At 39.2% G+C, this 72,089-nt stretch overlaps 4 protein-coding genes across 4 annotated transcripts; 1 reads left to right on the forward strand and 3 right to left on the reverse strand.

Annotated features, from left to right (window-relative positions):
- Positions 1 to 7,968: 7,968 nt before the first annotated feature.
- Positions 7,969 to 9,897, reverse strand: LOC139718482 (uncharacterized). Its single transcript, XM_071629956.1, has one exon. The coding sequence runs from the start codon at positions 9,895 to 9,897 to the stop codon at positions 7,969 to 7,971; it is 1,929 nt and encodes a 642-aa protein (XP_071486057.1).
- Positions 9,898 to 9,908: 11 nt separating this feature from the next.
- On the reverse strand, positions 9,909 to 10,337 carry LOC139718483 (uncharacterized). The gene has a single exon (XM_071629957.1). The coding sequence runs from the start codon at positions 10,335 to 10,337 to the stop codon at positions 9,909 to 9,911; it is 429 nt and encodes a 142-aa protein (XP_071486058.1).
- A 28-nt stretch (positions 10,338 to 10,365) lies between these two features.
- On the reverse strand, positions 10,366 to 12,428 carry LOC139718484 (uncharacterized). The gene is made up of 2 exons (XM_071629958.1): positions 11,073 to 12,428; positions 10,366 to 10,947 (listed from the first exon to the last, which is right to left on the reverse strand). Exons 1-2 carry the CDS (start codon positions 12,426 to 12,428, stop codon positions 10,366 to 10,368), a joined length of 1,938 nt encoding a protein of 645 aa, XP_071486059.1.
- A 19,404-nt stretch (positions 12,429 to 31,832) lies between these two features.
- Positions 31,833 to 54,541, forward strand: LOC139718485 (monocarboxylate transporter 7-like). The gene is made up of 6 exons (XM_071629959.1): positions 31,833 to 32,109; positions 36,997 to 37,296; positions 37,864 to 38,007; positions 51,210 to 52,279; positions 53,160 to 53,250; positions 53,758 to 54,541. The coding sequence occupies exons 2-6, from the start codon at positions 37,068 to 37,070 to the stop codon at positions 53,904 to 53,906; spliced, it is 1,683 nt and encodes a 560-aa protein (XP_071486060.1). The 5' UTR covers positions 31,833 to 32,109; positions 36,997 to 37,067; the 3' UTR covers positions 53,907 to 54,541.
- Positions 54,542 to 72,089: the final 17,548 nt, after the last annotated feature.

Here is a 72,089-nt window from a genome sequence, read left to right on the forward strand (position 1 = left end):
TATTTTTTTTTAGGGGGGGAGCGGGGGCATGAAGAATACAATTCAATTTTTCTACTTGATAACAATGTCGCTCCCTGACACACTTGCCCCCCCCCCCCCCCAAGTATGTGGAAATACATATTTGATGACGTTCATAATTATGTATAGATGGTCACCATCTTTCAATTGTTAGCTTTACGAAATTACACCCGCCAGTATGTTATTTTTCCGTTCATGGAACACCCTGTACAGGTGACTGACATGTACATGGCGCTGTTTATCCTGTCGGTCTCGTGGGCCTTCTTTGCCTACTGTCGGTCTCGTGGGCTTTCTTTGCTTAGTGTCGGTCTCGTGAGCCTTTTTAGCTTATTGTCGGTCTCGTGGGCCTTTTTTTGCCTACTGTCGGTCTCGTGGGCTTTCTTTGCTTAGTGTCGGTCTCATGAGCCTTTTGTGCGTAGTGTCGAACTCATGGGCTGTATGACTCCTGAGCCGTATAACTCGTGGGCTGTATGACTCATGGACCTATTATTGATGTCGGTCTCGTGGACCGTATTACTCGTGGGTGTCGGTCTCGTGGGATGCCCCCGTTTTATAGTTGAAGCTTCTTGACTATACAGTCAAACTTGACTTAGCGGTCACCTGTCTATAGCTACCACCTGTCTAAAGCGGCCACTGAAAAATCCCCCCGGAGAGAAAAGCCCTGTTAAAGACCCTGTGTATAGCGGTCACCTGTCTAACGCGGCCAAAGACCGTACAAGTACATACCAACTTTTCCAGGTCATATACAGTACATGGCATATGACACCATTTGCTGGACTATTGTACACTGTACATACATAATATGCTATTTATGTAATTATGCTAATCATGAAGACAGTGACATAGTTTTGAAGTACAAACTAGAGCTACAGATGAATTCCTGGTCTTAAAAAAACCCTTGAAAATAGTATTATACGTGTGTTTTCGGGATTTCTGCAGTGAAATTAAGGACATATGATATGTTGGGCTAATTAGCTGAATATGCTAATGAGACTAATAAAAATAATTGTTAAAGGTTGCCAAGGTACCAAGCAAGCTCAGATAACTTCAGTACCCATCTTAAGAATGAATCAACCACAACACCAACAAAACCTTGGGCTTAACAGCATTTCAGGTCGTATCAATGATATATACTGCCATATACTTCACTATTATACGTATGCAAATACGCTCATTATGCTAATTACGGTAATTTAAGACACTTACATAATTTGAAATTGAAAATGAATGTAATGATTTTCTCGGTATAGAAAATCCTTAAAAAGCTTTATTTCCCATGTTTTCTGGTTCCCTGTATCAAAATTAGTAATATATTACATATTTCATATATGCTAGTTACGTAATTATGCTAATTAGGCTAATAAAAAAGTTGCCCAAGGTTGCCCAGGTGGTAACCAAGCAAACTTTACTCCAATACCCTTCTAGAACACGAATCAACAACAGCAACAACAAACACCTTGTCCTTAAAAACTTTTCCAGGTCATGTATAGTCTATGACATCGTCTACCGGACTAATACTACTGTGCAACAATTTCATATACACCGCCATGGTTAAATGCATGAAACACACGGTGTGTGCATACGTACACACATACGTACATGTAAGGATACAACGATGATACATGTACATGTAAGGAATGTACACAAAGTTAATTACCTGTCTATAGCGGCCACTTTTTCCGTCTCCCTTGGGTGGCCGCTATAGACAGGTTTGACTGTGGTTTTACGTGTATTGTATATACAATTAATGTGATGAATATTTTGTTTCGTAGTGTAGCTTTCTTGCGTGTGTTCTGTCTGTTACTACTTATGTTTTGTCGCACGGGACGGGGGGATTACATAACATTTGCACATTGCATTTGCACCGATTTTTATCTTTTTAAAGTCATTGTCATTATTTAGCTAAAGTTCATTTGGTAAATTTTGCTGTAAGGCGCATAACGTTTATTTTACACAAAATGGATGTTTATCAAGGTACTCATGCGCACAATTACACAGATACATTATGACAACTATGATGTATATCACAACAACAACAACAAAATCAGATCTTCAGCAAACTTTTATAATGCTTGTGGTTACTAAACGCAGACATACACGCACGCACACGCCACACATGTATGCATTTAATATTTGTTTAATATCATTGAGAAGTGATCACTTTTCAGATATAAAGGGGAAGGTGCTTAAAGGACAAGTTAACCTTCATATTTATATGGGTTGAGAGAATGCAGCAATATTAGTAACGCACATCAGTGAAAACTTGGGGAAAATCCGACAATCTGTTCAAAAGTTATGAATTTTTAAAGTATCTACGCAGTCATTGCTGCTCGAGTGAGTATATATAGGCTATCAGGCAATGTCAGGGGGGAAACAGCCATTTTAACAATATTAAAGGGATGAGAAGGGGCTTCAGGTTTTCAACGGTTTTTATGTTTGTTTGTTTTTTAGATTATGCGAAACCTCTTATGAACCATGAAAGAGCATATATTTTACAACAGATTAAAACTTTATTTGGTGAAAATTGGTTTTGAAATGGCTGAGATATCCCAAAACAAAGCAATCCTTATAAAAGGTGGGACCCACATATGAAGTCGTTAATCTTGTTGTCATGGACAGGAACATGGATAGCGCCAACTATCGGGAACTTCTGGACTCTCACTTTCTCCATCCATTGCTAAACACGTTTGTTTCCAGGATGCAGTCAGTCGTCACGCCGTATGCAAATTAGGCATAATGAGGTTCCGTGTGCCAGTGTTTACTCGATGCGCATGACCGTCTCGCGAATTTGAGGTTTCACGGGATTTTGCGAGACTCTGTACAAGCTCCAATACAGTTGCCATGCAGTTAGCGCTAGTGTATACGATTTCGACATGGTGGGGTGAGTCCAATTACCCGTTTCGTACTCTTCATTTTGATATAAAATTTGTCCATACTTAAAAATATTTTCAATGTTTAATCTCTCGTTAAATTTACCTTATATTTTGCTCGTAGTTTTGATGTATTCGAAACATAAACCTCTATTTTGCTGGATCCTGACTGGTATAAAACTTTTCATACTCTATTTTTTTTTTAATTCGGCGGAGGAAGCATGTACCGATACTTGCTTGAAAAATCGAAAAGATGCATTATCTGTAAACTACTTAAAAATTCGTTCAAAAACTGACTAAAAAGAAACTTGCACCGGAAGTTGCGATCGCCGAAGTCAAGATATTCACATTATTTACACCTTGATGGATGAATTGCACATGGTTTGTGCACATTGTGTACCTCTTTTACATTCCATATATTCCTGTGTACTTCTGTGGTGGTATTGTCCACAAATAGAAAACTTTTTTTTTTCTAAACTCTGCCTCACAAGTTTATTATCATATTTAGGTTTCTTCCTCTTTAGCCTGATTGTGTAGTCAAATATATTCACTAATGTTTGTTGCTGTGTGAGGGGAGTGTTTGTTCATGTTCCTTCTCCCTTTCTCTCTCTCTGAGATGTGTGTGTGTGTTTGTGGTTGTTTTTTTTTTTTTTTTTTTGGGGGGGGGGGGTGTTTGCATTCATAATATAGAGCTGCCAACATTGAAATGCAATCATCAGGGAGATTGTTCAATGACATGCTTCTGATTCTATGCTGGTTCATAATTGTTCATTTCCAGAGAGTCTTCTGTGGAATCGGGAGTCCCCCCCCCCCCCCCCCCCCAAAAAAAAAAAAAAAAAAGAAGGGGAAATTAGCATGTTAAATAATCACCCTGAAAAGAAAACGAAACTGCTTGCTTCATGAATCCAGGCCTTCGGGCTCTAGAATAATAATAATAATAATAATAATAATAATAATAACAACAATTATAATATTAATAATAATAATAATAATAATAATAATAGTAATACAATAATAGTAGTAATAAAAACATGTGGCATGATTAATAGTTCATCAGATTATTTAAGATGAAGATTCATGCAAATAACCAGCAGTCCCAGCTGCAGCTTCCAAGTTCCAGTTTAAAAAAACAATTAAAATAAAAAAATAAATGGATAAATCATAATCTAGCGGACATAATGTAAAATGGAGAAATTGGGACTTCATATTTTAGTGAATCATTTATTTAAAATCATAAAACAGAACAAACCTTATGTAGAATACAAGTGTTTCTTGATTGACCGGGTTAAGAATTTATCCCCATTTCCTGCCCAATCATTCTGTCTAAATATAAGATCAGCCCAATCCAAAACCCTGCGTACACTTCCCAGTTTATAGTCTCCTGTCCTTTTATAAACAAGACCATCAAACCTCCAATTACACTTCCATTCAGAACCCAACCATCTTTGTTATTACTTTGGTTAATCTCTACTCAATAGTTAATCCTTCCCTGTGTCCCCAATCAAGTTTAAGTAAATTCAGACTAACTGTGTTTACAATTCCCACAGCCAGTCCCTTACTCAGTACTGTTCAATAAAACTATAATCTCCGCATCAGAGACCCTCTCCTATCCATGCTCATATATATCTTGTGCTCCTGGTGTTGAAGAGGGAATCTGACTCCGGCCCCGACTCTGTTCGGTCATGAGCCAAGAAGGAGTGAACAGCATTCTTTCCGTTTAGTACTTACAATGTTCCCTCATCAATATTATTCATCATTCTTGAATTCGGAATCATTGTAATGTTCAACCTACTGTTCCTGATTATTATACTTAATAAACAATTGTATATTTTGGAACTACCACCTTGTCTCCTGCATGGACTAATATTCGACTGTGGCTTGACATCATATACTATAGTTAAGAGTGCGAGGATAACAATTGCAAGTGCAATTGAACGGATATAACCAGAATCAAGTGATTTTACAGTGGTGAAAGGTAAAAGTGCGAGGATAATTGCAAGTGCAATTGAACGGATATAACCAGAATCAAGTGATTTTACAGTGGTGAAAGGTAACGTGATTATGGCTGCCCCAGCTACAACTAGTTGCTGGGGAGTTTCAGTTCACTGTGATATGCCCTGTATCGTTATTGCAAGATGCAACAGATGACACTGGAAACATAAGTTACAGCTAAATTCGGTTTAATTCTTGAATCCATACTTGTCATCGATCTTGAGATAACAATCTGTAATAATAGAAACAATATACAGACTCAATGCATACTTGTTTACACTCATATAACAAGGTAATAAGACAGTAATATCAAAATCTGCATGTATATTGGTCTACTAACTTCATTATGTGTGAACATACACCTGTGATAACTCATATTTAACTTTATATTTCCATAAATAACCAAATACAATATCAGATAATTTATATTTTGTGTCACAGCTTTCAAACTTTGTTATCGTGAACAGCATTGCGAAGACTAATTTAATTTCACTCTACGTAGAGAGCATAATAATAACATATGAATATGCTATCAAATACCATTTGAACACACCCTTAATCAAAAGGTAATATAACTCTTGACTATAATGATTTACTGAGATGTAATAAATCATGAAAACTGTTCTGAGTTCCTATTGGGATGTAAATACACACTAATGCTGGTGCATAAATATATATACACTGTATATATATATATATATATATTTATATATATATATATATATATTTCTCTCACTTATCTAACTAACTTCCTTTATCTGTTTGTGAGTTAATATGTTTATTTACTGATCAAGTAATATCACTATGTCACCCATTGTAGATGTGAAGGTTACACTTTTCATCACACAAGTATATAATGTGTCACTCTCGAATACTAATATTATAATCTAATTACACAGTGCATATAACTAGCTCTCTTTCATACCACAAAGGATGAACAACCTCTATATGACACTATATGTCACTAATATATTACAAGCATAGAAATGACTGAGGATATGGAATATCACCTATTTCTCCCAGTGTATTCTACTCTGAAATCTGTGATTATGAATGTTACTAGGTCATGCACATAATAATCACTGACATCTATACTAATTACTTATAAAAGTTTGAACACCACAATTCACACAGCAACAGTATTCACCTGGGGCCTGTCTTATAAAGACTGGTGATAGAAATCAATCACAAGTTTCATGTGAGCTTCAATGCAAGTTGCGATTGATTGGGAGACTTGTGATTGATTTGAAGGCTTTATAAGACGGGGCCCTGATCTCCACACACTACTCATATGCATGCACTACTCACACACAAACAAAGACAAGCACTTATGGGAGCATATACATCCACCTGAATCACAACTCCTTTGTCTACTATAGTCAGTATCTTACATAGGTAGCATCATCTAACTAGTTTTCCTACAACATAGAAAGCACACATGGAATATATACAATGACTATACCCAAGTACATAGTGAGGAATTGTTTCTTACCGCATTCGGGCCTTACTGGCATCACAGAATTTGCCTTCTTTTTCTGGACACAACTGCACTTCACAGAGTCCTTGGCTGTACTGAACTTTCTATACACTGTTACACAGGGGGCTACTTCCAAACACCGACCACCTCTTAAACTTGGGATGAAACAAAGAGGTCTTTATGTAATGTTTACGTTAACTCCGGAAGGAGAGGGGGCTTATCTTGACATTGGGGTTCTTGTATAGCCTAGTCAATTCAGACCTGTTTCACACACAGTTAGTCTTGACTTGTTACATAACAAAGACCTTGAACTTATATCTCACTACACATAGCTGTAGTGACATGGCTCCTTTAAATGGTAATACCATTTACCACACATTAATGTTAATATACATATTTCAAAAATATCATGCCGACCAATTTTGGATCTTTCAAACCTATGTAAAGAAACAACACACTCTGCTAGCACATAAAACAAAGGCTTAATCAAGTAAAGTATGAATGCTGCTAGCATCCAAAAATACAAAACCATCATTTTGTAATTCATTCAACTACTGATGCAAAGTGCATCTCGCTTGTGCATTATTTTCATCAACTGTATTGAAACACAATTTGGTTTAAATATTACGAGCCTCATAGCATTAATCAATTGTGTCAAAATAGTCTGGCTCCTTGTAGGGGAATCCCTTGGTCTTCTGTGTGACTTACTTATCTTCAGCAGGAAGAAGCAAAATTAATTTACTGACCGGTCTGTCCAGTTCAGTTGGTTGGCGTTGTCGCTTTCCTTCATTGTCCAACGACCTGTCAGCCATCAAGATCTTTACCTTACGCACACACCCATCCTTGCTAGGATAGACGTCAATGACACGTGCGAGGGGCCACCAGCAGCGAGCTTCGTTGCCTTTCTTCGCGATCACGATGTCACCAACAGCCAGGTTTCTCTCGGTGCGGACCCACTTCAGTCGAGACTGCAACTCCTGCAGGTACTCCTTCTTCCACCTAGCCCAGAACTCATTGGCTGCATACTGGACTCTTCGCCACCATTTGCGAGCGTAGCTGTCCTCGCGCTGGAACCACCAGGATGTGGTTCGGGGCAGTGGTTCGGGGTTAGAGGATCTGATGCGCCATGGTCGCTCAGGTTACCAGTCGTCAGAGGCCTTGAGTTGATGATTGCCTCTGCCTCGGTCATGAAGGTCCGCAGCGCCTCGTCGTCGAGCTGACTTCCAAGTGACTTCAGGAGAGGTTCCAGAACATGCCGAACAGTCTTTATTTTTCTCTCCCAGACACCACCCATGTGAGAAGCATGGGGTACATTCATTACAAATGGGACCCAGTCACACCCATTCTGAAGGAGGTACTCCTGCACCTCAGTCTGGTTCATCTCTGCCAGGGCATCTCGCAGTTCATGCTGAGCTCCTACGAATGTGGTACCACGATCAGATCTCAGCTGCCTCACAGCTCCTCGCCTGTTCATGAGCGTCTCAGGGCATTGATGAACGAGCTTACACTGAGACTATTGGCAGTTTCGATATGGATGCTCCTCGAAGACATACATGTAAAGAGCACACCATATCTCTTGACCTGGCTTCTCTTTTCCTTCACTAGGAATGGTCAAAAATAGTCGACGGCAGAGTAGGTAAATGGGGGAGATGGTTCGAGTCTGTCTTTGGGAAGTTCCGACATCTTTTGCTGCAGCATGCTTCGTCTCATCTTTCTGCAGGCCACACACTGTGTGATGAAATGAGATACCACAGACGAGCCACCTATTATCCAATAACCTCTCTGGCGGATTTCATTATGAGTCATTCCACGACCCATGTGATCGACTCTGTTGTGACTGTCCTGTATCAGCAGTGACGTGATGTGACCCTTTTGTGGCAGGATCACTGGGTGCCTCACATCCCTAGACATGCTGGCTCTGTCTAATAGTCCTCCGACGCGTAGAAGTCCATCTTCATCGATGAATGGGTCGAGCCTGTACAAAGCACTTACTTTCTTGATCTCATTGTTTCGGATGCGAGCGTTCTGTCTGTCAGTGATTTCTCCTGTGAGATTCATTTTCCTGAGTACGAGCATCTCTTTCTGGAAGTTCTCTTCCTGGACACTGCGGAGAATCAACTTCTCAGCTTCTTGAAGCAGTCCAACAGAGACTGGAGTGGTCATCACTGCTTTGCTATCTCCTGCTGGATCGGGTGACACTTCCTTGGCTTGCTTCCGAAATGACGATTTCAGCTGCAAACAGCGGGCAACAGCCTTCTTTGCCCAATGCCAAGAAGAAATGCTAGCCAGCCTACAAGTCTCAAAGTGATCTGGAAATGCTCTACATTTCTCTGATGCAGCAGTCGTCATTGTAACCGCTATTTTGACTTCTGGATCATTGTTGCTCACCTGGACAGATTCTACTGGTTCCCCGTGGAAGACGCCATCCCTCCAAATGAACTCTGGACCCTTCAGCCAGCGATCATCTGTTGTGAGCTGCTTCGTTGACAATCCACGTGAAGCATCGTCTGCTGGGTTGTTGGCAGTTTCCACATGGAACCATGCATCTGGATCTGTCAGGTTCCTTATCTGCAGGACTCGGTTAGCCACGAACACATGAAAACGCTTCGCCTCATTCTTGAAGTAGCCCAAGACTACCTGGCTACCTGTCCGGTAGTACTCTTGTATCCCGTGATACTTCAGCTCATCTCTCAGAAAGGCACTCATTTGAGCAGACAGTGTTGCAGCAGTCAGCTCTAGCCTTGGTATGGTGACTTGCTTCAGGGGGCACACTCTGGACTTGCCAATGACGAAGGAACAGTGAGCTTTGTCTTGCTCGTTGATGAAGCGGATGTAAGAGCACTGTCCATAACCTTCCTGACTGGCATCGGAGAAGTATTGGAGTTTTATTGCCTTCACTTTGCCAAATCCACTTGGCTTGTAACACCTTGGCAGCTGAAGGTGTTCCACACATCGAATGTCATCCAGCCACTTCCTCCATTCTGCTTGCAACACATCTGGCATTGGACTATCCCAGTCAAGTTTGAGACGACATATCTCTTGAAGGATGACTTTTCCTTTCAGCAGGACTGGACCCAGGAATCCACTTGGATCATATATTGAGCTGATCGTTGACAGCACTCCTCTCCGGGTCAATGGTCTGTCCTGCACTTGGAATTTGAACTGGAATGTGTCAGACTCCGTACACCATGCTATACCAAGTGCTCTTTCGAGGGCCAGGGGATCTTCATCAAGGTTAAGCTCATGAAAGCTCTTGCCTCTCTCTTCTGCTGGAAAGCTTTTCAGGACATCTCGGCTGTTAGACACTATCTTGTGCAACTTGAGTCCTGCTTTTCCACAGATGGCTTTGCTGCCCTCCAAGAGCTTGACAGCTTCTGCAGCAGATGACCTCGAGCTCAGACCATCATCCACGTAGAAGTCATTCCTGATGAAGTCAGCAGCATCTGATCCAAACTCTTGTTCTCCATCGTCTGCTGCTTTCTTCAGTCCGAAGTTAGCACAACCCGGCGAACTGACGGCACCGAACAGGTGTACCTTCATACGGTACTCTATCACTGGTTTCTTAGGATCGTTGTCATCGAATCCAGGAACCTCAGCAGATCTCTGTCCTCCTTGGGAACTTGAAACTGGTGGAACATACTCTTCACATCAGTTGCGAAGGTAATCTCCTCCTTGCGAAACCTACACAGAACCCCCAGGAGATTGTTCATCAGGTTCGGGCCTTGCAAGAGGTGGTCGTTCAAAGAAACACCTCGATATGAAGCTGAGCAATCGAACACAACTCTAATCTTCTTTGGCTTGCGTGGATGGTACACACCCGTGTGGGGTATGTAATTCACATGTTTGTTCTCCATGCTCTCCACAGGGACCTTCTCGGCATAATCATGGATGACTTCCTCCATGAACTTGAGATAATCAGCGAAGAACTGTGGCTTCTTTCTGAACCTTGCAGACAGCTGGTTCCATCGCTTTTCCACCATCGGTCTGTCGTTAGGGATGGAAGTGTGGCTACCTTTCAGAGGAAGGGGTATTGTAGTGACCATCTTGTAGCTTGGTTACCCCTTTGTTGAGGATGTCCATGAACCGCTTCTCATCCATTGAGTAAGAGCCTCGTCCATCCGTAGTGTTTCTGAAATCCTTCTCAAGGATGTTGAGAATGTCTTGTGGGTTGAGAATCTCCTTAGCCTTTAAGGGTTGTACGAGGTGAGATGCCTGGATGCGGTTGCACACTGCATCATCATTCCGAGATGGTGTTTGGCACACTCTTCCAACGACTCCCCATCCGAGCGATGTCCTCAGGGCATAAGGGTCATCATCACCACCTGCTACCACTTCCTTTGGTCTTATGGCACGAGGACAGTCGTTTCCAATGAGCAAGGAAACTTCAACATTCTTGCTGTATGGCATCAACTTGTGAGCCACTGACTCTAGATGCGGCCAATGCTTCACTACTTCCGACTTTGGTATTTGTGATCTGCTTGCTGGTACGGCATCTCTTGTAAACAAGGGTGGCAGGTCGATCACTTGATCTCTGTTGAAGTCCAGGACTTGAACTCCAGACACCTTTGTTGTTTTGATGATGGAAGTACTCTGCATTGTAGTGAGTTGCAGATCAGTTTCAGGACCTTTGACCCCCATTTTGTCGCACAGTTCCCTGGTGATGAATCCCACATTGGATTGGTCATCCATGATAGCGTATTGCGGGAACTCCCTACCCGGGTCATCGGTATGTCGCACCCACACAGCACGATCATTGCGTGATCCTTTCCTTCCTGATCTGGAAGGTGACAAACACTGGTGCAGTTTGAAGACACCTTCTCCTTTGGCAACTGGACTGGACGATGGAGTGATGTCAGGTGACTGCCCTTGCACACCTGGCATGTCCTGCGCTGAGGACAGTCCTTGACTCGATGTCTGTCGTCCATACCGTATCCCATGCACAGCCGTCTTTCAAAGAAGAACTTCTTCCTGTCGGAGTACTCCTTTCTTTCAAATTCTTGGCACTCGTCAAGATGGTGATTCTTCTTGCAGAGAAGACAAGAGGAATACTCTCCATGTTGGCTCACCTTTGAACCTGTTGTCAACATTGTTCTCCCTGAAGGCTTCATCTTGTTCTCTCCAGAAGTGGCTGGCTTAATTCTGGATTCTCTTTTCAAATTTTCAAGTTCTGGAATGTTGGCATTGCAAGCTGCATTTCTCACAAAGTCAGCAAACCTTGCATAGGGTGGGTAGTGGCCGTATCCGCGTCCTCTACACTTCAAAACCTCCTCCCGCCACTGCCGTTCAAGGTATGCTGGCAGCTTCTCCAGCAACTTGACATTCTCTTGCGGGAAGTCGAGGATATTCAGGGTAGGAATTGTAAGCTTTATTGCTGCAACCTGATCGAGGAAATCGGAGAACTTGGACAACCCAGACGCATCTCTGTCACCAACTCTTGGCCATGTCTTGAGTTTATCCAAGAACGCAGAGGAGACAACGCTTGGACTTCCATAACGCCCCGCAAGTGTAGCACATGCCCTTTCATAGGCATCCTCTGTTTCCAAGAGTAGGTAGCGCTCAACTGCTCTCTTTGGTGTCCCAGCCACTGACTTGCTGAGGTAATGTAACTTCATTGTGAGTGGAAGCGGTTTGCTGTCTACTAGACTACCAAAAGCGTTTCTCCAGAGAGGGTAGAGCAGAGGAACTCCACTGACGACAGGAAGGTCGATTCCTGGAAGTTGACTTGTCATTGCGACCTGCTGCGCACTGGCATTCTGCATGGCAATCGACTTGGCGACTTCAACCAAGGACTCAGCGACTCTCTCTAGACCACATGGTGAAGATCCTCGATTGACATCAGTAGGTTTGTTTTCCATTGTCTCAACACGAGGAATAGGAGTGGCTGCTGAGTCCTTCTTTTCCTCCTGGGAATCGAGAAACCTCTGGATTGATTCACTTTTATTCTCCTCAGGAAGCTGAATATCTGCATCTGCAGAATGAGAAAGATCATCTTCCTCTTCTAACTGAGCCAATCTCTCCTTGTGATCCTTGATCAGTCTCAACTTTCTTAGCTTACGCTCTGCTGCCTGCATCTTCTGAGCATACTCATGTTCAGCTTTGATGCGTGCTTATTCCTCCTCCTAATCCATAACCTCCATCTCCGCATTGAAGGCGTCAACCAATTTTTCACTTTTTACTGAGCGTCTTGATCCTGCAGCACTTGCCACCTTGACACTCTTGACACTCGTCTGTTCTGTGACTACTGGAACATTTTCCGCACTAGTAACACTGGTAGCCATTGTCACGTTACCTTTCACCACTGTAAAATCACTTGATTCTGGTTATATCCGTTAAATTGCACTTACAGCACTCTTACAGTGGTAGCAGCGGTTTAAACTGATGGCCATCGAAACCGCTCGGACTTCAATTTCAATTTCACTTCGCTGATAATTTGTTCCTGGCTGCCTTGGCTTGCAGCATCACTACATGATGACTCGATGTCGCCTCGTCCTGAGATGTCTTCATCTTCCTGACCTGTGCTTTGTTTAGCCAATGTGTATGTTTCTGCATGGAAGACTCTACAACTGAATCCTTAGTGTGTTCCTGCTGTCCTTAGACTGGATACAAGTTTCTATATTGCTTTGTGGATGCCTGCACGCGCTTTGAGGTTGCCTGCACGCTTCCTTTACCAGTTCCTCTGGCATTCTTCATACCTGCACTACCTCTGCCCTCTTCTTTTTCTTGGAACGTCCATCGCTGGTGGCCTGCCCAGTCATATTTGCTTTGTCACCGTATCCTGTGCTGGTGTGTGCTGCCTCATCCTATCTGATGATCCTACCCTATTTCATCTTCTGTCTCGCTGACGGCCTGTCTTCAGCTCATTGGCGGATCTACCTGGTCGGGATCTCCGCTATAATCTCCATATCTTTTATCAGACGGCGTCCATGCTGGTTCCTTCTAAACGTGTCCTCCAGATTCTCCACATCCTTGCATAATAATTCCAGTTCTTGATGGTCGCAGCTAAGTTCACTGATTGATTAATTTTTTTTTTTAACCTTTGGACTCTGAACACTTTCATTCCCACCCCTTGTTTGCATTCGAATTGCATTGGAATTTTCTTGAACCATGATATGTTGATCTGAATCGATTTATTTAGACAACACACTTTTTGGTAGATACACTTAATAATTGTAACATTTTTTTGTACTTCCTTAATGTAACGTGGCCTCATTGACATTTTTTTTTTTTACCATTTTGTAAATAGTATTTAGCTATTTTTGGGGGGGGGTCATCTTAATTGTAGTTGGTGTTCTTATCTTTAGTTGACTGTTTTTTCCCCTCATTGTTACTGTAAACATTTGGTCATATTGATATTGTACATTGATATTCCTTCTTTTCCCCATACTTTTTTTCTCAACACAATGTATTCTTCCCAGGATCATATTTACTCTCGAGATCGATCTCACAGTTTTCGACCCCATTCACCCTCTTATCATTCTTATCGATCCCGCTATCACTCCCGTTCTCCCTCCCCGGAGCGCCATTCATCCTACTCCCATTCTCGTTCACACTATCGCCGTCGTTCTCCTTCTCCTGGCTATAGTTCTTCCTATTCCCGACATCATCACTATCACTCGCGTTCTCCTTCCCCTGATCGTTACTCTAACTAACTCTAACCACTCCATCTCTTCAACCAGTCGGTATGGTTACGATCATCGTTACGATGTTTCAAGTCATTATCGATATGGCCCCCACACGCTCTCTCCTGGGGTTTCATCTCAAACCACTGGTTCACAGTCTCATGTATATCCCCGAAATCGTGAGCATTCCCATCGCCCTCGTACCCCTTCATTTCTTGACACATCATATTCTCGGGATGATTCCTCCCCTCCTCGGTCACCTCAACCAACTTCCACCAGACTTCATTCTCCACCCCCACCTCCACATGATACCCCCGATATGAGAAAGCTTTCTTCTCCACCCCCGCCTCCTTCTCCTGGTGGTCATTACAAAGGTGGCCATGACGATTTACCTGTATCTTCATCTTTCCCTTCAACAATAGACAGAGGTCATAATCCATCCCCTCCTTCATCTCCATCACCAGCTATACCGATTGAAGTAGCTTCACTTCCGTCATCGGCATCAGCATGTGCCAATTCATCGTCAATTCATCTCCTCCCTCTCCTCCCGCACCTCCTACTAACCTGTCCTCCTTTTTTAGTGTTCTGTTAGAACATGGTGTACGCCTTCATCAGGTTCAGCACCAGAATCTAATCATCCGGCAGGTCACTGCCTTGATCCGTTCTGGATATGTACCCCCAAAATCGGCCATCCCTCATTACGAGGAATGCTTGTTCAAGTTCCGGCATCAGTTTGAGCGTTTCGTAATTCGTGATGGATTGTTGCGTCGGCGGAAGAGACATCCCTCTGGGATAATGATAGAACAGGTTGTCATTCTCTATTCTGTGATCCCTACTGTCCTGTCTGTCATGCATACTTCCATGTCAGCTCTTCACTTCGGTACAGCCAAGACAATTGAGCTTATCGAAGGGCTCTGCTACTGGCATGGGATGCGCAAAGACATTGCGGACCTCTGCTCTCACTGTGAGGCCTGTAATTCATATCGCACCTCAGTTTTCCCGCCTCCCTCACTACCACAAACATGTGCAGTGATTTCCCACCCTTCATCCCCATCTCCCCCAACTTCATTCCGATCTCTGAAGTGCACTCTTCCCATCTCTAGCCCACTTTCTCCTCTTTCTATTGACTGCGACATTCCTCCCCTTGCCTCTGACTCCGACGCCCCTACATCATCTTCCACTGGGACTGAGTCGGACAGTTCCACCCCTTTCTCCACCTCTTCTCCTCCTGATTTGCCCGACTACCAACCCCCTCTTCAAGCTCACTGTACTGTTTCCTCGCAAACCCACACATTTCAGCCCCTTCCCCCATCTCTGCCCCATTCTCACTATCCTCATCCGTCGCCCAGCCACTTCATGAATAGGGACTCTGTGGTCCCCTCTCACATGTCCATTGCCTCATCACACCTCTTTTACGATGCACACGCTGTGATCCATGCCAATAGTGTTCGGACACACGGCGGTCAGCTTCCTAATCCCCCAACTGATTATGATCCATCATAATTTCTGATGAAATACACGATGTAATGAAGGCTGTTTTTTCTTTTATTCCCAAATTTCAAATTTTTAGATTAGTATGGTTGTAACTTTTGATGTCTTTTTGTGAGAAATGTTGTTTTTCTGAATAATTGCTTTTGTATAGAAAAAAAAGAAATTGTACAATTAGTAAACTTGTACTAGTCTGATTATATGCACATTTTCACCACGTATAAATGTCCTGTGGTTTGCCCAACTCTTTTCTTATAAATACATTTGCACAATTTGAATTACTCTTGATTCTAAATATTTTTTTTTTGCATGTTGTTCTTCAATATTATTATTCACAAGTTTCTTGCATGGTGCATTTCAAAGAGACCAACTCATAATTTAGGTCATTTACTATAAATGCTTCATTCTCCTTTCTCCTCTGTCTCTTCTTCTTCTTTTGCCCTTTTTATGATTATCTTGTTCAATTTTCAACATATTTGCTGTGCACAAGGCTAGATGTATACAATTAGTGTATTCTTCCAGTTTGTAGTTTTTTCATTTATGTTAAGTGTTTTTAATGTACGGTAATATAATTAAGTCAATTCTTGGACCTCTGATTGTTCTTTGAGTTTTACATACAGTTTGTGGATTACTATGATAATCTTTTGTTTTTCTCTCCCTTCTGTTTTCATTCTGCATTTCATATAAATTGTTATGTCAGTATGCATTGGTTACCATGCAGTGTGTAGGCCATGCTCTTTCCCGTACACCTCTCAAGACAATGATATGTCCCCTGGAAAATGGGTTTCTTTGGTGATTTTTTTTTTTGTTACCTCAACTGCAAGATTTATGTACACATCAATTTTTTTTATTTATTTTACTATTGTGTTAGTTATTATATGCTACTCAGTTTTACTATGTTTTGTGTAGCAATCGTCTCTATATTGCATTTACATGTCAATAGTGTTTTCTTATATTTTTTTTCTCTCCGTTATTGTATTACAATTTCTTCATATATCAATCTTTTGAATTCCTTAAATATTGCAGTATATAATTATGAAACGAGGACGTTCCTTTTTGAAAGATGAGGCGAATGTAAGATGGAGAAATTGGGACTTCATACTTTAGTGAATCATTAATTTAAAATCATAAAACAGAACAAACCTTATGTAGAATACAAGTGTTTCTTGATTGACCGGGTTAAGAATTTATCCCCATTTCCTGCCCAATCATTCTGTCTAAATATAAGATCAGCTCAATCCAAAACCCTGCGTACACTTCCCAGTTTTATAGTCTCCTGTCCTTTTATAAACAAGACCATCAAACCTCCAATTAAACTTCCATTCCGCACCCAACCATCTTTGTTATTACTTTGGTTAATCTCTACTCAATAGTTAATCTTTCCCTTTGTCCCCAATCAAGTTTAAGTAAATTCAGACTAACTGTGTTTACAATTCCCACAGCCAGTCCCTTACTCAGTACTGTTCAATAAAACTATAATCCCCACATCAGATACCCTCTCCTATCCATGCTCATATATATCTTGTGCTCCTGGTGTTGAAAAGGGAATCTGACTCCGGCCCCGACTCTGTTCGGTCATGAGCCAAGAAGGAGTAAACAGCATTCTTTCCATTTAGTACTTACAATGTTCCCTCGTCAATATTATTCATCATTCTTGAATTCGGAATCATTGTAATGTTCAACCTACTGTTCCTGGTTATTATACTTAATAAGCAATTGTATATCTTGGAACTACCACCTTGTCTCCTGCATGGACTAATGTTCGACTGTGGCTTGACATCATATACTATAGTTAAGAGTGCACACCACGCTACCGACACATACAACCAGCACTCTTACAATATCATCAAAACCAGAAATATAATTTGAAGGAGTGAGAATGTCCAAGGAAAAAAACAGACACAAGGTTATTTTGTTTATTAAACCGTAACTTTGAAGACAACTTGATGTAAAACTAAACATGAAAAGAAAATCACAATGGAACATTTCAGAAAAGAAAAGGCATGAGAAACATCGTAACACAAATATGAGTATACGGGACTAAACCCAAGTGGTTTTTTTTTTTTTTTTTTACAACGTGTGAAATTGCTGACGTGCTCGTATCTGCAAGTAGTCAAACAAACGACAAATCCATACGAACACAAAGTGGCGATAACGAATCCTTAAATAATTATCTACGAAATTTTGACAGAATATAACAGAATAAACCTATTATATACACGTTTAAGCCGAGTTTCAGTCTTCGAGACCCGACACAGGAAGTTAAAAAAAACACAGTAGCAGACGATGTGATGATGTGATGCGACCTTCGGTTCTGACCAATCACGATCCAGCATTGTACGAATGCGCTAATGGACGATTTCGAACAAAGAGTGATGTGACATACTGTTGTAGTTTGCTGGATCCCATGAGGTATAAAAGATAGAGTGACTTGATTTTTCCATATTTTGAAAATAATATAATCAAGTATCCTACTTATTTAGTTTGAAAGAGATGCAAGGTGGTTAAGAACGTATTTGACCCACTTCTTTCGGGTTTAAATTTTATATTTTCAACGCGTGAAATTACTCGTATTTTTACCCTAATTCCCTTTCCAGTATTATCAAATCATTGTCATTAAATTAGACCTTGAGCTTTCTTCTTTCATTTAATGTAAAAATGAGCTGTAAATGTTATGCTGGGGCTGCACAACGATAGTTTAAAAAGAACACCACACAGCAATTATGTATTCATGACCGCTCCGAGCGTGCATACGTCCTCCGCGCTCTTTCGAGATTCGCACGCCGTGACGACTGACTGGATGCCAACGCACAACACGGCACACCGCGGGATGCGTATTTTTTATTTACACGCAAGCCTGTGGTTTTTCGCAATTTAATTCAATGAAACCGCTCGTGATGCGTCTATGCTTACTCCGCTCGGGTTGCGAAGAGTTCTGTGGGTTACTTGTACTTGTACAGTGCCTCCGCTCGCGACGATTCGATTCGTACACGTGCATCAGCGAGTGTTTGTACGCGCTGTGAAAGTTTTGCTTGCGGTGGTAGACCTGCGTCCAATAATGTAAACGAGTGAGAGTGCGAAAAACAAAACAATACAAAACAAAAAATCTGAAAGTTATGGAATAGGCTGGTACATGTGCATGTAGATGTATCAGAGAGTTGTGAAATAACATGATCGCTTAAATCTAATGACACCTGAATGGAATGAAATACATTGGAAAATCTTTGCCATTTTTCTCACTTTAAAATCAATACATTGTATCAAAAGTAATGTATTTGTCTTTCAGACCCCCCTCACTCTCTTATTTCTTAAACGTCTCTCTCTCTTCTCCCGTCTCTCCATACATCATACGTATTTTTGTTCCAAATACAAGCTGTCTCTATCTGTCTTGACTCCCTCTCATATCACATGATTTCTGTTTCTAAGACCCCCTCTATATACATTGTATTGACATGTATTAATTTTATTTCTCAGACCCCAACCCCCCTCTGTTAAATCTGTTGCTATTAAAGGCCCTAAATCTATCTTCATACTGATGGTATATTATTTTGTTTCTCAAACCTGCCCCTCTTTTCTTCATACTAGTTTCAAAGACTCACTATCTGCATATTCATTTTTCCGACCTCTCTCGACCCCTCTTTTTTCAAATGCATTACTCGTGTATTCCTCCCTCGATCACTGCTTAAATTAGCCTATCATATATACAATTTATTTGTTTCTCATACTCGAGTCTCTGTCTCTCCCCCTTCTCTCTTTCTGATTCTTAAACTTAACAATGTTTGTTTACAAGACCACTTTCTACTCTCTACATTGATCAGTTTGTCTAGAAACATGTACATAAGCAGTCACATGTAATGAAGGAAAATTACACCACTATTGCATGAAGTCATTATTATGCACTTTATTCACTTCTTTATATTCAAGCACTTTTTTCATGAAGGTACAGATGTAATCTGATCCTCCAATATCCAAGAAGTACTGTAATACGAACTAGAAGTATCACCTATGTGATTAATACCCCAAACTAAACACTGAGGCAGTTAGCTCAACTAGCAATGATTACTTTGTATGCTTTTCTTGGAAAAAAAAAACCATATGACAATGCATTGTTTAACATTGAATAAAATTAACAGTACAGTAATGTGTTATTTTGCTCACTCACAATAATGTGCCATATCTCAAGTCAAGTGCTCAAAACCTGAGTGAGTAAAGGAAATAAATCAGCAATTTCTACGATTTTCATTAAAATATTGTTATCATGAAAACACAATGTTTGACATTAAGAAAAAATGAAGTTTGCAAAACTATAATAGCTGTCACATGTGCCAAATTTCAAGTCAGATGCTCAAAAGCTGAGGGAGTTAGGTGAATTCACAATATCATTGTATGATTTTCTTTCAAAATATGCTGTCACCATGTATTGTGTAGAGCCCACTAATGTCAACAATAATCGACCAGTAGAGTCATAACAACCACTAATGTGGCTGTCGCATCTTCAAGCTATATGCTTATTTGACGACAGTCTTCTGAATTTACACTCTCAATTCATGTGCCATAATGCAGTCAGATCATTCGATTTTCTTTATTCCGAGTGGGTCAATCGACGTGTTCTCTTTTCTTTAATCTGTACACGTTTATCTATATGTCTCGTAAACAAAAAGAAATGACTGTATTTCATTTTTGTAATATCATGATCGATGCAGAAAATCCTTCATAAATTCATTTGAATTTGGATCATGCAATATCATAACAACCTCTAATGTCATAACACGTTGACGACAAATGTCATAGTGACCACAAATGTCCTAACACGTCGACGACAAATGCCAAAATCGAATTAACCACAAAGTCATAACACGTCGACCACTAATGTCAAAATTTCAAAATTTACTGCAAATGTTATAACTCGTCACAGGGGAGGATCCAGGAATTCCGTAAAGGGGAGGCGCCTTTGCAAAATCAAAGGCTGGCGCGACCCCCCCCCCCCATTTTCTTCTTTTTATTTCTGTTGCTTTAACAAAATATATCAGAGAGGGGGCACGCAGAGAGGGATGCGCCCCCTCTCGATCCGCGATTGCGTCAACCACAAATGTCAAAATCGAATTAACCACAAATGCCATAACACGTCGACCAGAAATGTCAAAATTTCCAAATTTACTGCAAATGTCATAAGGCGTCACAGGGGATGATCCAGGAATTCTGTTAAGGGGATGCGCCTTTACAAAATCAAAGGTTGGCGCAACTCCCTCCCTTTTTTTTCATTTTATTTCTTTTGTTTTAAGAAAAATAGAAACGGGGAGGGGCGCCGCGCCCCACTCTATAGATCCGCGACTGCGTCAACCACAAGTTAATGGCAAAACCCATTGCTTGCACTACAGGGATTGATCCAGGAATTATTCCGTATAAAGAAGGGAGGCGCCTTTACAAAATTATTAAAGGCTGCCAACCCTCCCCCCCCCCCGTTTTTTCTTTTTATTTCTGTTGTTTAAACAAAAAATAAATAAATAACAGAGGGGGATGCGCCGCCCCCCCCCCCCCCGATCCGCGATTTCGTCAACCACAAAATTATGTCAAAAACGGATTAACCACCAATGTCATAACACGTCGACCAGAAAAGTCAAAATTTCCGAATTTACTGCAAATGTCATAACGCGGAGGGGGAGGCGCCTTTACAAAAGTAAAGACTGCCGCACCCCCTCCTCCATTTTCTTTCTCTTTCTTTTTATTCGTTTAAACAAAAGAAATAAAACGAAAAAAAAATAAGGGGGAGGGGGTTGCGCCAGCCTTTCATTTTGAAAGGTGTCTTCCCTTTACGGAATTCTTGGATCCGCCCCTGAAATGCAAGCAATGAGTTTTGACATTTGTGGATGACGCAATCGCGAATCGAGAGGGAGCGCCCCCTCTGGTGCCCCCTTTCTATTTTTGTTAAAACAACAGAAGTAAAAAGAAAACTAGAACCGGAATTTGTCAACACTGACAAATTAGGTGATCCGATCTCTTCGAAAATCAATGATTTGAGTCCTGATCCAAATATTCATGACCATACAGGTTTCATCTGTGTTGACGGGACATTGGCCGTGTGATGTTTGGATTCTCATTTAGAAAAGGGAGTGAGACCTGCCATCTTTGGTACCGAATTCCGTATACACTAACGGAAATACAGAATGAAGTATATTTGACCTTTGACCTCACTTTGCACACCCAAGATGGCGTCCAAGCAAAAAGTGATTATTTTATGAAATGATTCTTGTAACATGGTCTTTGAGTGTGCAAAATATGGGAAAGATAGGACATGTACACTGTATTCACCAAGATACAGGATGAAACATTTATGACCTTTGACTCTAATTTACATACCCAAGATGGTGTCCGATCAAGTAGTTGTTATTTTATGAAATAATGTACGTGACATGTACTAAACATGTGCAAAATATGGGATTGATAGCCATTGTTGTTGTTCATCTATTTCACAGAAAGTAGTAGAAAGAAAGAAAAATAAAGAAAAAATTATGCTATTTTATAGAAATTTGAAGGAGAAGCATTAAAAAATCAGAAAAAGATAAAGTAAGGAAAGGGAGATTAAGATTAACTAAAGAAAAAGAAGAAAAAAGTGTTTAAAAAATTAAAAAAAAAAATTGGCAGGGGTGAGCCTCGAACCAGGGACCTTAGGATTACGAGTCGGATGCGCTACGCAATGACCTATTTCATTCTCCATAGGCCCTGTGTATTAAGCAAAATGACGCTGCATCGAAGCCTCGTGCCATTTTCAACCAAGTTTTTCGACGTGATGCCGACATCGTATGAAAAAATGGAGGGCACATGTGCAATAGCCCAAAGTCTCAGCTACAACATACTAAAATCTGGGAGAAATTCACTGAAGCATTAGTGAGCTAGTGCTCGAAAAAGAGAGTCATGTCAATTTTCACTGCCAGAAAAACTGCTGTCCCATAGAGATAACACGTAAACAGGTCAAATTTGACAATATTACTTTCAATCCATTTTTACGAGGTGATGCCGTCATCCTATCAAAATGTTGTAATAATATTAATGAAAGATCATTTAAAAAGCTACAACATACTGAAATCTGGGTGTAAATTGGCAAAGGATAAGTGAGATACGCTCGAGTGAACTTGAAATTTGATGACGTCATTTTGAAAATTTACCTTTTTTACTTTATTAAGAAATTTGATATCTTTTAATCATTTTACCAGCATCGCCAACCCATGAAATAACATGTCCAACTCATCAGCTTTCAGAATATGTAAAGAAAATGGGGGGTTACTGTCCATCCTGACGAGTAAAATCGGATTTAAAATTGGCGTTTTTTTGGCATCGTTGCACTGTATATCGCCATTGACGCGCGCGCGGAATATCAACTTTGACGGGCCCGTATGACGTCATATTGAGTCAGATTGACTGGAAACTTGGTAGAAATATTCCTTGACATTTTAGGCATCCGATAAGTGTAAAAAAACGGGAAATTTCCATTGCATATGAGCTGTGTGTGCGAATATGTGCACGCGCGTACGTCCGTCCAATTTTTTCAATTTTTCAAAAAATGTTCCAAATGGTCTGAAACGTGTGCAAAAAAAATTTGAGCTCGATTTGAGCATACGAATATTTGAACGCGCGCGTACGCGCGCGTTTTAAAATAAATATGAATTTTGAGAATATGAGTAGAATTCGCTTGACTTGAAATATATGTGACGTAAATTTCATTGAAATATTCCATTCCATTAATGAGATATGCATGAAAATGTGTTTTCATATAATGACGTCATAGTGACGTCACGGTTGACTGATCACTATGATTTTACTTGCGCTGTCGTCTTTGCGACATGATACATATATGGTATAAGTTTGACATTGATAGGCAATGCACTTTCTGAACTAACCTCTGCACAACTTTTGTCCAGAAATAAAGAAAGAAAGAATCCGTACAGATACAATAGGTGATCCGAGAGGATACTCGGATCACCTAAAAAATGGGGGGGGGGGGGGGGGGGGCGGGTTGCGCCAGCTTGTATAGTTTTGAAAAGTCGCCTCCCTGTAATGCAAGGACTGGGTTTTGTGGTTGACGCAGTCGCGGTTCTAGAGGGGCGGCGCGGCGCCCCTCTCCTTCTCTATTTTTGTTAAAACAAAAAGAAATAAAATGAAATAAAAAGGAAGCTGGTTGCGCCAGCTTTTGATTTTGTAAAGGCGCCTCCCCTTTACGGAATTCCTGGATCTTCCCCTGTGACGCGTTATGACATTATTGCAGTAAATTTGGAAATTTTGACATTTCTGGTCGAGGTGTTATGACATTTGTGGTTAATCCGATTTTGACATTTGTGGTTGACGCAATCGCGGATCGAGAGGGGGCGCTTCCCTCTCTTGTGCCCCCTCTCTATATTTTGTTAAAACAACAGAAATAAAAAGAAGAAAATGGGGGGGGGGGGGGTCGCGCCAGTCTGTGATTTTGTAAAGGCGCCTCCTTTACGGAATTCCTAGATCCTCCCCTGTGACGCGTTATGACATTTGCAGTAAATTTGAAAAAAAATTGACATTTGTGGTCGACATTTTGTGATTAATTCGATTTTAACATTTGTCGTCGACGTGTTATGACATTTGCAGTTATATGGAAATTTTGACATTTGTCGTCGACGTGTTATGACATTTGTGGTTAATCCGATTTTGACAGTTGTCGTCGACGTGTTATGACATTAGTGTTATGGCCATTATGACATTTGTCGTCGACATGTTATGATGATATTAGTGGTTGTTATGACATTACACGATCCAAATACAAATGAATCTATTTTATTTATTTATTTTATTTTATTTATTTCAACATATTTTGACAGGATAACAAGATCAGCAAGTGAATGCTGTTTTACATCAAGGTCCTGTACAATCCAACCGTATATAAATACAAAAATCATGTTACATAAATAAGCATAAAAACCACTACAATTAAACAAGCAATCAGAGCTGAAAGGAGCAATACGTTAAATTGAAATCAGTAGTAACCAGTCTAAGTATGATATAATGAAACAATATGATACAAAAGAATATATTAAAACAGTGAATAAAATGATGCAAGATTATATACACAATCATACCATTTGGTGTACAAAAGGAATGTAAAAACTCTGCCAGAAAGGACTTGAATCAACAAGTCCACGATCATAAAAAGCAGATAGAAATTCTATGTAAAAATCTACACTAATAAATAGATTACATGCAATCTGGCAGTCATGCCCGTTTAACCTAAACAGTCGAATGCATGTATACCCATAACACACATTCAGGGATCCATGCACACATAATTTGCACCAGGCAAGTGTGGGTAACACAGTGTGACAAAAAATAATATGGTACATATTATGTAAAAACAGGGCGTTTGATAAAATCAGTGAAAATACATTTTCTTATATAACAACTTAAAAGCTGACAATGACTTTGATTTCTTTAAAACATTTGGTAGTGAGTTCCATACCTTTCCTCCTGCATATCTAAAACAGCTTTTAAAACACTCTACATTCGGTTTAGGTGGTACCACATTCAAAGAATCAGCTGCTCTTGTATTAAACCCATGCCTGTCAAAAGTCATCTCAATATTATTGCACATTCGGGTGGGGGCAAGTCCAGGGATGCATTTATACATGAGCGTTGACAAAAAATAATTCCTTCTATTTTCAAATGCTTGCAAATTCAAAACCTTGATTATGTCATTCCCATTTGCAGTTTCGTAATCAAAATTTGATGTGATGATTCGTGCTGCCCTCTTTTGTAATCGATATAGAATATTTCTATTTTTAGCAGAGCAATTTCCCCAAACGGAGCATGAATAATCAATACACGGTTGAACAACTGCAGTATACAAAAGTTTAAGTGAATCTTTATCCAAAAATTGGTTCATTTTTCGTAACATAAATAATTTCATAGAAATAGATTTGGCTAAATTTTGTACGTGTGCATCCCAATGAAGATGGTCGTCTATTATAACACCCAAATACCTAAAATCATGAACCTGTTCAATCCTTTTTCCATCAAGAAAAATGTTCAAACTTTTGGAGCACCGTGGACTTAATAACATTACCTTAGTCTTATCTAAATTAATACTTAATCTGTTTCTCTTGTACCATCTATATATCGAGTTCAGATCATTTTGCAACATTGATGTAACTCTATCAGTATCTTTGTGCGAACAATAAATTACTACATCATCTGCGAATACATTACAGGAACATGAATATACAGATTCGGAAATATCATTAATAAATATGAGGAAAAGTATAGGCCCAAGTACACTCCCTTGTGGTACCCCTGTCGTAATACTTTCAGATGTTGAGAGATGACCATGACAAAAAAACATTTTGACTCCTACCAGTTAAATAGTCAGAAAACCATTTCAATTGTTTGCCCTTGATGCCATAACATTCCAACTTATGCAATAATAACGTATGATCAATTGTATCGAAACACTTAGAAATATCAAGGAAACATGCTGCAACTACTTCACGATCGTTAAAAGACTCCAACCAATCATCAACAGCTCGATGGAGACAAGTGTTAGTTGAGTGATGGGGCAAGAATGCAGCTTGATCTATGTTAATCAAATCATTTTGCTGAAGATATGCCAATAACTGATCTTTAATCTGCTTTTCAAAAATTTTTGATACATGACAAGCGACAGAAATTGGTCTATAATTTGAAGGATCATTTTTACTTCCTTTGCCCTTGTATATAGGCGTCGTTTTAGCCCTTTTCCATTCAGTGGGAACAATTCCATCAGTCAAACTCTTATTATATATAATACAAAGTGTTTCAGAAATGACAGGAGCAGCTATACATAACAACTTAGAATCAAAACTCAGAATGTCAAGGTTGCTATCTTTACCAAGATTTATGAGAGAATTACGAATGCTATCGACAGAGACACAATCAAAAATAAACTCATAAATACATTCAGAATGATTCCATTGAAAAGTACTTTTACCACCTTCTACTATTTGTTTACCGACATTAACAAAATATTCATTCAATTTATCGGCAGTCAATTCCATCGGAAAGTTATCTTCTTTACGTTTTCTACCCGTGACTCTATTCAGTTCTCTCCACACTCTCTTACTGTCATTTTTACATTTATCTAACATAACATTCATATACTTCTTTTTACTACTGTGTCTAAGTTTTGTAATACTGTTTCTAACTCTTTGATATTCCTTCTTAAAAAGAGGTTGGGATTCACATTTTTTCTTTAAATAGTCTCTTTTATAAATCAGCTTTACAATATCTTTTGTGATCCATGGACAACATCTCTGTTTAACTCTTACCCTTTTTAAAGGGGCGTGCATATCACATACTTGTAAAAATATAGTTTTCCATTTTATCCATTTTTCATTAACTCCTTCTGCCTCATCCGTGAAATCATTCATTGAAAAAACTCTCTTAAGATCATCCAAGAACCTAATCTCATCAAACGCATTAAAATCACGGAAGACAATTTCTTTATGTTTCCTATCAGTACTTATCCTCATGTCAACACATGTGATATAAGATAATGATCGCTGATTGAAATCTTAGCTACATTACAGACAGTATGTTTATGAGGGAAACTGGTAAGTATATGATCTAAACACTTTGATGATTTATCTGTTACCCTCGTCGGCTTGTGAACGATTTGTGTTAACAAAAACAAATTTTCAATCAAATTGATAGGATTATTACACAAATTTTCATCAAACTTATAATCATAATTCAAATCTCCCAAAATCACATTCTCTTTATTTTCATCTGTTATTTTCTCAAGAATATCCAAAAAACAATCAAAATACAACCTATCTGCATTAGGTGGTCTATATACACAACCAACGATTAAATTTTCCATCCTAGTTTGTAACAATTCAATCCATACAGCTTCCAGAGAGTCTGAAAAAAGGTCCTGTCTTATAATGAAAGATAGCGTTTTATGAATGTATATACAAACTCCTCCACCACGTCTTTTTTCTACTCTATCTTTGCGTACAAGTACATAATCATCAATTGATATCAAATCATCACTAATCAATTCGTGAAGCCATGTTTCAGATAAGCATAATAAATCAAAGTGAATCCTGTTCAGTAATAATCGAATTTCATCAATCTTATCAATAAGGCTCCTGACATTAAGATGAGCGATTTTTAAACCTTTAATACGTGATAATATAGAAGAACATTTCGAATACTCATTTCTTGGCAAAACATTAGCAGGAGGGTTTACGGAGCTTACTTCTGTGTCTTTGGCACACTCTTCGTGGCCAGCTACCTAATAGGGGCAAACTTTTGCTTTGTGACCGTATTGAGAGCAACGTCTGCATTGAAGTTGGATACCATGACGGCATGATCACGCCCGATGATTAGGCTCACCACACAGTTCGCAGACGTTGGGATAGGGGGACATAGCATTATTTGTTCCGCGAACTACTGAAGCAAAGGATGGACGTAACATGGGTTGAGGCGTGATGGTGGGGGTTATTCCATAGTGTGACGGATGAGTGAACTGGGTATATCGAGGAGGGCGGACTCGCGTATTGAATGAATGGGTCGTTGCTGCAGGTTGTTGAAGAGTTGGGCGTTGTCGTGATGGAGGGGCTGCGAAATTGGGAGGGGGTACATTGAACATTAAGAATTTTCTGCATAGATCATAACATTACAAAAATGAAGTACAGTCATTTCTTTTTGTTTACAAGAGAATGAAACATGCAGTGTGTACATCCGAATATGAAATTGAGATATACGTGTACAGATTACAGAAAAGAGTAAGAGAACGCGTCGATTGGGAACCACTCGGAATAAAGAAAATCAAATGATCTGACTGAATTAAGGGAGTGTAAATGCAGAAGACTGTCGTCAAGTAAGCATATAGCTTGTAGATATGACAGTCACATTAGTGGTTGTTATGACTCTACTGGTCGATTATTGTTGACATTAGTGGGCTCTACACAATACATGGTGACAGCATATTTTGAAAGAAAATCATACAATGATATTGTGAATTCACCTAACTCCCTCAGATTTTTGAGCATTTGACTTGAAATTTGGCACATGTGACAGCTATGACATATAGTTGTGCAAACTTCATTTTTTCTTAATGTCAAACATTGTGTTGACATGGTAACAATATTTTTAAATGAAAATCATAGAAATTGCTGATTTACTTACTTTACTCACTCACGTTTTGAGCACTTGACTTGAAATATGGCACATGTGACTATCAGTGAGCAAAATAACACATTACTGTTAATTTCATTCAATGTTGAACAATACGTTGTCATGGTTTTTTTTTTTCAAAGAGAAGCATACAAAGTAATCATTGCCTGTTGAGCTAACTGCCTCAGTGTTTAGTTTTGGGGGTATTAATCACATTGAGTAATAGTTCTAGTTTGTATTACAATACTTCTTGGATATTGGATGATCAGATTACATCTGTACCTTCATGAAAAAAAAGTGCTTGAACATAAAGAAGTGAATAAAGTGCATAATGACTTCATGCAATAGTGGTGTAATTGTCCTTCATACATGTGACGTACTGTACATGTTTCTAGACAAACTGATCAATGTAGAGAGTAGAAAGTAGTCTTGTAAACAAACATTGTAAAGTTTAAGAATCAGAAAGAGAGAAGGGGAGAGACAGAGACTCGAGTATGAGAAACAAATAAATTGTATGATAGGCTAATTCAAGCAGTGATCGAGGAAGGAATACACGAGTAATGCATTTGAAAAAGGAGGGGGTCGAGAGAGGTCGGAAAATGAATATGCAGAGTGAGTCTTTGAAACTAGTACGAAGAAAAAAGGGACAGGCTTGAGAAACCAAATAATATACCATCAGTATGAAGATAGATTTAGGGGCCTTTAATAGCAACAGATATAACAAAGGGGGTTGGGGTCTGAGAAATAAAATTAATACATGTACATACAATGTATATATAGAGAGGGGGTCTTAGAAACAGAAATCATGTGATATGAGAGAGAGTCAAGAGATATTGAGAGAGCTTGTATTTGGAACAAATACTTGTGGCGTATGGAGAGACGGGAGAAGAGAAAGAGACGTTTTAGAAATAAGAGAGTGAGGGGGGTCTGAAAGAGAAATACAGTACTTTTGATACAATGTACTAATTTTAAAATGAGAAAAATGGCAAACATTTTCCAATGTATATAATATTATGATGTTTATTCCATTCAGGTGTCATTAGATTTAAGCGATCATGTTATTTCACAACTCTCTGATACATACATGCACATGTACCAGCTAGCCTATTCCACAACTTTCAACTACAGTGTACTTTCCCTTCAAGCTTTACATCCATGCTCTTCCTCTCCACTCCTTTTCCCTTCAATCTTTCCTGTCAATATTTTAATCATCAATCAACGGAGATGGAAAAAGTGTTATATTATACTTACATTCTGTTAGATTACTAGTACTCGTCATGTGTAGGCCTATTGTGTCGATATGCGTTTCAATATCGGGGGGGGGGGGGCAGGATTCGCTTCACCTTCAGTCCCCCCCCCCCCCACATATCAGTAAACGCAAACGTGTAGGCCTACAAAGGCACGAAAAATGACCATCTAAATGTAATTCTTTGGGAGCATGCTCAGCGCCCCTACCATCCCTTTAAAAAAACACTCCAACCTGTATATATATATTATATATACATATATATAATATATATATATATATATATATATATATATATATATATATAGTGTGAGTCGTGTGTCTTCAGCTAATGATGAACCCCTGGGTCGTCGCATCTTTTTGGAGTGTGTATGTAAACGAGAATAAGGAGGCGGTAGACGTTGCTTAATCTTCACAAGTGATTTTACTCAAGCTTTCGGGCTTCCTGCCCTTTGTTAAGACTGGGGACAAAATACAAAACATGGATATCATAACACAAATAGAAAATAATAGTGATGATCAAAACAATAGCGGAACTGATAACTACAGTGAAAGAGGCAGAGACGGCAGGGAATAATTACACAGGTGGGAGTGTATAATGTATCAATCTTGCATAATATAATTTGCAGATATACAATCACAAACAAGCATACAAAATATAAGCATTTACAAATACGTATGACTAAACATCTGCACACACACAATGGATACGGATGTGTGCGCACAAACACAAATGTGAAACTCCTCGCGTATGTCAAAGCAGGCAACCATATAAACAATAACGGCAATTAATGAAATCATAATAGTAATTAGATCAAGGAGTGTATGTATGAATAAGCGGAACATAGGTACATACAAAAAGAGCACATAAGTAGCGTTCTTAACCGGGAATGAGTGTATAATAATGTGACGGCAGGGAATAATTACACAGGTGGGAGTGTATATATGCATAAATCTTGCATAATACAACTTGCAGATATACAATCACAAACAAGCATACAAAATATAAGCATTTACAAATACAGTGTACGTATAAATGACTAAACATCTGCACACACACAGTGGATACGGATGCGTGCGCACAAACACACATGTGAAACTCCTCGCGTATGTCAAAGCAGGCAGCCATATAAACAATAACGGCAGTTAATGAAATCATAATAGTAATTAAATCAAGGAGTGTATGTATGAATAAGCGGAACATAGGTACACACAAAAAGAGCACATAAGTAGCGTTCTTAACCGGGAATGAGTGTATAATAATGTGTTTAACAGCATTCAAGGTTACAGGATCTATAAATACCGTACGTATAGATCCTGTAACCTTGAATGCTGTTAAACACATTATCTGTATAATATTTGGTCAGTGTAGCCCATTATACACCCCCATCATACACCAATAAAGTATAGTGGTCTTCCATGGAATGTACCCGCAATAATATTGATCACTTTTGTGCGGGTTTGATGAGATATCACAGAATATTCATTGCTTTTTTTTTTAAATCTCCTTCCGTATGATTCTCTCTCTCCCCCTTTCCTCCAGGTCAGATTTTTTTGTTTTGTATTGTTTTCTTTTTCGCACTCTCACTCGTTTACATACATGCATGTACTAATTGGATGCAGGTCTACCACGGCGAGCAAAACTTTCACAGCGCGTACACACACTCACTGATGAACGTGTACGAATCGAATCTTCGCGAACGGAGGGTACAGTACTCACAGAACTCTTCGCAACAAACAACCCTCGTGGAGTAAGCATAGACGCATCCCGAGCGGTTTCACTGAATTAGATTGCGAAAAGCCACAGGCTTGCGTGTAAATAAAAAATACGTGCCCCGCGTCTACATGCGAGCGCGCGCAGAGATTATAGAACCTATTTGTTCGTGCCTCATTATCGCACGCGCTACGGACTGACTGTTTAGCCCGCGCTGCGGACTGATTGAAAACTACTTCATGGTCACACGAAGCCGCTCATAAATATAGCGCCCTGTGCGGAGAAATCTATGGTTATAAAGTATGTATTGACTCAGTTCGAAGATCACCAGGGAGCACAAGTAAACAATGGTCGTCTGGTCGTATTCGCTCACACACTGTGCAAACATAATAGTGGAAAGTCCATGAAGCTATGACCGTCTTAATCTATCTTATGTCCATTGAGCATTTCGGCAGCACTCGTCAGAACACGAGAACGAGCGAGGATAGCAACACGCCAATTATTCAGACATCGTAAGTACACTTAAGGATACAAAAAAGCTAAGATATGTGATTTTGCTTTAGATTCTTCCTTTTTCCGTATCACAAAAAGATGACGTGAGCATGCTCTAGGCCGTGCGTTCTATACTTGAATGTCCATGAATGTACGTGTTTTTACCGAGGCGAAGGATGCGTAATACCAGGGAGGTGACCTCACCTCCCTGGTAATACACAATAGTGATGGACAGTGATGGACTCACGTCTTTGTTATCGGATATACTGCGAATTATGAAGTATGCCCTGAACGGAGCCTACTCGACTCGCTGCTCGAATGTCAGTGCCTAGAGACTTTCTTTTTCTTTTTCTTTAGTTCTTTTTCGTTTCGTGAGCTTGAACATGTGCCAGATCGTTGGTACATTTTCTGGTGAATGCACCGCGGCATATCATCTTCTTTCCGTGGCAAAGGTTAATGATAATGATAATGATAATGAATCACATTTATATATCGCTTAATACTGATGTTTCTAAGCGCATCAATCCGGGGGAAAATAATATATATATATATATATATAACGTAAAAATAGAATACAACATTATGTACATATTATGATAACGACAGCAACAACAACAACAGCAGAATTAAAGTTGTGTAAACAGATGAGTTTTCAACAATGACTTAAACCTATCAACATTTTCAGCGTTACGAATATAAAAAGGGAGTTTATTCCAAAGAAGTGGGGAAATAACAGAAAAGGCCCTATCGCCATAACGGGTACAGGTGCGGGGACCACGTGATAATTGGAGAGTGGAGGAAGAACGGAGAAAACGGGTTGAAGTGGAGGAGTGGAAGGAAATTAAATCTTTAAAGGGACGCAGTCCTCACGAAATTAAAAAAAAAATATGTTGTTGGTACCTCCAATGAACTACTTTCATCAAAAACAAACTTTCAAATCACCAAATAAGCTCGTACATTTCGGTTAAAAAAGTGTGACTCTGCAAATGAGCAAGTCTTGGCGGAGAGTCATACGTCAGCATCGATGCACAACTCTTTCCAGCGGTGTTCTGCTCGTCATCCCTAGTTATTTATAAATACATGTTTACTATTTATTTTTATATTGATTGTATATATAAATAAGCTTGAAATATTTTGTTTGAGATAATAAAACCACATATTGTCACATTTTATGAAAAAATCAGATATGATCATTTTGAACACTTAAATTGGTTTTCTGAGGCACGGCTGTCAACTTGAGAGTAGGGCATCAATGACGTTGCACCTTTTGGCAGGCTCTTACACGATCGCTTACAGGAATTATTTTTTAAAAATCGCGTATACGGAGACAATTTTGGATGTCCACGCGTATGAATTGGTGAAAGGTTATATTTTTTGCTCTTCTTAATTATCAGTACAGTGAAAATCTCAGGACTGCTTCCCTTTAAGATAAGATGGGGCAAGATTATTGCATATCTTGTAAACAATAAGGAGGATTTTAAAAGTGATACGTTGATGGATGGGGAGCCAGTGGAGGGATTGGAGAACTGGAGTAATGTGGTCAGATCTTTTTGTAAGGGTCACAAGCCTAGCAGCTGTATTTTGAATTCTTTGAAGTGGTGCAGTACTTGAAGCAGGGAGACCAACAAGAAGGGAATTGCAGTAGTCAAGATGAGAGGAAACAAATGCGTGAATGAGACGTTCAGTGGAAGACTGATCCAATAATTTACGTATTTTACCAATTTTACCAATCTTTACCAGGTTACATACATTGTATATAAACAACATGTTTCTTGTTGATGTATCCATACGAATACAACTCTGGGCATAAGGTAATGGAAATATGTATGCACACTCGAATTCATTTATTGTAAGGTATTTAGCATTGTTTTGATCTTATCATCACATCAATAGTTACTTGTTCCCACAATAGCAGGAAACCGGCAACCAAAGACGTGCACATACAAATGGACACTTACAAGCGCTCACTTGCAAGCAAGCTGATTACAGCCAAGCTCTTATATTGTGATCGCGTGGTGGAATTCTGCTTTGTGAAATGCATGTTCACCCATGGCGTGCTTCATAGAGACCGTATTTATGGCGGTGACGTTAATTAGGGCAAGTAACATGTATGCAGCATTTCTGTATAGTATTGATGGTCTTCTTTTTTTTATACTCTCCATAGTTTCAGTGCTTGCACACCAAAGCTTGATACATTATGCATGCATGGATATACATGTGTCCCATGCGTGTTCCAATATGTGATCAATGCACTTGATGAGACAGGCAGCTAATTGCTATGATAACAGCTAGTATATCTTGGCGCTCATTCTCTGAGTAGTATAGGCCTGCGTACAGGACTGGGCAGTCATCGGAATATAAATAGTGTAATGTCGAGAGACTCAAAAGGGTATAACGCATGATTCTACCTGTATTACGAGATTAACCGATTATGTAACGGTCCAATAGCCCGTGACTTTTGTATCTCAGAATAACAGAGCCTTATCTTCGCGATCAGTCGAGGGTATCCAGATCTGCATAAGACCGAAAGTTAGTGTTATAGTGCAATGGCCAATCCTCGTCAGCTGGAGAACTAACACACTTTGGTCTGGCCAGGGCCCAAAAACAGAAATATGCCTTAAAAGAAAAGGTTTCCGCGGCCAACGGAAAAACAAGTAGATTGGGTCGCTATACACGAAAAGTGCTATTAATCCTTTCTTCTTTTTTTTTTACAAAGAAATGTAATTCACATAATCATAAACATTCGACAACAAGCAGTCTAAATAATATGAATTACATCCCAGCTAATTTGGGAGACAAAACCTTTGATTTTTGCTGCTATGACAAAATGAGAAAAAAAGCTAACGACGAAGGCTAAAAATGAGAATAAATAATAAATGGGGCATTATATTTTGGATCTTGGTAACTCTAGAGGGTGTCGAATGAAGATATTTAAAGGGGATTGCTAGTAACTGATCAGTGGAAATCAGTTGGAATGCAGAGGATGATTGTTCCAATCCTTGTGGGATTCATGTAAAAGTACATTATGTATATATTGTTGTGTGAAAATTATTTGCTTCAGAACTGTCTCATATTCAAGTAATGTGCAGTTTAATGCCCCGTCACTGTACAGGCATGCTAACCTGGAAACATTAAACTGCACATTTAATGACTAAGATCAATATTCTACCTACTGTCAGTGGTGAGCTATATGGACTATAGATATAATTGTTATGAGCTAGACATCTCGAGTTCTTTTTTACTCCCTCTTGTCACTCGTGTACATGCTAACAGCCAAAGTTGTCCTCTGAAAAAAAAGGCGAACTATCTGTCTCGCTGAGGCAGATAATATTCTCAACAATTAAAGCTCATGCTCACCTCATTTTAATACTCGTTTATTTTGATAAACAGCTATAGATGAAACTAACAGATTGATGACAGTTTCATCAAAATTTCACGCGGTACAAGTATGAGATATTTGTGGGATTTTTCCCCTTGAAATGTTTCCAAAAACATGCTGAAAGAATAACATCTGTGGTAACAATTTTTGCAAATTGACAAATAAGCTAAAGGGAATGAAGTAACGATAAACGTATTGTCTTAAGACAGTAAACGATTACATTTTTATTTTTTTTTCTTGAGGCTTGAAGACACGTTCGAATAGTTATTGTCACTCGACGGTTTTTATCGCAGATTATCGCATTTACGACACCCCGACTCCTCTAATAAAAATCTTACCGCTGGTTAATAGTGTGGATAAATTAAATTTCAAAGTACAAAATACTACATACCTCCAAGATTACCTTGAGTGACTTCGTAGGGACCAGGTGTATGGAAGAGATTGATAGTGTCAGATTAGCTCTAAAATGATATTGTTTTGTGTACAAGTCAAGAAGTGGGTAAGACGCCAGCTGTCCGAAGATCAGGATGTCGTAGGTTCGAGTACTTCATGACTATGTACAATGTATGCCCATAATTTTTCTTTCATCATGGCTACCACTTAGACACTGATCAATTCAGTGCTTATCTTAGTCGATGTAAGGCAATTTGTTAATCAGTTGCAATAAAAACAACTTGACGGAAGAATTTCATGAATTTGAACAACTCAACGAGAGTTAATTAGTTAAATCACATTGAGTTTAGATATTGACTATATAACTTGTCGTTTACCGAAACAGGGGACTATAGTTATAATTATGTACGTATAAGATGTGGCAAAGGGCTTGCATATCCCCAGCATATTTGAAAATGCTGTGAGATTATTGAATGTTGATGCTCTGATAACGGAAGATTACATTTTTCTCTTTGTTCATTCTTGTGTTTTATCTTTTTTTCGAGTGGCTTCAAAGGTTCCTCCGAATAAATTCAGGAGATTTACGAGTTCCAAAGGTTGTTAGAGATAACAAATTTGAAACCTGCCCTTTGAATATCATTAAGTCAAGCAATGACGTCATAAAATCTGTTACGACTACCCGCCTTGATCGGCTGTTGTTTATCGTAATCGAGCTGACAATTTGTTTTGTTTTTTTTTTGCCAGAAAAAAAAGAAAGCAAGCATAACGTTGATGTTGTTTTGTGTGCACAAAATGTTAATAAGTTGGAAAACAGGCCAGTCAGTTTTCACGAGAGACAAAATGTCTCTCATGAAAACGCATAAGTGCTACTATAGAATTGTACAAGTTTCGAAAACATCGGGATGCCTTCTCCCAAATTTAAGACAAATTATTATTGGCATAAATGTGGATACAATGTGCATAATTTCGAAGTCGCCGGAAGAGGCCGTGCTAGATTTCATGAGTAGCTTCTGATAATCTTTCGTTACTTTCTAGATGCATGTTCGCTCCCACACTTGTTTAAAGACCGTTTGTTTCTCTGTTTGTTTGTTTGTCTTCTTCGATTATGTCAGATGCCTACCACATTCACTTTCAGATAAGTCTTCCTAGAAACGCCCACCTTTGAGAGGGATCCAAACTTCGAGCCGGTCGTCCGAGACTTCTGTCATGGCGAACGGGACGGAGCACGCGCCCGAGCGCGCAACAGCGTCGATCACCAAATTGGGAGGGCGTGCGTGGGTGGTCATCGTCGCCTTCTTCTTTCTCAGCCTGATCGAGATGGGCGTCATCAAAAGCTTCGGCGTGCTCGTCGACGACATCACTCTACAGCTAGACAAAGATCCGGGCATGATCGGACTCAGCATAGGACTCTACCATGGCATCGCCTACGCACTTGGTATATAGGCATATCGTTATATAAATGCTATATCATTAAATAAATGGCATTCTAGTATATAAATATATACTAGAATAAATAGTTCTAATGAGTTCCTTGATGATGGCCTTTGGAAGATTGTCTCAACATGGCAGATTGTAGAACTGAAATGAACAACCAGTCATGAAAAACGTGCTTGATGCGAATAATATGCCGTAAATATACCCACCATATACCAAGTTTGTGATATCGTAAATATTATCACCTGGAAGGAATGTATCAAGTTATTTCCTTGAGAAGGTAAGAAATATTCCCCATATGCAAAGGGTTCGGTTTGAGCATATTTCGGTGCAGCATTTGGTGTACCTTCTGTCAGAGGAGAGTGTGAAACAGTGGTAATGTGTCTGATTAGAGGAAACACGAAAGATTCTAAGCCGACACTGCCTTTTTTCATTTATTCACTTTTTTTTTGGTGTGTATTTTTATATCCCGAGTTCCTATCTAACTTTTGCACCGCTTTGCTTTTTATATTCTTGTCACATTTTCATCATGAAATCCTTATACTCTGCATTCTCTGTTACGTAACAGCTCCCTTCATTGCACCCCTGGCGAAGAAGAAGTCCCTCTCCCGGCCGATCATGCTGTGTGGAAGTTTTGTCATGGGCGTCGGTCTCTCTACCGCGTCTGTATCGTCGTCGTTCGCTGGTTTCACCATTGCCTTGTTGATCGCAGGTGAGTCCACAGTAAACACTATGTCCTTGCATCAGCCGGCTTTCTAATGTAATGTTCAAATTCACAGATACACTGTACCTCTTTTCCCGGGGATCTAGTTTCCAGTCAGTTCCAACGACAAACACACTTCAAAACCTGAAATCCGCTTGGCCCTTAGCCCCCCCCCCCCCCAAAAAAAAAAAAAAAAAATTGTTGCATTGGCGTAACCCGCCCGACCCTAAAAATTCCGCCGACCCCATGTTTCTTTAGAATTTTTTTTTGCTATCGATATCAAATATCTTGTTGATTGCGATCGCGATCGCAAAAACCCGGAAGTGGAAACGGCTCTGTCTGGGGATATCTACGGAGCCCCTATAAGGGGATATGGCAAGAAATATTTTTCGTAAGTCGTTCCCTCGACTTACGTAAGTCGTTCCCACGACTTATAAGTCGTTCCCTCGACTTACTATGTCGTTCCCTCGACTTACGTAAGTCGTTCCCACGACTTATAAGTCGTTCCCTCGACTTACGTAAGTCGTTCCCACGACTTATAAGTCGTTCCCTCGACTTACTATGTCGTTCCCTCGACTTACGTAAGTCGTTCCCACGACTTATAAGTCGTTCCCTCGACTTACGTAAGTCGTTCCCACGACTTATAAGTCGTTCCCTCGACTTACGCATAATCTCATACATGGGCGTAAATCCCGGGGGGATGGGGGGGGGGATATAACCCCCCCCCCCCCTGAAATGGAGGAGGGGGGATGGCCTGTGTAATCACCCCCCCCCCCCCCCCGAAATTTGAGAAAAAATGGAGGAAGCAGAAATGTGATTGTATCAATTTCGGCATATTGCATGACGGTACGCCCGCCTTCAGACAGGTAAAAGAGCTGAACAGTATTCTATCTTGTAGGATAATGTATACATCATTTTCTCAAGCGCTCGCTCGCTTCGCTCGCTCGCGAAAGTAATATCGACATATGGTATGGTCCAGACGTTGACAACGTCAAATAGCATAGGCTTACATGTAAACATGCTATGAAGCGAGCAACTCGGGACCATCTGCAAATTATGTACGAAATCAAACAAACAATAACAAAAACTATACCGCCATGAACCCCCCCCCCCCTCCATTTCCTGAATCATTCCTGAAACGATGATGACTCTGATACATCTATGGGCATACCCAGGATGATCAGGGGTGTCGAATCTAGGGGGGGGGGGGGGGGGGGGGGGCAAAGGGCCATTTGCCCCGCCCCTATGGAAATGTTGGGGGCAGACAAATTATTTGTCCCCCAAGCAATTCCCGAGATGAGGACAAATCTCGAACTTTCTTTATGGAAAATGGTACAACTACCGCCAGATTTATGCACCGGATCGCTGAATTGCAATCATAAATATGCAAAAGCTCCGCTACTGGGTCCCTTTCGATAGACTTTGTACACTTTTGAGATTGACGTATTTCCTTATATTTCATTAAAGAGCGTGCAGCAGATCTTTCACTTACAAAAGTTCCCTCATATGCAGAGGCGTCGATGGAGGGGGAGGGGGATGGTTCCCCCATAAAAGCATTGGGGACAAACATATAATTTTACTCCTCCTCGTAACTCCCGAGATGTGGAAATGTTTTTACTTTTTTGATAGAAAACTGTCTAAATATTTCACCCAAAGATGGCTGAATTTCACTTCTGAAAATACAAAATCTCCCTCGCGTAAGAGGGGGATAGGCCTAACCCCTCCCATACCCTCCCCGTTCAGTCATTTCTACTTAATACACTTTAGATTGACAGATTTCAAAATGTTTCATCTAAAGTGTGCACCAGGTCTGTTTCTTCAGTTTAAAGAAATGCAAATGTTCCTAGGGTGGGAGGAGATATCTAGATACTTTCAATTAACGGAGAGTCCCCCCCCCCCCCCCCCTAAAAATAGTATACACTTCTGGGATTGAAATTTCCCCAAATTACATCATAAATGTGTTTACGAGATATTTTCATCTGAATTCTAAAAATGCAAAAGCACCCTCGTATGCAAGGGCGTGTGCCCCCCCCCCCCACCCCCATCCGCTGGTAAAAAAATAAGAAGACTTACCAAAATGGTAATTCAAGGGTTTAGTAAACTGCTTTTCAAATCGACATGAAAGGGTGATCAAGAAATAAGATATTTTTCTGAGATTTCTTTTAACCATAATTAAAGAGGTATATACTGTGAAACATTGTTCAAAGAACCCGGAGCCGACAAAAGATTGTATTTCAGCGTGATTCCTAGTTGGCATTCGGAATATAAACAGGATGTGCGCAGTGTACTCAGAACATCCGAACGGCAAAAAAGAGTCGCTGCAATTGTAATGTTGCGCAATGTAATGTAGAATGTACACCTTTGTACCTTACGCTTCGTTACATCAAACAATCAAAGCTAGATCATTGATTTTGCAGTGTTACTTTACATACTTGTCTATATTAAAATGTCTTCCATTGTCAGTGATAAGACTTGACCTGCTGGGCTATTTCCTAACTTTTTCATGCATATAAAACACACACACACACACAAACACAAACAATAAGGGGATGCTCTAAAGTGCATGCAGATTTTGGACATCCTTCCCCCGCTTGGCCACTTCGACGCCACCTCGCTGGTCATAACTCCCCCAATCATGAACATAAACCGACACCCTTGACTACCAGTGGCAGATCCGGGGGGGGGGGGGAGCACACCTGGCTCCCCCTTAATTTCCAAAGCGAAAAAATGTAGCTACAAACGGCAGTTTTAGGACTGTAAAATTTTCAAGCTAGCTCGCGGCTCTCCTGATGTTGCTGCCAGTAATTGCCAGCAGTTGCGCCCAGTGCGCCCCACCCCCTTAATTTCCCAAGCGAAAAAATGTAGCTACAAACGGCCGTTTTTGGACTGTACAATGTCCAAATTTTCAAGCTCGCTTGCTTCGCTCGCTCGCATTTAATCGTCATGCCATTCTCCTGATGTTGCTGCCGGGTAATTGCCAGCAGTTGCGCCCGGTGCGCCCCCCTTAATTTTCAAAGCTAAAAAATGTAGCTACAAACAGCAGTTTTGGACTGTAAAATGTCAACATTTTCAAGCTAGCTCGCTCCGCTCGCTCGCATTTAATCGTTATATCATTCTCCTGATGTTGCTGCCAGTAATTGCCAGCAGTTGCGCCCGGCGCCCCCACCCCCTTAATTTCCTATAAGCGAAAAAATATAGCTACAAATGGCCGTTTTTTGACTGTATAATGTCCAAATTTTCAAGCTCGCTTGCTTCGCTCGCTCGCATTTAACCGTCATGCCATTCTCCTGATGTTGCTGCCGGGTAATTGCCAGCAATTGCGCCCGGTGCGCCTCCCCCCCCCCCCCTTAATTTTCAAAGCGAAAAATATAGCTACAAACGGCAGTTTTTGGACAGTAAAATGTCTACAATTTCAAGCTCGCTCGCTCGCATCTAATCGTTATGTCATTCTCCTGATGTTCCTGCCAGTAATTGTTAGCAGTTGCGCCCGGTGCTCCCCCACCCCCTCAATTTCCAGGGCAAAAAAAAATATAGCTACAAACAGCCGTTTTTGGACTGTACAATATCAAAATTTTCAAGCTCGCTTGCTTCGCTCGCTCGTATTTAACATTGTTTAATCGTCATGCCATTCTCCCGATGTTGCTGCCAGTAATTGCCAGCAGTTGTGCCCGGTGCGCCCCCCCCCCTTAGTTTTCAAAGCGAAAAAAAAGCTACAAACGGCAGTTTTTGGACCGTAAAATGTCAAAATTTTCAAGCTCGCTCGCTTCGCTCGCTCGCATTTAATCGTTATGTCATTCTCCTGATGTTGCTGCCAGTAATTGCCAGCAGTTGCGCCCGGTGCGCCCCACCCCCTTAATTTCCTAAGCGAAAAAATATAGCTACAAACAGCCGTTTTGGAACTGTACAATGTCAAAATTCATGATCGCGTTCATGATTTATCTAAATAATACCATTTTATAGGCAAAATATTGTTCAATAATAATACATAAAATGTACTGCTACCTTAAACATGTTGGACTGTTTCAAGTCGATAAAACACGCAAAAAATGCATCAAATTGCACCATTTACAACTATGCAAAAAGTTCTCACTGTGGGAGGGGGAAACCCCCCTCCAACACCCTCCCCCCTTGCTCGCATCGCTCCCTCGCATCTAACCGCTCCCCCTAAGATCAAATCCTGGCTACGCCGGTGATAGGCCCCACTATTTAGTAGGCCTTCAGAGTGATGTCGCACAGGCTGACCAAGAGCTGAAACACCACCATGTAGTCATTCAATTATCTATGAATATTTCTTTTTCTTACTTGTTTTATGATAGGAAAAAAATCCCAAATCTCACCAAAAGTGTGCACCAGATCGCTGAATTTCAGGTCTGAAAATGCCAAATTTTCCTCGTGTGGGAGGGGGATACCCCCCTCCCACACCCTCCAACCGCTAGGCCGCTCCGCTCCCTCGCACAGATATTCAAACTCAAAGTCCCTCCCCCACCCCCCATCATTAAAACGGAACGATGCCACTGGGATGATTGCTTTGTTGACTTAAATCAAAAAAATTGAAGAATACAATCAATAGCTACAGGAAAATATCCACTGCGTTATTACATACAAAGAAATGGATATCCATATTAGCATTTTATTGAATTTATTTGGGCATTATTCAGGGCTGCGCTACGTTTTTGAAAGGGGGGGGGGTGTCAAAATCGCCTGTCAGTCAAGAAGAAAGAACAACACAAGACAAGAGACACAACAACAAAAAAGTCTTCATACTTTTAAGGTCTGATTTTCCGCCGAAGTCGGCTGACAACCAAAAACAAACAGACAAACAAACAAACAAACAAAAACAAGAACAAAAAGTCTTCATATTTTTGCTGCCACTTCCCTCCCACTTTGCATGGAAAAGAGTGGGACATTGATGCCTGTACATAAAGTGTGTGTGTGTGTGTGTGTGGGAGGGGGGGTTAAGCTTCCCCCCCCCCCCCCCCCCCCCCCCCCCCCCCCAAGGGCTGCGCCGGTCCGGTTATGAGCTTGTAATTGTGGTGATGGTGACTATCGCCGATCATTCCCCCCCCCCCTGCTGCCCTCTAGTGGTTTGTAATTCAACAAATCAAGGACTTGAATAAGAAAAACTTCATATGAAGGTAGTATTTCCTTTCAAACTTACGGAGATGACATTATAAAGATGAAATAAGGAATAATACACAACTAAGCGTGAAAATGTCCAAATGTAGGACAGGAGGCTGGAGTTCATTTTCCTGAAATTTAGTTATAAATTAGATTGGCTTGGATTATACAGCTATTGTGCCTGTCTGAATAAAAGAATCCATTCAAGAATACTATTGATATCCCCACAATTGAAAAGAAAGCTATTAATTAAATGACTGAGCTTCAACCAACCTTGAATTAAATGACACAAAGGTCTCTGTCAACCACGACCTTTCAGTTCTTATCACTGTGTACAGGAAACCAACCCACACTGACTCCTATTTGAACTTCGATTCGGATCATCCACTTAACACAAAGGAGGGAGTTGCTAGATCTTTGTATTTGAGAGCTCGAAATGTAACCTCTGACAATGATGCACTACAGAGTGAATTCCACCAAGTATTGACAAGGCCCTTGCAGCATGTGGATACCCAGCTTGGATGAGACAAAAAGCCAAGGACAAAACAAGAACTAGGTCACCCACAAAGGAAAGAAAGGAGACTAGCAATAGGGTAGTCCTCCCCTTCGTAAACACCATATCCTCCCGTCTGAAAAGAGCATTCCACAACAAGGACGTTGATATTGCATTCAAGAGCTCTAATACCCTGAGAAGTAGACTAGTCCATGCTAAAGTCAAAGTCCCAAGGCAAATAAGGTCAGGCATTGTATATAAGATCACTTGAGCTGATTGCCATGATTGTTACATCGGGGAAACCAGCAGAACCTTGAACGAGAGACTCAAGGAACACAAAATGGCACTGAGACTAAACAATCCATCACACTCGGCGATAGCTGAGCACTCTTACAACACAGGACACAACATAGAATGGGATGAGGCGCGTATCATTGACTTTGAAAGCAACTGGTTGAAAAGAAAAATAAAGGAAGCACTTTGGATCAGAAGGGTCAATCCAGCTCTCAACAGAGACTCGGGCTATACCCTTTCACCAATCTATGGTCCAGTGATTAATAAAGACAGGCAACGGCAGCAAGACAACATTCCACTGCATAAGGCTTGAGAAAGTCCTCAGGAGAGGACGAAAGCTTGCCATCTTCAATTCAAGGTTGGTTGAAGCTCAGTCATTTGATTATTCATCATCCCCAGCCGATGAAAGTTTTTAGTATCAAGAAAGCTATTGTATGGGGGGGGGGGGGTAGAGGAAGAGCTCCCCTAGTTTCGGGGGCAACATCCACAATACTATTCTTAACGTGCATAGGTATCAACATACAATATCTTATAATAATGTTTTCATTTCATTTACGTTGTACAGCACCTAAATCATCTCTAAGCATTTTACAGCTTTACGGAAGTTTGCGAATGTGTAAAGGTCATTTGAGAATAATGCCATTTACTTATCAACTTCAAAATGGAGAGAATCCTCAGGCATGCTCCACCAAAAATGTGAAGCTATGCTAGGTTGAATACCTGATGGAACGTACATGTGAAATTGATTCATCAACATTGTTTGACAAAGCAGATCCTCTTTATGGTGATTAGAAAGATGGCACATGAATCCTTCAGCAAAAAAAAAGAAAAAGAAAAAAAGAAAACACCTTTTCATGTTTACAAGTCTGTGGTGCAGGGTCATTGTAGACATGCACTAACTCTGTAAACTGGCAAATTATTGATACTCCAGTAACTAGATTCATTACAATTCCTGCACTTGCAAAATCCACCTTTCCAACTCTTTGGGGAGCGTGCTGGCCAGAAATTCATCTTTCAGGGGCATGCGTACCAAATCGGGTGCTGTTCGTTATTCCGAAGGTTCGTTAATCCGAACACACAAATTACCTCTTCCTAGAGGTTCTTTTAAAGTCATGAAATTCTTCCGTCGAGATGTTTTCATTGCAACTGATTGACAAATTGCCCTACATCGACGTAAATAAGCCCTGAATTGATCAGTGTTTTTAGTAGTAGCCATGATAAAAATCATGGGCGCACATACTCGACCAGGATCCGCGAACATATGACCTCCTGATCACCGGACAGGCGTTATTCTCTTATAGACCACCGAGCTTTCGCCCGACAGCAAGTGTTCGTTCTAAAACACTGATCGAAAAGATGCTTCTTGCTAATCAATTGCAACTTTGCAATAGACTCAGGGATAAAAGTTGCAAATTTTGCAATAGATTGCAAATTTCATAATTGCGGCTGCTTATATAAATGCTTGGGGACAAATTCCCAAATTTGTTTATTTCTTGTAAAAAAAAAAGAAGAAAATGTTCCGTACAAATGACATTTTAATGAAATGTGTGATTGTGGTAGGTCGGACGGTCCGTTGCAAATCTTGCGTCGTGAACTCCTTCGACAGTTTCGAAGCAATTTCGATGAAACTGGTTACATGATGACATTGAGATGAAGATATGCAAGACATGTTTTTTGTTTTGTCGGAGTAAGCGTTGCCATGGTAACCACAATTTTCCAAAAACTTTGTGGAGAGTACTTCAACAGTATTTGAGCAATTTATTTCAAATTTGGTATGTATAATGATCTATAGGTGTATGTGTTTGTATCCTACAAGGCGTTGCCATGGTAACGACATATTTTCGTGAAAAATCTTGTGGAGTGAACTACTTCCACAATTTTGAGGCAATTGAACTTAAACATGGTGTACATGATGACATTGAGGTGTAAATATGCAAGACATTATTTTTTTTGTCCGTTTGTTCGTTTGTCGGAGAAAGCTTTGCCATGGTAACCACAATTTCCCCCAAACATTGTGGAGTGAACTATTTCCAGTGTTTAAGTAATTTATTTCAAACTCAGTATGTAGGGCCTACAATGATCTATAGGTGTAGTTATGCAAGACGCTGTGGGTGTGTTTGTACCTCACGTGTTGCCACGGTTACTGCAGCAGCCAAACTCACCAGGTACTCACAAGGTACTACACACATGTATACAGACAGACAGACACACACACACACACACACACATAGCAAAGTCAGTGCAAATTTGTGCTGGACACATTTTTCAAGAGTACAGTTGAAATTCTATTGCAATGGAAACAACACACTTTGACCGTGAAATCAGGTTTAAAAATGTAGATTTAAATTCATCTGCAGTTCTTAGGAAATTCAGAAGAAATTTTGGCACATGTCAGGATGGTAACTTAGAGCTGCACAAGAAGTATTTTTAAGTAGCTGTAAGCACTAGAAGGACATTTTTTTTTTCAATTTAGATGTAAATTATGAATATGATGCATTAGATGCTATACATAATACACCATACCACACTAAAATTAAGCTACTGTATACTCTCAATATTCTGCAAGGTATCTATCTTCATGAATTTCCCAAGACAGCTGCTACATGTATCCATGAATTTATAAACACACAAAAATATCAACTCTGACACTGACATGAGAAGGCATCTGCATACATATACACTGTATTTGTACATTCAGTACTGTGCACCCCACAATCATGAATTTAACTACTTGCACAATTGTCTCAAAGTCTTGATAAATACTTGCTAAATATTTGGCGTATACAGCATTGCATATTAAGCTTGCTCCTCAACTACCCCCCCCCCCACCCCATCATATTAGATGATGGGCGATTAATGACAAGACATGATGGAGGCACAACACACACTCTCTCTTTACAGGTTTGTCAAAAATAGATACATGTACTTGTATTGTTTTCATAATGCTGAATGCTCTTATGCAATGTACACTGTTTACCAAGAACAAGACAGAGTGCACTTTCACAGATATGTAGGACCCCTACATTGTACCTCTTTTCTTTGATATAGCTTTCATATTGAAGAAATGTTCATATAATGAATGATGGTAAAGAGAAATGTGCAAAAGAAAAGCATACTACGAGTATGAAAAGGCAGTTAATGAGAATGCACACCTTGCTGAGTACAGAAGAGCCATGATCATACACTCCTCATAATATGAAACACTGGTTACACCTACAAAAGAATAAGGGGTGAGTAAATCAAAGTGTTACATATTGTTATGATACTTAACATTTAACTACTAAAAAAAAATTACTAGTTTCAATAGTTCATTACTGCTGATAATCCGTATGTTTCTTACATGCTGCTCTTTACATAGCTCCCTGTTCACTGTGTGATTGACTCCATCAAAGCTGTGAACAAAGAGTAATGATTTCATTAGTCCCTTGCTTGTGATTTTTATGCCTCCGCCACGAAGTGGTGCCGGAGGCATTATGTTTTCGGGTTGTCCGTCCGTCCGTACGTCCGTACGTCCGTACGTCTGTACGTCCGTACGTCCGTACGTCCGTACGTCCGTCCGTCCGCTTTCGTTTACGCGATAACTTGAGTAATATTCACTGGAATTTTACCAAACTTGGTCCAAGTATGAAGTATGATGAGGCAATTATTTGATTAGATCTTGGGTGAAATCGGCAAAAGGTCAAAGGTCAAAGGTCAAGGTCAAATCATGAAATTGTATCCGTTTACGCGATAACTCGAGACTGGATGGAGTAAATTTCACCAAACTTTGTTGGAGGATGATGTATGATGGGACAATTAGTTGATATGATTTTAGTGACATTGGCAAGAGGTCAAAGGTCAAAAGGTCAAGGTCAAATGCTACAAATGTTGCAATTCCCCCCATATCTATGCAATGCCCAAAGGTATTTTCTTGAAACTTGGTGTGGACATGTACTACTGCGTAAAGATTCTCCAGAGAGAGTTTCATGTCATAAGGTCAAAGGTCAAAAGGTCAAAGATTAGGTGAAAATGTTGCAATATCACTTTTCTTGCAAATGGTTTTAATGTATCTTCGTGGAACTTGGTACATACGCATGTACTGACTGGCAGGGATTATCTAGGGAATTTAGGGGTCATGGGTTAATAGTCAGGGGTCAAAGGTCAAGGTCAACTCCTCAAAATTTTACTATTTCCCTCATATACTAGTATATGCAATGCTTGCATTATTAGTTTCAAAACTTATTACATGCATTACCTAATGGAGATTCTCTTGGAAATTTCCAGCCAGAAGGTCAAAGGTCAAAGGTTAAGGGTCAAAGGCCAGGTTTCAATGCCCCCCCCCCCCCCAAAAAAAAAAAAATCAATTTTGTACCGTCATTACACTCTTTCTTCATACCTTGGAAATTACTCAATGCATAAACTTATAAAACGGTCTGTCAGAATTCAAGTAAAAATTCTCAATTCCCCAAATATGTGTACCTGCACTCTTAGAAAATTAAAGCAAACCCAGTTCAAGACATTTCTGACAAACCTGTCATTTCAATATTTTGCCAGTTACGTGAAACTGTCATGGATCACACATTGTGAAGACATTGTACTATACGCCTATTGGGAGAATCATGCATTATGGCGGAGGCATCAGTCGCCATAGCGACATTTCTAGTTCTATTTGTTTTTATGTTTTTTTTTAATATCAATAAACAGTTTAACCCCATGAATACTTAAACCTGATAAATTCAATGTTCTTTGTATCATGCTTAATTGCCAACTGGGTGACAGTCTGCTGGAAACTCTTCAGTCAACTAGCTATCCTCATGACTAGGGTTACTTCACATTCTCTCTTCTAAGGACATGTAGGCCCATCGCTAAATGTGTCAAAGCCTCCACATTAAAATCTGTATTCTATACCAAATGTCTTCTCTGCAGTTCAGCACGAATGAACACATACATATGTAGGCCCTACAGTGTATGACGTGAACATCTTCATGATAACATCATGCAATCACATCTGAATTACACCAAGTTTCTCTTTCCATTGCATAAACCCTATCCCAGATCCTACCATCAATTTACACTGAGCTCAAAATGAACCCACATCTATGGCTGAATACATGGGCTCATGTGTGTGTTCCACACTGTCAAACACCCATGCACGTCTTTTAAGCATGCTTGGTCAAAGATGTACTAAAACAGCTGAATATCAATACAACCAGGTATAAAGTTAGCTTATCTACATGTAACTTATCTGCATTTGTATACTTGTGCTGTGATCTACCCATACAAACATGCCTTTATTAAGTTTATAGTAACCAAATGTTACACTGAAAAATAGTTCCAACATGCAGAACTGTTGATTTTGCTCAAAAGTATATGCATTTTTTTTTTTTTTGGCCTTATTAGTCGTTGATAGACTGAGCAATCCCCGGTCAAGGCTTTTGTAACTGTCAATACAATGTAGCAATCTTTGCAATAAAGATGTGAGTAAACTTGTATGAGTTTATTTTTCGCGAGTCACACTACTGACCGAAGATAAATGGGTACCTGGGAACGCTATAAGACTACTGACCCGAGATAAATCATTTAATGTGACAAGCGCTTTCATAAGACTGATAAAGCGGAAAGACTCCCCTATGAAAGATATCTATGGATGCTCAGGGTAAAAAGGATGTTGCATGCATAAACTACATTTTAAGATATAGAAGTCATAAGCGAACAAAATATCTATCTGACCATGGAGTACAAGCGTAGAAACCGTTACAGTTGTATTAGTCATCTGTTCTTACCCACCGTGTCCCTCTCAACCCAGGTGTATAAATGCGCACCTGGGAGGTAATAATAATGGCAGGGTCCTCTCACATGGTAGAGCAATATTGGCAAGACAGAAGAGGCCACCCCGGATAAAGAAGATCGTAAATAAGTATTACAAAGTACCATTAAACTAGTTCATAAGTAATAAAATGCTCGTTTGAGTCAAAAGTCAATGTGAGAGTAAAAAAAAAACAAAATCACCTTTGACTCAAAGAATGCTTCCTCTTTCCCAAGCGTGGCCGGGTTCGGAAACGATTGTAACTCCAGACGGAAGAGTAACTTCCGTCTGTTCCGTAAATTTAACGAAAGTTTCAAGATTGAGCAGGCTGTTACACACAGAAGTAAGGTGAAAGAGGTCAAATTAGTCGTCGGTAATCATGAATAGTACAGGCAAAAATACAAATCTGTAGATAATTATGAAGAATCATTTCTCTCTTCCACTCTTTGTACGAGTAGTAACCATGCAGAGTCAAATGAGAGGACAAGGACAATATATGAATCCAAAACTCTAAACAGAGAAAGAAAATTCTCACTATGAGTATTACTCGCAAATTCACCTGTCGTTCTCAATATTTCACTTGATACTACAGAAACTTGAAGCATGATAATTCCTCCGATTTCCATTCAAGATTGGCGTCGTGTTTACGTGCGCGCGCGCACAAACACACACGTACACACACAAACACACACTCACACTCACATTCACACTCACACTCACACTCACACTCGAACTCACACTCAAACACACACACTCACACGCATACACAGGAGTTATACGCATGACGCTATTCTATGGTTGAGGTTTGGGAATATGCCATTACATCTTTTTAAGATAGAAGATACTCGAAAGCAATATGAATTCATCGATGCTCTCAGCTCTATTTCTAAAAAAAAAAAAAATGTTGAATGATCTGCTGATCTGAATCTGATTTAAAAGATGACGGTTATGATAGATTTTCTATTCTTTTGTATTGGTTTATTTTAGTTATTTTTCATTTCCTGGTGGGGCATGTGTTTCCTTGAAAATTAGCTTGTAGGCATGCAAACAGTCGACATACAAATGTTCCTCATTTTCATATCGGTAAAATATTCATTCGAGTCGTCATAGCACCCATGTTTTAATGACAATGATAATAAGGTCTTCTTTATCCAGGGTAGCTTCTTAAGTAGCTTCTTTAGTGTTGCCACTGTTCTACCAAAAAACAAAGATAAAAAAAAAACACCTAATTCAAGTATTAATCATCTGCTGATATAGAATTAGGAAATAGTAATGGCAAATTTAGAAGAGCCTGATTTGTTCATCAGAAATGTAAATATGCCACGAAGTTGTCAGTGTATGTCTTGCTTTTGCCAATCGTATCTGACTTGTGATTTCCGTTTTAATGCCTTCTCTTCGATGGGTGCCTGAGGTAATTTGTTTGGGGTTTTGGTCGTTCTTTCGTCCGTCCGTTCATCCGTCCGTCTATTCTAACATCTCGTTTTATTGTCATTACCATGTCGTTGTTCATTTCTTCTGCAGGTGTTGGATTTTCGGTTGTCTCCATGCTCAGTGTCGTTGCATTCAGCCAACACTTCGACAAACACTTCGCTCTGGCATTTGGCATCAGTGACATGGGAAGTGCCCTGAGCATGGTGTTGCCCCTGGTAACGGAGGTCCTCCTGGAGGCTTACGGCTGGAGAGGAGCGATCCTCCTGCTTGGGGGTATAGCCCTAAACACCGTCATGCTATGTGCTCTACTAAGGCATCCAGAAACTATACAGAAATTCAGGAGGGCAGCTACCGCCCTATACGCACCGATTGGCGACAAATGCGAAGTGGTTACAGCAAACTATTTGGAAGCTCCTCTGCGGAAAGAGAATGTTCTGCATTCGTCAACCATTGGAGTAGGATCAGTTAACGTGGAGTACCTCGACATCCAAAGACGCTTCGCATCTTGGCCTAATCTTCTCCTTGCAAGAGATGTAAACGATCTCTCGGGCGGAGGCAGTGTCGCCAATGTCGCATGTCTTCAATTTCGTCAACCGAAAGAAGAAAAAGATGATCCACCTAGGGGAACAGAGAGTGAGGGAGACGGGAAAACGCAGGAGCGTCCTACTATCAATGATGACTATACTGAAGCGCCCTCTGTGGTTCATGGGAGCCGCAGCGATTCTACAAGGCGTAAACTGTTTTGCACTTTTCTCCGTCCACTCCGCTGGCTGTGGTCATCGCTGGACTTGTCACTATGTCGCGACGAACCGTACATGAACTTCATTTTCCTAATCACCTTTCTGTACGGAATGATATCTACGGCCTGGTACATCTTCCTCCTCCCCCACACGGTTGCCAAGGACATCGACCTCTCCCGTGCCGTTCTACTCTCGCTGTTCGCCGGCAGTGGCGACACCATCGGTCGCTTCGGCCAGGGACCGTTGGTACATCGCGGCTTCGTGACCTCAATAGGTCTGTTCATGATTTTGGCTCTTCTCAACAGCGTGGTTTTGTTTGTGGATCCCCTTCTCGCTTCCTTCGAGGTCCTTGCTGTAGCAGCTTTCATGAATGGGATCTTTTTCGGTATGCAGACTGTTCTTACAATGATAATGCTGAAGGTGAGTGGCTTTTTGAAGTTTTGCGTTTTCTATGTTAAAGGCGTCCATATTGAAGATATGGCGGACCAATCTCCTTTGATGCCTGTGTAGGTGAAAGAATATCTAGATTTTGTTGTTGATTTCTTTGTATCTGCAGAGGTGCAAGCTTCCTGATTCTGCAGGTAGCTCCCTAATATATTAACTAATTCTGTATGTTCTGACCAAAGAATAAAAAAGCCTCCCTGAGTAGGAAATAACTGTTGCCTGTTGAAATACGTGTATCATGCAAGTGTGCTTCCCTCAAAGCTCTCTGGAACATCATTAATTTTGGTGTGTGACTGTTGGCAGTCATGACAACATTATCTGATAACGAGATTGACGAGGACGTACTTTGTCACTGTGAAAACGACTTACACTCTCCTCAAAGTTTTTCATAAACAAGTGGAAATGATTGAATTTTTGACGAAACTGAAAAATGTGATGGATTTTCCAGCCCCAGTGTGTCGGGTTGTTCTAATTCATTCTTAAGATATGAATGTTGCTCTTAGTCCGATACTTATTGTGCAATTTGGGCACAATTCTTTGTTAGGTATGTTGTAACCATTAGTTTAGATGAAAGGTTATCAGTGTTTTTGTTTTTTGTTTTATTTTTTCATTTTTTCTTTGAACACGGAAGGATCTCCCGTAACAAAAACTAGCTGCCAGAAGGCTCCTATCTTTCTTTGACATTATAGTTTCCAATATTGGATATCGGTCCTTTGTTTCCATGAAATAAAGCCATATCTCACCCTGTTTAGCCACCAGCTTGCTTTTATTTTTTACTTAAACCTGAGAGCAGCTTTGATTTGCGTATTTTTCTTCCTCTTTGTTTTCTTTCTCTTTTATTACTCCTTCCATATAGGACAACATCCACCCCTCGCGTTTCCCAACCGTCTACGGGCTAAGCTGCCTTGCCTACGGCTGCTCCGAACCCGTTGGAGGATTTGCCGCAGGTAAGCTAAGCAAAATATCAATCCAGAGAAGAAAGTGCGTATACGAGTTACACAAAATTGAAGAATAAGCATAAAGTAGTATAGAAATGAAATAGAGTTAGAGATTCTAGTTATTGTACTGCACTATATTGTTCTCTCTTCCTTCTTCCCTGTGAATTGAGCACCCAGAAACTCAGACAGAAGAGTAGTAATTAGCTCTTCGTAAGAACCAGATATAACCACGTTATCCATGGTGGAAATCAGGAATGTAAACACTAATTTGTTGCCTTCATTTTCGTCATTGTCGCAATCTTCATTCATAATTCTTATCATCAGTACAACTTCAACAAGGACAGTAGAAGTAATAGAGAGAGAGTGATGTAGATGACAAGCAAGTGACGAGTACATTCAATTGAGACGCATCTCCCCTGGGAAAAGTGACTACAAATTTCATTTGACTTCTTTGGAACACGCATAAACGTCCTCATGTATTTAAAATGTACCCATATACTTACATCATTTCAATAGGGTACATTGCGTCGAAGTTCGGCTACGACATCACGTTTGTGTTTCTCGGTGGACTGTCGGTCGCCACTTCGCTGCTGCTGGCTCCTTCCTACTGGCACTACTGTAGAAGACGCAAAAATGACCAAGGAACCAGCGAAACAACTTCCTAATCTCTTTCCCAAGACTCAAGTTGAACTTTGTTTTAATGTATTTAAAACATATAATATTGTCAAGTTCTGGGACTGTGGGTTGAGTAGATGTGTATAAGAGTACAGTATAATGCGTCGTCTTGCCTCAAAGTTAAGACGTATGACCTATGTATACGTAGAATGCATGCGCAGCAACAACGCCATGTTTTTCTCTAAATGCATGGCTCAGTTAACGAAGAAATAAAAAAAGACGTGAAGCTTCGGTGTTTTGACACTTGTATGTTGAGGAGAATATAGGAATAAAAGTTTGTTGTTGTTTTTTTTTTCATTTCGTGGTCTAAAGTATGTGATAGATCTGTTAGCATTTTCTTGCCAAAAGTAATACCCTTTCTGTGATGGGATTGTAGTCTGCTTGTCACGTTATATTGCTACTGCTCCTCGATGGACTATGCTGACATTGCTGTCTCTGCATGCTGCTGCTGCTGCTGACTATTTTTGTACTGGTTCTATCTCTATAAACGTAGAAGACTAAAGGAGAGAGGGGCATCGAAGAGATCTTACGTTAGAGCCTGGGTGAGACCTCAAGCCAATTATGCATTTTTAAAAATAATCTAAAAACAACATTTTTGCAATGTTAGATTCCACATGTCTGTAATCGTCATGTTTCCGTTATTCGTGGTAGATATTTATCACACAACCATGGAAATTGGTTGAGTGGGGTTGTGCTACTTCCTGCTAGTGCAACCCATATATTACCGAGTAGAGCCACTATCCACTCCATGCAGCGCATGCCGTGTGCAGTGCAGCATTACAGTGCTGCATGCACAGCACAGTGCTTTTGCAGTGCAGACGCTCGCGATTGCCGCTACGCTCAGCACCCTAGCCTCATTGCAAAGGCGATTGCGATATCAATTTATAACTATATAAATACTCGTTGTTTTTTACAAAAAAAAAGTGACGTCAGAAAATTATTCAGGTGATGCAAGCCTTATCAGTTATTACTATTGACGAATTATTTCCAGTCACATGAGAAGTTTTCGGCCAATGCAACTCCGACAATTTCATGATGTAGGATAGTCGCCTATAACCAAGGAGGTAGTACCTCCTTGCTATAACATGCAATATACACAGTATCCATTAGATGTTGTATAGGCTCACACAAGCGTCGAGGCATCCGAAAACGTGAGATACATAATGATATTGTGAGACTAAGTATCCGTGCATTTTATGAAGGAAAGCTGTCAGAGTCAGAGTGAGCGTTCAGCCCATGAACAGCTCCTCACATCTGCTCCCATATTTTGTTCTAATTTCTTGCTGTATCATCTTGGCCATAGCTTCAAAACTACACCAATGTTCTTGGTAAGGCATCTGGATCACGCTAGACTCTTGATGCAATTTCTAAGGATGTACCTGTCATGTCTGTGGACTTCATATTTTTTGCCATACCATGAGTCTACTTGGGTCAAGCACAGCCATGTTACAGCTTCTTCATGGGCATACCCATTGCTGATTACTCAAGCCTGAATGAACTAGCTTGGAATCCTATTGTGACCATCCACTGAAGCAGTTACAAAGTACTGAGACAATGGAGTCAATCAAGTATTCAACCCTTGTTCTGCTCCTTGGCATGCACCTGCTGAATGGGTGTACTTCAGAATGCTGGTCTCAACTGAGACAATCCCAGTACACTTACACCAGTGAAGTGGACACATTCTCAGGCAGTGAAACTTACAAGTAAACTCTGTGGCGGTCAGATTCACTACTACCCCAAGTCTGATGCTTGTTTTCGAATCTCCATTCTTCGTGATGGCGACATCAATCCTAACCCTGGGCCTGTTGAGGATTTGTGCAGAGGTCAAGGCACGCAAACTAAAGACATCAGAGAGCATGTTACGCATACTTATCCCAGGCAGAAGCTGTATGATATCGGCCTCAAAGAGACATGTCATCAATGGCTTCCCCCTACATTATGGAGAACTCTCACTTCTCTTGGAATCTCGTACAAAAAGAAAACGAGACGGGGGAAAAAGCGGAAAGCAGCAACACCCATTACTCAATCTTCTGTCATACATGTAGCGTCTGAAGAGAGCAGCATTTCAACTGTACAATCTATGCCTCTACCATATTTGCCATGCTGCCACAAGGTAAGACCACCCCCAGCATCCATGATGCCCTCAACTTGCACGTCAGCCCAAAAGCCCTGTCACTTTGGCTTGTGGAATGCACGGTCGCTGAACAACAAAGTGGACATGTTCTGTGATGTGGTGATGGAGAGAAAACTTGATATTATTGTCATCACAGAAACATGGATGTCAGGGGATCATCGAGATGACCACACCATTGCAGGAATACTAAATGCACTACCCGATTATAGGCTGCACCATGTGCCAAGACAAACCAGGAAAGGAGGTGGCCTTGGTATTTGCCTCCGTAAGTCCTTCAAAGTTGTTTTCAACAAATCCAAAGTATTCGAGTCTTTTGAAATTATGGATTTGACATTTACCTGTTCGTTAAAGTGTTCATCTGTGCGTCTGGTAGTGATTTATAGGCCGCAAATGACAGCAAACAGATGCTCCACAATTACTAACTTTTTTCATGAGTTTTCAACACTCCTTGAAGAGCTGGCTACTTACCCTGGTCACGTTATGGTGTGTGGGGATTTTAACATTCATGTTGATGACGTCACAAGTCGCAGCACTATACTTCTTGATGATCTTGCTACGTCATTCAACCTCAACCAACTTGTTAGATCTCCAACCCATGATGCAGGCCATACATTGGATCTGATCCTGATACGTGCTTTGGATGATTTTGTTGTGGATGACAGTGTCACCGTCTCTAATCCCTTGCCTTCAGATCATGCTTTGGTTGAATGTAAGCTGAACATATCCAGGCCTCCGGCAGGGAAGATTGTCATAAAGACGCGTAAGCTTCGTGACATAGATCTGGAGGCATTTCGCTGCGACATTACAAAATCTGCACTGTTTCTTGCTCCATCCTCTGATCTAGCCGAATTAGTAAAACAGTATGATGATGTCCTTAGTGATATGCTGAACAAGCATTCACCTGAGATAATACAAACAATCACTGCTCGTCCACATGCTCCTTGGTATGATGATTCTCTCCGTGCAGCAAAGAAGGAACTTCGGAGCTGGGAACGGCTAAGAAATTCTCAGAATCTTGAAGTGTACAAACAAGTTTTTCGAGATCAGCGAGCTAGATACAAGGCTTTGTTGAACAAGAGAAGACGTGAATATCACAAGAAATCCTTCGAGGATTGCAACACTCGGCAAATGTTTCAAAAGTTCAGCAAACTTTCCTCGTCATCGTCCGACAAGGTTCTTCCATCCAAGTATGGTGGTGATTTACTTCACTTGGCTAACCAGTTTGTGCAATTCTTCTCTGAGAAAATTCAAAACATAAAGAATGAATTGGCAAAAGTGTCAAACAACCAGTCATCACTTTCATTTCCTTGTACATCACCACGTCCAAATAGCATCCATGCGACAGCATACGGACCAACCTTTGCAGAATTTCAACCCGTCACCGAGACAGCGGTAAGGAAACTGGTGTTGGCTTCACCATCTTCATCTTGCAACCAGGATCCAATACCCACATGGCTGTTGAAGAAATGTGTTAATGAGCTGACTCCAGTACTCACACGCATTATCAACCTTTCTCTGATGAGCGGCTGTTTTCCAGATTCCTTCAAGCATGCACAAGTTGATCCTCTTATTAAGAAACCAGGTTTAGATTCAGAAGTATTGGGAAATTACAGACCAATAGCAAAGCTTAAATTTGTTGCAAAGTTGGTAGAGCGAGCATGTGCCAATCAGATACATGCATATCTGGAATCAAATGAAATGTATGGAAGAGCACAATCAGCATACAGGAGAAATCAGTGTTGAGACAGCTATGATACGTGTTTTTAATGACCTACTTCTTGCAGCAGACAGGGGCCAGGAGACACTGTTGGTGATGCTAGACTACTCGTCTGCATTTGACACTATTGACCATAACATCATGCTCCGCCGTCTGTCATCGACTTATGGAATTGTTGGTACTGCATTTGATTGGTTTCAGTCTTATTTTAGCAACCGAACGCAGAGTGTCTCAATCAATGGTACTGCATCTGCCCCTTATGTTCTCAAACAAGGGGTTCCTCAGGGTTCTGTCTTAGGACCACTGTGTTTCATAATGTACACAGCTCCCTTAGAGGATGTAATTGACAAGTGTGGCATAAGTAAAATTACATATGCTGATGATACTCAGATTTATCTTTCATTGCCAAAAAGCACCAATTCTGATGTAGCAGTTGGTCAGATTGAATCATGCTTAGGTAAAATTCAAGATTGGTCTTTGCAAAATGGTTTGAAATTGAATCTTGAGAAAACTGAAGTTGTGCATGTAAGATCTCGTAACAAGTCCTCAACAACTTTGTCCGTTAATGTTTGCGATACTCCTGTGCTGCCAATTTCTAAGGCACGTGACCTTGGTGTCATTATCCAAGATGATCTTAGTATGAAAACTCACATCAATAACATATGCAAATCTGCAGCCATAGGTCTACACAGGATTGGAAAATTGAGACACGTTCTCGATAAAGCAACTACAGAAAAACTGGTTCATGCGTTTATTTTTAGTCATTTGGATAATAATAATGGTTTGCTCATTGGAGTTCCAGACTCTCACCTGAAAGGACTCCAACGGATACAAAATTCAGCCGCAAGGCTTGTAACACGCAAAAGGAAATTTGATCATATAACTCCCATTCTTTGTAGTCTTCATTGGTTGTCCATAAGAGCTCGTATCAGGTTTAAGATTTTGACCCTTGTATTCAAATGTTTTCATGGAAATGCCCCTGCATATCTCAGTGAACTCATCAAGCCATATCATCCTGGTCGTAATCTGCGCTCAAAATCAAAAAATCTCCTCTCTGAAATAAGTGTCAAATCTAAGACATATGGTGATAGGTCTTTTGGAAAAATGGCACCCTCATTATGGAATAATCTCCCTCTCAGTGTTAGATGCATTACAGATTTTGATAAATTCAAATCTGTGTTAAAAACTCACCTTTTTGATAATTGTTGATTACATGTTTGAATAGAGAAATATGTGATACATTTTGTTTCATTATTTTGTACACGCATAGAGACTATCTTATGGTATTATGCGTTTCTAAGAACTGACTATTATTATTATTATTATATCAAAATCAGAATGCTATTTTGTTCTTTTCGTGTGACAAATGAATGTTAAACAGAAGAAAAAGCACCCGTGGATCACGAATGGTGTTCTGAGGTCAATTAAGAGACGGAATATGTTATATAAATTGCATATAAATAATAGATTTGATTTAGAATGTTTTGACAGATATAAGAAATATAGAAATAAATTGACAGAAATAATAAGGGCATCTCGCAAATCATATTTTCATAATAGACTTGTAAAAGTTAGAAATAATTGTAATTCTACTTGGAAAGTAATCAAAGAAATTTTGAATAAAGGTCGTGTTAATGAGATTGATATGTTATTTTTTGAAGAAGTGTCATATGACACACCATTAACAATTGCAAATAAATTTAATGAGTATTTTACCGGAATTGGTCAAAATCAAGCTAAGAAAATTGATAGGAATGGAATTGATTTTCGAGATTTTTTGAATAGAAGTTTTTACAAAACGTTATTTTTTATCCTGTAAGTGATAGTGAGATATTAAAAATCAAAAAATCATTGAAAAATAGTTATGCAACTGGTCATGATGAAATCAGCTCACATTTATTGAAGAAAATAATACGATATGTTTTGACACCACTGGTATATATTTTCAACCTTTCATTATCTATACAGGTGTATATCCACAGTCATTTAAAGTAGCTAAGGTGGTACCAATCCATAAAAAGGATGATCCTTCAAATATATCGAATTACCGCCCCATTTCTATTCTGCCTGCCTTTTCAAAGATTCTTGAAAAAATTGTGTATAACAGAGTTGATAATTTTATCACACGCAATAATTTGCTTAATCCTGATCAGTATGGTTTCCGTAAAGCCCATTCCACTGATGCTGCACTCTTGAAACTATACGACAGAGTATCGAGCGCCTTGACGGACCATAAGCACGTGATAGGCGTGTTTATGGACCTCAGCAAGGCGTTCGATACTCTAGATCATGGTATCTTACTTTCCAAATTGCAGTATTATGGTGTACGGGGCGTCGCCCTTGATTGGTTTCTTAGTTACTTATCAAATAGATATCAATATACTGTTCACGATTCTCATTCATCTACTTTGCTTCCGTTAACATGTGGTGTCCCCCAAGGATCCATTTTAGGCCCGCTTTTATTCCTGATATATGTAAATGATTTGGTTAATGTGTCAGATTCATTGCAATATATTCTCTTTGCCGATGATACCAACGTATTCTTTTCCCATGCTAATTACAATAGTCTTATTTCGAAACTGAATACTCAACTACCGAAATTGTCACGTTGGTTCCGGAGCAACGTGTTATCTCTCAACTTGTCGAAAACGAGTTTTATTCATTTTAAAGGTTATAGAAGAACAAATCATGATCCAGAAAATAATGTGTTACTCATAGATGATATTGCAATTGAACAAAAATCATGTATAAAATTTTTGGGTGTTGTTATTAATGAATATCTAAATTGGTCTGATCATGTCAGACATATATCAAATCCTATTGCACGCAATATTGGTGTTCTACGTAAATTACGGTATTTTCTTCCGGTAGAAACTCTTTTTGTATTGTATAACTCACTCGTTTTGCCATATATAAATTATTGCAACATTGTCTGGGCAACTTCATACAGTAGTACAAATTCAATATTTTTGCTCCAAAAGAAAGCCATGCGTATTTGTGCTGGGACTGATTATAGAGGTCACACAGACCCAATATTTCAAAAGCATAGAATTCTGAAATTTGATGACATTAATTTTTTACAGACTGCTACCTTCATGTTTCACCGCAACATTCAGTGTTTACCTTCTTATTTCATGAATATTTTCCAACTCAATAAACAAATCCACTCCTACCCTACAAGAAATGCCTCCAATATTCATCTTATAAATCCCAGAACTTGTTTAGCTTAAAAATCAATTCGGCACACTGGCCCAGACGTATGGAATTCTTTACCATCTCAGTCCCGTGCAATTCGCACGATTGGTTCCTTCAAAAGATTTGTTAAACATATGCTTGTTGCTAAATATCAGTGACTTAATTAACATATCCAGAACATGAATTTCTTTTGTTACTTGAAGCATCTTCATTCTATGTTGTACTCTGCCTTCTGTTGTAGGCATGCCATGGAATGTTTCTCTATTTTTATATACAGATGTAACTGGTCCGTACGTTGCTACACCCAGCCGTTACCTGGCAACAGGGTGTATGCACCTGCAATAGTGTTGTATTTGCACAGTGTGTTATTGTACAGTGAACGAGGAGTCTTTGTATTTCTCTCTCTCTCCTGTTCTTTCTCACCATCTTTCATTATCGCTGTCCCCTTCTTCTTTGTTTTTCCTTCTTAGCATCACCTGCGTACATGACCTTGTATGCTTTATTGTGTAACTGTTTTTGTTGTGTAAAACTAGTTTGTCTTGTTGTAGTTAAGTAAACCGACAGTTGGTTGAAACTGTTTATTCATTTATCTGTGTATGAGGCCCCAATATCAAGCTCGGCTTACTGGGGATCCTCCTGTATGGTACCTTGACTTTTTGTTTATTTTCATTATGTCTTCGTTCTTTGTCACTCAGATTTGATTACCTGTCATGTGCAAAATCAGCCGTGAATTATTATGAATCATATGTTTATTTCTGAAAGTGATCTGAGTTGATTATATTGTGCCATACAGAAACAATAAAATGAAATGAAATGAAATGAAATGGGTCGTGTTTTTCTGCAGAAATTGAGTTGTTTTTGTCATATTTGTTTTCATATGTTGTCGTTTGAATGAGCAACGTAAAATGATCTTGATAATACATTGTATCAGACACTGCCGATATACCCCGCGCCAAACTTTATCAAAGTATGATCAGCCTGCTGACTTATTTAAGCAGGCAAAGACTTAAGGTTGTATTGCACACTAAAATGTATCATAATTATCAAAAACATGAATAAAATATGACGTCTGTTAAGCAATATCATAATTCATGTTTGGGGATTTCGTGAAACAAGACTTGATATTTCTTTGCTTGAAAATGTAATTCATGGAGACGATTATAATACTCAGAAAAAGAAGAAGAAAGTAAATACCTTTTCAAGTTCATTTTCATAGAAGATTTAGATAAAAATCAATATATCATACATCACGTTTAAGGTAATTTGATTGGCTTTCAAACATGGTTGGTCAATACAAAGGAACACTTTATGCATGCGTGATTAGTGAACACATTCGTTTTTTGGTCCTCCAAAGCACAACAGTAAAGATTGCAAAAGTTGATATGTTGCCATTCCTGTGCAAATGCCCTTCATGATCATAATGATAACAAAAGACCACTTTAACACATTGAGAGACATGAATGAAAATATAAAAGCAATCTTTCGTTTTCCTGCATCTCTTTTATAGCTTGAAACAAAGCAAAAGTGAGAAACTAAAGGGGAAATAAGAATTTTTTTTTTCATTCCTAACTTCAAATGACATAGATGGTAAAGCCAAAAAGGTGATTAAATGGACAGAATTTCTTTATTTCTCTCTTCTAATTTAGGAATTTAAGAATTCATAAGACAAATTTAAGAACGCAATATTACTTTCAATTTGCCTAATTTGAATCAACAATTCAACTTTCTGCCATTATTGTTAATATTGTTTTTTTCTCTCATGACATATGAGTTTGGATATGACAGAAGATTCTCCATTTTCTCTATTGATTTTAGCCTTTCTTTATCTTTGGGACTACGATGACATCATAGAAACCATAGGTTTATTTTCAAAAATCAATTCATGTTTCGTGTGATAAGTTTGTCTTTTGTTCTCACTGTTAAATGGAAGATCACAGACGCATTAATAATAACTTGGTCATTGTTGCATTTTTTTTTGTACATTGGAAGAAAAAAATCCCGGATGTGTTAATTTATGCGTTAAGTTTCCCTTTTTATTGACCTACCAGGTTGATAGAAAATTAAATCACCGTTAGCATGGTGTATAATACATTAATTTCGGCCCAGGTATTCTATGAGAAATATCAACTTGAAAAAAAAAAATTTTACTTTTTATAGTGTATTCCCAGGAAAAACATAACGTTTTCAGAACGTTCCCTCATTTTGTGTGTGTGTGTGTGTGTGTGTGTGTGTGTGGAGGTTTCGTACGTCTTCATCTGAAACGGACGTTTTTACATAGCGTCAAAATTTGGACTTTGCATTTACCGCAAAGCACATGTTTTTTGGAAAACGTTTTAAAAACGTCAGTGGACGTTTTTATTATGTCTGCTTTACGTCTTCATGATTTATAAACATCCACATAACGTTTTTATTAGGGCTGCAACGTCGCCTTCGTCTTTCGTGAACGTTTAAAAAAAAACGTTTTTTTATTTGGTCCGCTGCGTCTTCGTCATTGGTTTCTTTATAATGAATATTCATCCACATTTATGAATATTCAAAAATGAATATCTAAAATTTGGAAACTAGTGGAAATAGATGATTACATTGAAATCTAAAGTATTCATGCTGGGTTCAAACTTTTTAACTGTGTTAGAAATTTTACTTACGTAAGTTCTTAGTTATTCTCTATTTCAAATCGTTTTATGAAGAGGTATGTTCATATTTTAATTGGCCTAACTAAGGTATGCGTGATTTAAAGGAGATGGCTAGTAACTGATCAGTGGGAATCAGTGGGAATGCTAGGGGATGATTGTTCCAATCCTTGTGGGATTCATTTAAGAGTACATTATATATCTGTTGTTGTGTGAAAATTATTTGCTTCAGTATGATCATATTCAAGTAATGTGCAGTTTAATGTTTCCAGGTTGGCATGCCTGTACAGTGACGGGGCGATCGTGGTAATGGCCCATTAACGACCGCCCCGAGAAAATACAACAGAAAGTACCACAGGAAAATACCACAGGATATTCCTACACAAGTACCACACAGCAAATTAAGTACATATATCACACAGTAGTACCACATAGCAATACCACACAACAATACGAGGCAAAAACCACACAAATACAAAAGAAAGTACCGCAGAAAAACACCACAGGATATTCTTGGGTGTTTTTTTTTTTCTTGACATTTTATACCACAGGACTATCACATCAGGAGAATATCACACAACAGTACAACATAGGAGTACCAGGCAGAAAAATCTCAAGGCAGTATAAACTGGAATAGAAAGATTTTAGAAAACACATAAAAGACTTCAAAATTCAAAGTACAGTGTGTATTTATGGTTGGACTTACTTTGAACTTTATTGAAGATTGTCTAGTAATGTTATGTTATTCCCAATGTCCCAGTCCGTTGGTTGCAGCAGCACACAAGAAGCCACAGTGGGGTCGTCGGTTATGTAACACATACACAGTTTACTTCTAATAACTCAGAAGTGGACATGTACAACTCATACGAAATTGTCATACATCGGCTGCTTGCTGCAGACTAATACCCCGTTTATAGTCCCCCTGTCTAGGAGGACCTCCGGAGGACATGCTAGATGAAACCACATAGTATAGAAGCACACGCAGTGCGCGAAGAGAGAACACTCATCCGATTTTACACGTAAACGGGCGTAGTACGCAATGGAGTCTGGGCCAACGGCGGCCATTTTAGGATGCAAGCCGCTGGATCATCTGGAGCGTATATATCACGTGGCCGTATACCGAGCATGCAGAGTGAATTGTGCCTCCCTTTCAGTTTCTTCTTTTTACGGGGCATACAAGGTTTCAAATATATTTAGGACCTTGCTATATTACACAGAAGCATCATCTCTACTGAAGTATGATATAAAATTGAAGAAATGCCTTTTTTGTTTCAAATTGTTGTCCCTCAAAGTTCGATCGAGCTAATTAATGAAAGTATACAAGCCATTAACTAAAACGTACTCGTAAAGCGCTCCTTTCTCTTATCCCTCCCTCTCTCTCTCTCTCTCTCTCGTATCTCTCTCCCCCTCTCTTACCGGGCCCTGTTGGCTGTAGACCCCTATGTAAATTGCTTATTCGGATGATATCAATATCGATTCCACCATTTATATCTAAGGTCGTTCGCTTCTTTCAGTACCATAATTCTACCCAGGGAAGAAAGGAACGCGCAATTTCTTAATTAACAAATTAAATTTAGAAATAAAAAGTATAAAAAATGTCAAAAAAAAACACTCATAAGGAAGTATTAATTGTTTGGGTCACAGCCTCACTCCTTGCTCCCCCCCCCCCCCATATGCCAAAAAAAAAAAAAAAAAATCGGCAGCCCTTATGTACAAAGGCTATATACAACGATAGACAAGATTTGACCCCTCCATCCACGCTGGTGGACAGGTTCTGCTAAAGAAAATTAAAAAGTGTGGAAACTTCTTTCAAAATCTCCAAATGCAACAGAAGAGTTTTTGATTTTTTTTTATATATCTTAAATTTAAATGTTTAAAAATTATGTAAACTACTACACAAAATGAAATCGTATATCTACAACAGTGACAGGCTCATGCCCTCTTCCCGCTTCATCGGTGTTATTGCTGAAAATCTTGACTCCGAGAAACGGCTGAGCGAGATAGTTTCATGACAGCGAGCCAGTATATCAGGCACCATGACCCAAACTCCACCATGGACGTCTCATTTACTTGTGTCCCAATACGCTGCCAGGAGGAAGGGTTTTCAAATCCTCTTTTTCAAGAATCAGGGCCCCATTTCATAAAGAGTTTATTTGATGACAACTCTTTGGTGGAATGACTATTGTCATGGTAACGACAAGAATACAGCTTCCTGATTGGCTGTTTGCTGTGGAAAGTGGTCATTCCAGCAAGAGTTGTCATCCTAACATCTTTTATGAAATGGGGCCCTGATGATGGATTTTCAAATGATTTTCATCAGTGAATAAGAAAATGGTGAAACAATTACAGACTTACCCTTCTTTTGACTGGTTGCATTTCTCGTGATCTTATAATGATTGGGAGAATATAATACCTGACTATTATATCGTGATATCTGTCATCATACTCTATTCAAATCCCTGGTTTTTAAATTACCGGTGAGCGCTACATAACACATCCACCCCCATAGACTGGGTATAGTGAAGACGCATAAGACGCTGCGGGAAGCCTTGTCCTGTTGTACATCCCTGGCAAGTCCACCTGGAGCTGAAGCTTTTAAAAAGTAATAATGCTCCCGGGCCCGATGGTATTTCGGCGAGACTGATCAAGGAGTTTGCCTACGAATTGAGCGTCCCCCTCACTGATATCTTCAATGCATCTAACCAGCAGTTATCCCTGACGTATGGAACAAAGCGGTGGTAGTTCCAGCGTATATGACTGTTATAGCAGATTGGGTGTGTGAGGAAAATCTTCTGTCGTTGCTTGAGGTATGAAGTATTAAAAAATAGCAGTTTTAGGGATAGATTTGGCTTTATATCATTGAGTTTGATTTGAGTTTTGATATAATATGTGGCTATTATATGATGTTTCTGAATAGAGAAAATGAGAGTTGATTTGTCTGATTCCCCAGATATTTGTGGCAGTTTATTCAAAGTTTTGTGTGGAGGATTTGTATAGTTTATCGTTTCTATTTTTTGTTAAAAAAGTTACCAAATTGTAAGCTGATAGTTAAGTACAAGGTAGATAAGTATATTGTTAATTTATGTAGAGTTTGAGTATTTAATTTGAAATTTGGTAAGAGTTATTATCATTGTCGATGGGGCACATGTATGTTAGATATAATAACATATACACGTGCATATATAACTGCAGGTCTGCACTGTATTTGTATCTTTTGATACTCTACATTAATGGCTTTTATTTTCTGCTGTAATTATTTATGTGTATAGTTGATGGAATATTGTATTTTGAAAGAGAATTGTATTTGTAGTATATATATGTATAATAATTCTCAATTAATTGATAATCTAATTGATAATTTCATTATTTCCACTTTTATAATTGGTTTACAAACTTTGCATTAAAAACAAACAGACAGACAAACAAACAAAAATACATGGTGTCAAATATGATAGTGTTAGAATCTTGAGAAGCACAAAGTAGGCTTATTAAAAATGATCCCTTAAAATATATATATATGTGTAATCATTTATAATCATTTGTGTAATTGAATTGAAAAAAAAACATAAATACAAAATGCGATAAGAGTCGCAACTTGAAATCAATCAAAACAACCGGATACGTGTAGATATGAAAGAAAAGAAGAAAAGAAGAAGACTCCATACTTAACTATTCATCAACTTGTAACTTAATTGCATCAAAAATATGTTTTTTGTATAATCTTTAGAATTGTCTTACGGTCTTGCAGATCCTGAAAAGTATATTCAAATTATTTCATAAAATAGTACCTTTACAAAATGTTGATGACTGCCGTACAAGATGTGCGATTCAATGGGAGATGGCTATTCTGAGCATTTCTGGTATCATAATCATGAATTGAACTATTCAGGGTAAAATAATCAGAGAATACATCAGGAAGAAGGCTATCATTAAGTTTATACACGAATATTGCAGACTCTAATGACATGAAATCTTGAATAGGTAATATCTGTATTTCTATAAACAGAGGCAAACTAAGGTAGAATAAGTTGAATTGGTTATTAAACGTATTCCCCGTTTTTGTAATTGATGTATTCGATCAATATTCTTATTAAAAGTGAAACCCCATACAATATTGCAGTAATTAATACGTGGTGAAATCAAAGGATGGTATAACATTTTAAGGACATTTCTAGGAAGATACTATAATTTATACAAGACCCCTACGTTTCTTGATATAATACTGGCTATATGATCAATATGATAATTCCAAGATAATGTTTCATCTATAATTACTCCGAAGAATTTTGTGCTAACAACTCTATCTATTTGTATGTTCTTAAAATACAAATGCAAATTGTGGTCTGTTATTAATCGCATACCAAATAAAATATAATGAATATAATGAGTTTTAGCTATATTCAAAATCATCTTATTGGCTTCCATCCAATCACTAATATTATGCAATTGTCTATTAGCAATATCAAACAGTTTACTTGGATCTGAGTCTTTACAAAATACACTGGTATCATCAGCAATTAAAACATAACTTGAATGTTGAGTTGATAAAGATTATTCATTTATATATAAGAAGAGGGCGTAAAATCGATCCTTGTGGCACACCACAATTAATTGTCCTGATATCAGATTCAATTCCATTAACTACAGTTAACTGTTGACGATCTTTAAGATAACTACTTAAAAGTTTGAGTGGGGGGGGGGCACGTATACCATAATAATATAATTTTTGTAATAAAACAAATGATCTATAACATCAAAAGCCTTAGTAAGATCAATAAATATTGTTAAAACATATTCTTTATTATCTATAGCATCATTTATTTTTTTTCACAAGATCTAATATTGCTGTGGCTGTTGTATGAGCCCTTATAAAATCCAAACTGACTTTTTATCAAAATACTTTCTTTATCTATAAACTCAATTAATCTATTAAGTATACATTTCTCTAAAAATCTTTGAAAATATAGTTAAAACCGATATTGGTCTGTAATTATTAATATCATAACGGTTACCCTTCTTATGAATAGGCAATTTTCATTTTTGATGGAAAAAAATCCAACAGACATACAGTCATTGAAAAGAAAACTTAAGGGTTCACATATAACAAAAATTACAAACTTTATTACTTTCATATCTATACCACCTATATACACCTGACCTTACATTACTTTTCATTTCCTCTACAAGCATTATTATTTCTTTTTTAGATATTGGCTTAAAAGAGTTAATATACTATTTTTATTAGGAAATTTCAAATATTTATCGTAAGAATTCTCATTTCTCTTATCTTTACAGATCTGCAGTTTCTTACCAATACTAACAAAAAAATCATTAGAAAAATCAGCTATAATTTATTATTTGTTATATTTTCATTCCCAATCTCCAAACTTTCTATTAAACTACTTTTAGTATTTCTTGTACCCTTTAAAAGATTATTAATAATTTTCCATGTTGATTTAATATCAGTTTTTACTTGATGAAATTTTTCATTAAAATATTTCTTTTTTGCTTTCCTTAATCGAAGTGTTACATAATTCCGAAATTTATCATACACCTCTTTTCTATAAGGGGTTAGTTTCTTAACATATTTTTCATACATACTTGGATAGACTGTTTAATGTGAATGATTATTGTACGGTATTGTTTTGTTTCGTTTGTATACATTGTCACAAATGTACACACTAGTAAATGTACACACTAGTAATTATGTACATGTATGATGCACTGTATGCATGGTTGCTTTGATGTGTATGTACACAGGTTGACCAGATTAATGGAGAACATTCTATGTGGTATAGATATAGTACATACAGGCTGACCAGATCAGTGGAGAATTTTTTAGGTGGTATACAATGTAGCTATACAGTTCATGCATGTAACACGAAATACATTATAGCTCACTCAATCTAGAATGATTTCACCCATTCCAGACTGTTCTAGGAAGTGCTTATATGTTTGGCTGAGTGAGGCACTGTCCCTGTAGCCCAATGTGATTGGTAGTTAATTTTGGCAATGATGTTATGCAGTGAGTCATCCAGGATTCCTGGAATTAGGACTTGCTATTATGTTCAGGTATGTGGCCCCAGGTTGGAGAGAGTTACAGAATGTGCTAGAAGGGGGTGAATGGATAGTATATAAGCCAGAGAAATTCTGCAGTAGGCAGAGTACCCAACACCTCTGCTCTGAGAGTTACGTCACTTCTGGCTCTGAAGCGACTTGTTATAGTCAGTCCTGTGTTACCTGCTGACCTGTTATGTTTGTGGAGATAAGGCCTGGGAGACATTTTGCCTGCAGATGATTAATTTGCCTACATTGGAGATAGACTCCATTTTTATGTCAACGGACATTGTTACGGCGAAGCTGTGATGAGCTGGATTCCTAGCTAGATATTATTGGCTGAATCATCATTCAACGCATCGACTGGACGTGGTCGTCATAACGTTGGATTCTGCACATTTCACTGTGAACATTATACCGTGGATTTATTGTGGACATATACCCTAGATTTATAACGCGGACTAATCATTTGTAACCTGTGCCTCTGGATTTACGTCGAAGGAATCATTCATCGGTGCATCGCGGATCATTCATTTGTGCATCAAGCACCATATTTGGACACTACCAGGGAACTGTAGGGATTTCGTGATTTAAGATTTGCCTGCAATGTATGTAAGTGATTCCATTACTGACTTATATTTGTTTCGAGTGATCATTATTGTACTGATGTGAAAACCGATTACGAGTCTGTACCCACAATATCACTGTTAATAAACCGCCTGAACATTAGTTGATGGTTTCTTTTGTGCGATCATTCTCAGTGTGATTTTGGTCGTAACAACATATGTATTTACATCAAGAACACGCAATTCAGCCTCTGGGCTGCTATGTATTATCGGTTTGATGAAATAAACCAATATTTATCTATCTGTCTATCTATAAGCGGACAAGAGGTGGCAGATTTATGATTTACCTCTTCATATTTTGCCAAAAGAATAATTTTTCTAATTTTTTAATTGAAAATATTTGCCTGGGTATTTCGAGAATATTCCATCAAAAGTGTGTACCTACATCTGAAGAATTTCAATAAAAGATGCAAAACCTTTCTTGTGTTGGAGATGTATCCCCACCCCACACCTTCCGACCTTCTCGACTCACTGTGCATGCTTAGATATCATAGACTTTCAAATAATTTTGATCTGCAGATGAGAAAATCACCGAACAATTACAGACGTTAGTTTATGTCGGGGTTATCCTTCAAAATATTTACATTTATCGACAACCGTCTCAAAAATGGTATTTTTTATCATTTCTCAATTTCCATATTATTTCACCAAGAGTAGGCCCTACATCATAAAAGACATGATTGACATATTCAGCAACACAAATCCAAGAAGGATAATGTTGAACTTGGTAAATATAGGTCAGAACAAGTCAGTCGCATAGGCACGAGGAAGATAAAAAACAATACTTTCGCAAGCTCATGGCTGATACATACATCGACCAAAAGTGAAAAAAAGTCTGTACTTACCAGTTTTGAACCATCTGTTACATTACGGATATCTGTTTTATTTTCGCCAAGAAATTTCATCATGGGGATATTAGTCCTAACGTGAAAAAAAAAACAGATGACTTAAAAACATGAATGATGGAAACGACATTCTCTTTACGCCCCCCCCCCCAAAAAAAATGGGAAGAAAGAGAAGAAGAAGGAGGAGAAAAAGAAAAAAAAGAAGAAGGATACGAAAGATAGAAAGGGGAGGGGAAGGAGGAGAGGGACAGAGAGAGAGAAGGTGTCTTTGATATAATTATGAGCACCCCCACGTAATTCTGCAAAATTAAGCACTACTTGGCTGAGGACACAAGTAGGCTTGCATACGGTCATGAATTACCCTGCGAACATTGAGAGACTACAGATTGGAAAGTAAGAAAACATTATTCTTCAATTCCATTTCATGATTAGGCAGGAATGCTAACTTCTATATGCCATAAATTGGAGGTCCTGAATACATCTTTTACCCTGTATGCTCCCTGAAAAGGAGAAAATGAAACGGAAGCAGAAATACGCCCTCTATCGATCATCCGGCGGTTTGCTTCCTAACATGATCGCCGCACCTCTTCACCCCCCCCCCCCCATGGGATTCTATTCCCCTAGGGATACTATCTGCCAAGTTAATCAAACATGAAATTTTAGTCATCAATGTCTTCGTAGCACTAACCTAGCTCTACCTTTTTCGGTTTGACAGAAGAAGATTAAAAAAACAGACTTCGGGACTACGAGACTTCAACTCTCCCCTTCCACATCGGCGGTGGGGGGGGGGGGGGCTCATTTTAGCAAATTAAGATCATGTTACCATAAAGTCATTAATGTCTTTATAGCTCTAACATAGCTCCAGATTTTGGGTTCGAAAGAAGAAGATAAAACAATGCTATCTGCGAGGTTTGGTGAAAATCTGTCATAAATTTTTCAAGAAAATGTGAAAAATCCCCCTCCTTCTCC

The sequence above is a fragment of the Diadema antillarum genome, unplaced genomic scaffold (genome assembly GCF_040938485.1).
Source record: "Diadema antillarum isolate AM-2024a unplaced genomic scaffold, OU_Dant_1.0 scf00000095, whole genome shotgun sequence".
NCBI lineage: Eukaryota > Metazoa > Echinodermata > Echinoidea > Diadematoida > Diadematidae > Diadema > Diadema antillarum.

Excerpts from the sequence above, each read along its gene's own strand:
- LOC139718482 (XM_071629956.1), bottom strand. The coding sequence starts at position 9,897 with ATGAAGGTACACCTGTTCGGTGCCGTCAGTTCGCCGGGTTGTGCTAAC.
- LOC139718483 (XM_071629957.1), bottom strand. The coding sequence starts at position 10,337 with ATGGTGGAAAAGCGATGGAACCAGCTGTCTGCAAGGTTCAGAAAGAAG.
- LOC139718484 (XM_071629958.1), bottom strand. The coding sequence starts at position 12,428 with ATGCAGGCAGCAGAGCGTAAGCTAAGAAAGTTGAGACTGATCAAGGAT. Across the intron at positions 10,948-11,072 it reads GCGACATACCGATGACCCGG|AGTACTTCCATCATCAAAAC; the intron begins GTAGGGAGTTCC and ends ACTACAATGCAG.
- LOC139718485 (XM_071629959.1), top strand. The coding sequence starts at position 37,068 with ATGGCGAACGGGACGGAGCACGCGCCCGAGCGCGCAACAGCGTCGATC. Across the intron at positions 37,297-37,863 it reads TGGCATCGCCTACGCACTTG|CTCCCTTCATTGCACCCCTG; the intron begins GTATATAGGCAT and ends GTTACGTAACAG. Across the intron at positions 38,008-51,209 it reads CATTGCCTTGTTGATCGCAG|GTGTTGGATTTTCGGTTGTC; the intron begins GTGAGTCCACAG and ends TTTCTTCTGCAG.